Source organism: Heterodontus francisci, chromosome 1, assembly GCF_036365525.1.
Source record: "Heterodontus francisci isolate sHetFra1 chromosome 1, sHetFra1.hap1, whole genome shotgun sequence".
NCBI lineage: Eukaryota > Metazoa > Chordata > Chondrichthyes > Heterodontiformes > Heterodontidae > Heterodontus > Heterodontus francisci.
In genome coordinates, this window is record NC_090371.1 from 210,961,128 (window position 1) to 211,022,075 (window position 60,948).

The 60,948-nt window shown below is 30.7% G+C and overlaps 2 protein-coding genes across 2 annotated transcripts; both read right to left on the bottom strand.

Annotated features, from left to right (window-relative positions):
• Positions 1–32,222: 32,222 nt before the first annotated feature.
• LOC137371079 (mucin-22-like) lies at positions 32,223–52,464 on the bottom strand. Its single transcript, XM_068033031.1, has 18 exons — positions 52,429–52,464; positions 51,044–51,184; positions 50,174–50,464; positions 49,117–49,265; positions 48,554–48,665; positions 47,654–47,944; positions 45,811–46,145; positions 45,555–45,726; positions 45,316–45,456; positions 44,448–44,618; positions 43,429–43,899; positions 41,889–42,163; positions 40,213–40,452; positions 38,521–38,662; positions 37,494–37,942; positions 35,886–36,087; positions 34,771–35,128; positions 32,223–32,539 (listed from the first exon to the last, which is right to left on the bottom strand). The coding sequence occupies exons 1-18, from the start codon at positions 52,462–52,464 to the stop codon at positions 32,223–32,225; spliced, it is 4,293 nt and encodes a 1,430-aa protein (XP_067889132.1).
• Positions 52,465–55,488: 3,024 nt separating this feature from the next.
• Positions 55,489–59,433, bottom strand: LOC137371133 (FMRFamide-related peptides type HF-4-like). Its single transcript, XM_068033169.1, has 4 exons — positions 59,428–59,433; positions 59,157–59,357; positions 56,138–56,330; positions 55,489–56,030 (listed from the first exon to the last, which is right to left on the bottom strand). Exons 1-4 carry the CDS (start codon positions 59,431–59,433, stop codon positions 55,489–55,491), a joined length of 942 nt encoding a protein of 313 aa, XP_067889270.1.
• Positions 59,434–60,948: the final 1,515 nt, after the last annotated feature.

The following is a 60,948-nucleotide window of genomic DNA, read 5'->3' on the forward strand; positions in this document are numbered from 1 at the left end:
AGATTCAAACATTAACTGATTAAATTATTCACATCCAAACTTTAACTGATTAAATTATTCACATCCAAACTTTAACTGATGAACAGATTCAGATTCAAACATTAACTGATTAAATTATTCACATCCAAACTTTAACTTTTGAACAGATTCAGATCCAAACTTTAACTGATGAACAGATTCAGATCCAAACTTTAACTGATGAACAGATTCAAATCCAAACATTAACTGATTAAATTATTCACATACAAACTTAAACTGATGAACAGATTCAGATCCAAACATTAACAGATTAAAATATCCACATCCAAACTTTAACTGATGAACAGATTCAAATCCAAACATGAACTGATTAAATTATTCACATACAAACGTTAACTGATGAACAGATTCAGATCCAAACATTAACAGATTAAAATATCCACATCCAAACTTTAACTGATGAACAGATTCAGATCCCAACTTTAACTGATGATTAGATTCAGATCCAAACATTAACTAATTAATATATTCACATCCAAACTTTAACTGATTAACAGATTAAGATCCAAACATTAACTGATTAAATTATTCACATACAAACTTAAACTGATGATTAGATTCAGATCCAAACATTAACTGATTAAAATATTCACATCCAAACTTTAACTGATGAACAGATTCAGATTCAAACATTAACTGATTAAATTATTCACATCCAAACTTTAACTGATGAACAGATTCAGATGCAAACATTAACTGATTAAATTATTCACATCGAAACTTTAACTGATGAACAGATTCAGATTTAAACATTAACTGATTAAATTATTCACATCCAAACTTTAACTGATGAACAGATTCAGATTCAAACATTAACTGATTAAATTATTCACATCCAAACTTTAACTTTTGAACAGATTCAGATTCAAACATTAACTGATTAAATTATTCACATCCAAACATCAACTGATGAGCAGTTGCAGATCCGAATTTTAACTGATGAACAGATTCAGATCCAAACATTAACTGATTAAATTATTCACATCCAAACTTTAACTGATGAACAGATTCAGATTCAAACATTAACTGATTAAATTATTCACATCCAAACTTTAACTTTTGAACAGATTCAGATTCAAACATTAACTGATTAAATTATTCACATCCAAACATCAACTGATGAGCAGTTGCAGATCCGAATTTTAACTGATGAACAGATTCAGATCCAAACATTAACTGATTAAATTATTCACATCCAAACTTTAACTGATTAAATTATTCACATCCAAACATCAACTGATGAGCAGTTGCAGATCCGAATTTTAACTGATGAACAGATTCAGATCCAAACATTAACTGATTAAATTATTCACATCCAAACTTTAACTGATTAAATTATTCACATCCAAACTTTAACTGATGAACAGATTCAGATTCAAACATTAACTGATTAAATTATTCACATCCAAACATCAACTGATGAACAGATGCAGATCCGAATTTTAACTGATGAACAGATTCAGATTCAATCATAAACTGATTAAAATATTCACATCCAAACTTTAAATGGTGAACAGATTCTGATCCAAACATTAACAGATTAAAATATCCACATCCAAACTTTAATTGATGAACAGATTCGCATCCAAACATTAACTGATTAACAGATTCAGATCCAAACAATAACTGATTGAAATATTCACATCCAAACTTTAACTGATGAACAGATTCAGAGCCAAAAATTAACTGATTAAATTATTCACATAAAAACTTTAACGGATGATCAGATTGAGATCCAAACATTCACTGATTAAATTATTCACATCCAAACTTTATTTGATGAATAGTTTCAGATCCAAATATTAACTGATTGAAATATTCACATCCAAACTTTAACTGATGAACAGATTCTGATCCAAACATTAACAGATTAAAATATCCACATCCAAACTTTAACTGATGAACAGATTCAGATCCAAACTTTAACTGATGAACAGATTCAGATCCAAACATTAACTGATTGAAATATTCACATCCAAACTTTAACTGATGAACAGATTCTGATCCAAACATTAACAGATTAAAATATCCACATCCAAACTTTAACTGATGAACAGATTCAGATCCAAACTTTAACTGATGAACAGATTCAGATCCAAACATTAACTGATTAAATTATTCACATCCAAACTTTAACTGATGAGCAGATTCAGATCCAAACGTTAACTGATCAACAGATTCAGATCCAAACATTAAATGATTAAATTATTCACCTCCAAACTTTAACTGATGACCAGATTCAGATCCAAACATTAACTGATTAAAATATTCACATCCAAACTTTAACTGATGAACAGATTCGCATTCAAACATTAACTGATTAACATATTCACCTCCAAACTTTAACTGATGACCAGATTCAGATCCAAACATTAAATGATTGAAATATTCACATCCAAACTTTAACTGATGATCAGATTCTGATCCAAAGATTAACTGATTGAAATATTCACCTCCAAATTTTAACTGATGATCAGATTCTGATCCAAACATTAACTGATTAAATTATTCACATAAAAACTTTAACTGATGATCAGATTCAGATCCAAACATTAACTGATTAAATTATTCACATAAAAACTTTAAATGATGATCAGATTCAGATCCAAACATTAACTGATTAAATTATTCACATAAAAACTTTAAATGATGATTAGATTCAGATCCAAACATTAACTGATTGAAATATTCACATCCAAACTTTAACTGATGAACAGATTCAGATCCAAACATTAACAGATTAAAATATCCACATCCAAACTTAAATTGATGATCAGATTCAGATCCAAACATTAACTGATTAAAATATTCACATCCAAACTTTAACTGATGAACAGATTCAGATCCAAACTTTAACTGATTAACAGATTCAGATCCAAACATTAACTGATTAAAATATTCACATCCAAACTTTAACTGATGAACAGATTCAGATCCAAACTTTAACTGATGATTAGATTCAGATTCAAACATTAACTGATTAAAATATTCACATCCAAACTTTAACTGATGAACAGATTCAGATCCAAACTTTAACTGATGAACAGATTCAGATCCAAACTTTAACTGATGAACAGATTCAAATCCAAACATTAACTGATTAAATTATTCACATACAAACTTTAACTGATGAACAGATTCAGATCCAAACATTAACAGATTAAAATATCCACATCCAAACTTTAACTGATGAACAGATTCAAATCCAAACATGAACTGATTAAATTATTCACATACAAACGTTAACTGATGAACAGATTCAGATCCAAACATTAACAGATTAAAATATCCACATCCAAACTTTAACTGATGAACAGATTCAGATCCCAACTTTAACTGATGATTAGATTCAGATCCAAACATTAACTGATTAATATATTCACATCCAAACTTTAACTGATTAACAGATTAAGATCCAAACATTAACTGATTAAATTATTCACATACAAACTTAAACTGATGATTAGATTCAGATCCAAACATTAACTGATTAAAATATTCACATCCAAACTTTAACTGATGAACAGATTCAGATTCAAACATTAACTGATTAAATTATTCACATCCAAACTTTAACTGATGAACAGATTCAGATTCAAACATTAACTGATTAAATTATTCACATCCAAACTTCAACTTTTGAACAGATTCAGATTCAAACATTAACTGATTAAATTATTCACATCCAAACATCAACTGATGAGCAGTTGCAGATCCGAATTTTAACTGATGAACAGATTCAGATCCAAATATTAACTGATTAAATTATTCACATCCAAACTTTAACTGATTAAATTATTCACATCCAAACTTTAACTGATGAACAGATTCAGATTCAAACATTAACTGATTAAATTATTCACATCGAAACTTTAACTGATGAACAGATTCAGATTTAAACATTAACTGATTAAATTATTCACATCCAAACTTTAACTGATGAACAGATTCAGATTCAAACATTAACTGATTAAATTATTCACATCCAAACTTTAACTTTTGAACAGATTCAGATTCAAACATTAACTGATTAAATTATTCACATCCAAACATCAACTGATGAGCAGTTGCAGATCCGAATTTTAACTGATGAACAGATTCAGATCCAAACATTAACTGATTAAATTATTCACATCCAAACTTTAACTGATTAAATTATTCACATCCAAACTTTAACTGATGAACAGATTCAGATTCAAACATTAACTGATTAAATTATTCACATCCAAACTTTAACTTTTGAACAGATTCAGATTCAAACATTAACTGATTAAATTATTCACATCCAAACATCAACTGATGAGCAGTTGCAGATCCGAATTTTAACTGATGAACAGATTCAGATCCAAACATTAACTGATTAAATTATTCACATCCAAACTTTAACTGATTAAATTATTCACATCCAAACATCAACTGATGAGCAGTTGCAGATCCGAATTTTAACTGATGAACAGATTCAGATCCAAACATTAACTGATTAAATTATTCACATCCAAACTTTAACTGATTAAATTATTCACATCCAAACTTTAACTGATGAACAGATTCAGATTCAAACATTAACTGATTAAATTATTCACATCCAAACATCAACTGATGAACAGATGCAGATCCGAATTTTAACTGATGAACAGATTCAGATTCAATCATAAACTGATTAAAATATTCACATCCAAACTTTAAATGGTGAACAGATTCTGATCCAAACATTAACAGATTAAAATATCCACATCCAAACTTTAATTGATGAACAGATTCGCATCCAAACATTAACTGATTAACAGATTCAGATCCAAACAATAACTGATTGAAATATTCACATCCAAACTTTAACTGATGATCAGATTGAGATCCAAACATTAACTGATTACATTATTCACATAAATACTTTAACTGATGATCAGATTGAGATCCAAACATTCACTGATTAAATTATTCACATCCAAACTTTATTTGATGAATAGTTTCAGATCCAAATATTAACTGATTGAAATATTCACATCCAAACTTTAACTGATGAACAGATTCTGATCCAAACATTAACAGATTAAAATATCCACATCCAAACTTTAACTGATGAACAGATTCAGATCCAAACTTTAACTGATGAACAGATTCAGATCCAAACATTAACTGATCAACAGATTCAGATCCAAACATTAAATGATTAAATTATTCACATTCAAACTTTAACTGATGAACAGATTCAGATCCAAAAACAACTGATGAACAGATTCAGATGCAAACATTAAATGATTAAATTATTCACATCCAAACTTTAACTGATGAACAGATTAAGATTCAAATATTAACTGATTAAATTATTCACATCCAAACTTTAACTGATGAACAGATTAAGATTCAAATATTAACTGATTAAATTATTCACATCCAAACTTTAACTGATGAACAGATTCAGATTCAAACATTAACTGTTTAAATTATTCACATCCAAACTTTAACTGAACAGATTCAGATTCAAACATTAACTGATTGAAATATTCACATCAAAACTTAAATTGATGAACAGATTCAGATCCAAACATTAACTGATTAAATTATTCACATCCAAACTTTAACTGAACAGATTCAGATTCAAACATTAACTGATTGAGATATTCACATCAAAACTTAAATTGATGAACAGATTCAGATCCACACTTTAACTGATGAACAGATTCAGATCCAAACTTTAACTGATGAACAGATTCAGATCCAAACATTAAATGATTAAATTATTCACATTCAAACTTTAACTGATGAACAGATTCAGATCCAAAAACAACTGATGAACAGATTCAGATGCAAACATTAAATGATTAAATTATTCACATCCAAACTTTAACTGATGAACAGATTAAGATTCAAATATTAACTGATTAAATTATTCACATCCAAACTTTAACTGATGAACAGATTAAGATTCAAATATTAACTGATTAAATTATTCACATCCAAACTTTAACTGATGAACAGATTCAGATTCAAACATTAACTGATTAAATTATTCACATCCAAACTTTAACTGAACAGATTCAGATTCAAACATTAACTGATTAAATTATTCACATCCAAACTTTAACTGATAAACAGATTCAGATTCAAACATTAACTGATTAAATTATTCACATCCAAACTTTAACTGAACAGATTCAGATTCAAACATTAACTGATTAAATTATTCACATCCAAACTTTAACTGATAAACAGATTCAGATTCAAACATTAACTGATTAAATTATTCACATCCAAACTTTAACTGATAAACAGATTCAGATTCAAACATTAACTGATTAAATTATTCACATCCAAACTTTAACTGATGAACAGATTAAGATTCAAATATTAACTGATTAAATTATTCACATCCAAACTTTAACTGATGAACAGATTCAGATTCAAACATTAACTGATTAAATTATTCACATCTAAACTTTAACTGAACAGATTCAGATTCAAACATTAACTGATTCAATTATTCACATCCAAACTTTAACTGATGAACTGATTCAGATCCAAACTTTAACTGATTAACAGATTCAGATCCAAATCTTAACTGATTAAAATATTCACATCCAAACTTTAACTGATTAACAGATTCAGATCCAAATCTTAACTGATTAAAATATTCACATCCAAACTTTAACTGATGAAGAGTTTCAGATCCAAACATTAACTGATTAACAGATTCAGCTCCAAACATTAACTGATTAACATATACACCTCCAAAGTTTAACTGATGTCCAGATTCAGATCCAAACATTAACTGATTAAAATATTCACATCCAAACTTTAACTGATGAACAGATTCGCATCCAAACATTAACTGATTAACATATTCACCTCCAAACTTTAACTGATGACCAGATTCAGATCCAAACATTAACTGATTGAAATATTCACATCCAAACTTTAACTGATGATCAGATTCTGATCCAAACATTAACTGATTGAAATATTCACCTCCAAACTTTAACTGATGATCAGATTCTGATCCAAACATTAACTGATTAAATTATTCACATAAAAACTTTAACTGATGATCAGATTCAGATCCAAACATTAACTGATTAAATTATTCACATAAAAACTTCAAATGATGATCAGATTCAGATCCAAACATTAACTGATTAAATTATTCACATAAATACTTTAACTGATGATCAGATTGAGATCCAAACATTCACTGATTAAATTATTCACATCCAAACTTTATTTGATGATTAGTTTCAGATCCAAATATTAACTGATTGAAATATTCACATCCAAACTTTAACTGATGAACAGATTCTGATCGAAAGATTAACAGATTAAAATATCCACATCCAAACTTTAACTGATGAACAGATTCAGATCCAAACTTTAACTGATGAACAGATTCAGATCCAAACATTAACTGATTAAATTATTCACATCCAAACTTTAACTGATGAACAGATTCAGATCCAAACTTTAACTGATGAACAGATTCAGATCCAAACTTTAACTGATGAACAGATTCAGATCCAAACATTAAATGATTAAATTATTCACATTCAAACTTTAACTGATGAACAGATTCAGATCCAAAAGCAACTGATGAACAGATTCAGATGCAAACATTAAATGATTAAATTATTCACATCCAATCTTTAACTGATGAACAGATTAAGATTCAAATATTAACTGATTAAATTATTCACATCCAAACTTTAACTGATGAACAGATTAAAATTCAAATATTAACTGATTAAATTATACACATCCAAACTTTAACTGATGAACAGATTCAGATTCAAACATTAACTGATTAAATTATTCACATCCAAACTTTAACTGAACAGATTCAGATTCAAACATTAACTGATTAAATTATTCACATCCAAACTTTAACTGATAAACAGATTCAGATTCAAACATTAACTGATTAAATTATTCACATACAAACTTTAACTGATAAACAGATTCAGATTCAAACATTAACTGATTAAATTATTCACATCCAAACTTTAACTCATGATCCAGTTCAGATTCAAACATTAACTGATTAAATTATTAACATCCAAACTTTAACTGATGAACAGATTCAGATTCAAACAGTAACTGATTAAATTATTCACATCCAAACTTTAACTCATGAACCAGTTCAGATTCAAACATTAACTGATTAAATTATTCACATCCAAACTTTAACTGATGAACTGATTCAGATCCAAACTTTAACTGATTAACAGATTCAGATCCAAATCTTAACTGATTAAAATATTCACATCCAAACTTTAACTGATTAACAGATTCAGATCCAAATCTTAACTGATTAAAATATTCACATCCAAACTTTAACTGATGAAGAGTTTCAGATCCAAACATTAACTGATTAACAGATTCAGCTCCAAACATTAACTGATTAACATATTCACCTCCAAACTTTAACTGATGTCCAGATTCAGATCCAAACATTAACTGATTAAAATATTCACATCCAAACTTTAACTGATGAACAGATTCGCATCCAAACATTAACTGATTAACATATTCACCTCCAAACATTAACTGATGACCAGATTCAGATCCAAACATTAACTGATTGAAATATTCACATCCAAACTTTAACTGATGATCAGATTCTGATCCAAACATTAACTGATTAAATTATTCACATAAAAACTTTAACTGATGATCAGATTCAGATCCAAACATTAACTGATTAAATTATTCACATAAAAACTTTAAATGATGATCAGATTCAGATCCAAACATTAACTGATTAAATTATTCACATAAAAACTTTAAATGATGATTAGATTCAGATCCAAACATTAACTGATTGAAATATTCACATCCAAACTTTAACTGATGATCAGATTCTGATCCAAACATTAACTGATTAAATTATTCACATAAAAACTTTAACTGATGATCAGATTCACATCCAAACATTAACTGATTAAATTATTCACATAAAAACTTTAAATGATGATCAGATTCAGATCCAAACATTAACTGATTAAATTATTCACATAAAAACTTTAAATGATGATTAGATTCAGATCCAAACATTAACTGATTGAAATATTCACATCCAAACTTTAACTGATGAACAGATTCAGATCCAAACATTAACAGATTATAATATCCACATCCAAACTTTAATTGATGATCAGATACAGATCCAAACATTAACTGATTAAAATATTCACATCCAAACTTTAACTGATGAACAGATTCAGATCCAAACTTTAACTGATTAACAGATTCAGATCCAAACATTAACTGATTAAAATATTCACATCCAAACTTTAACTGATGAACAGATTCAGATCCAAACTTTAACTGATGAACAGATTCAGATCCAAACATTAACTGATTAAATTATTCACATACAAACTTTAACTGATGATTAGATTCAGATTCAAACATTAACTGATTAAAATATTCACATCCAAACTTTAACTGATGAACAGATTCAGATCCAAACTTTAACTGATTGAAATATTCACATCCAAACATTAACTGATGAACAGATTCAGATCCAAACATTAACAGATTAAAATATTCACATCCAAACTTTAACTGATGATTAGATTCAGATTCAAACATTAACTGATTAAAATATTCACATCCAAACTTTAACTGATGAACAGATTCAGATCCAAACTTTAACTGATTGAAATATTCACATCCAAACATTAACTGATGAACAGATTCAGATCCAAACATTAACAGATTAAAATATTCACATCCAAACTTTAACTGATGAACAGATTCAGATCCAAACATTAACTGATTAAATTATTCACATCCAAACTTTAACTGATGAACAGATTCAGATCCAAAAGCAACGGATGAACAGATTCAGATGCAAACATTAACTGATTAAATTATTCACATCCAAACTTTAACTGATGAACAGATTCAGCTCCAAACGTTAACTGATCAACAGATTCAGATCCAAACATTAAATGATTAAATTATTCACATTCAAACTTTAACTGATGAACAGATTCAGATGCAAACATTAAATGATTAAATTATTCACATTCAAACTTTAACTGATGAACAGATTCAGATCCAAACATTAACTGATTAAATTATTCACATCCAAACTTTAACTGATGAACAGATTCAGATCCAAAAGCAACGGATGAACAGATTCAGATGCAAACATTAACTGATTAAATTATTCACATCCAAACTTTAACTGATGAACAGATTCAGATCCAAAAGCAACGGATGAACAGATTCAGATGCAAACATTAACTGATTAAATTATTCACATCCAAACTTTAACTGATGAACAGATTCAGATCCAAACATTAAATGATTAAATTATTCACATTCAAACTTTAACTGATGAACAGATTCAGATCCAAACATTAACTGATTAAATTATTCACATCCAAACTTTAACTGATGAACAGATTCAGATCCAAAAGCAACGGATGAACAGATTCAGATGCAAACATTAACTGATTAAATTATTCACATCCAAACTTTAACTGATGAACAGATTAAGATTCAAATATTAACTGATTAAATTATTCACCTCCAAACTTTTACTGATGAACAGATTCAGATCCAAAAATCACTGATGATCAGATTCAGATTCAAACATTAACTGATTAAATTATTCACATCCAAACTTTAACTGAACAGATTCAGATTCAAACATTAACTGATTAAATTATTCACATCCAAACTTTAACTGATAAACAGATTCAGATTCAAACAATAACTGATTAAATTATTCACATCCAAACTTTAACTGATGAACAGATTCAGATTCAAACATTAACTGCTTAAATTATTCACATCCAAACTTTTACTGATGAACAGATTCAAATCCAAACATTAACTGATTAAATTATTCACATCCAAACTTTAACTGATGAACAGATTCAGATCCAAACATTAACAGATTATAATATCCACATCCAAACTTTAATTGATGATCAGATTCAGATCCAAACATTAACTGATTAAAATATTCACATCCAAACTTTAACTGATGAACAGATTCAGATCCAAACTTTAACTGATGAACAGATTCAGTTCCAAACTTTAACTGATTGAAATATTCACATCCAAACATTAACTGATGAACAGATTCAGATCCAAACATTAACAGATTGAAATATTCACATCCAAACTTTAACTGATGAACAGATTCAGATCCAAACTTTAATTGATGAACAGATTCAGATCCAAACATTAACTGATTAAATTATTCACATCCAAACTTTAACTGATGAACAGATTCAGATCCAAAAGCAACTGATGAACAGATTCAGATGCAAACATTAACTGATTAAATTATTCACATCCAAACTTTAACTGATGAACAGATTAAGATTCAAATATTAACTGATTAAATTATTCACCTCCAAACTTTTACTGATGAACAGATTCAGATCCAAAAATCAACTGATGATCAGATTCAGATTCAAACATTAACTGATTAAATTATTCACATCCAAACTTTAACTGAACAGATTCAGATTCAAACATTAACTGATTAAATTATTCACATCCAAACTTTAACTGATAAACAGATTCAGATTCAAACAATAACTGATTAAATTATTCACATCCAAACTTTAACTGATGAACAGATTCAGATTCAAACATTAACTGATTAAATTATTCACATCCAAACTTTAACTGATGAACAGTTTCAAATCCAAACATTAACTGATTAAATTATTCACATCCAAACTTTAACTGATGAACAGATTCAGATCCAAACATTAACAGATTATAATATCCACATCCAAACTTTAATTGATGATCAGATTCAGATCCAAACATTAACTGATTAAAATATTCATATCCAAACTTTAACTGATGAACAGATTCAGATCCAAACTTTAACTGATGAACAGATTCAGTTCCAAACTTTAACTGATTGAAATATACACATCCAAACATTAACTGATGAACAGATTCAGATCCAAACATTAACAGATTGAAATATTCACATCCAAACTTTAACTGATGAACAGATTCAGATCCAAACTTTAACTGATGAACAGATTCAGATCCAAACATTAACTGATTAAATTATTCACATCCAAACTTTAACTGATGAACAGATTCAGATCCAAAAGCAACTGATGAACAGATTCAGATGCAAACATTAACTGATTAAATTATTCACATCCAAACTTTAACTGATGAACAGATTAAGATTCAAATATTAACTGATTAAATTATTCACCTCCAAACTTTTACTGATGAACAGATTCAGATCCAAAAATCAACTGATGATCAGATTCAGATTCAAACATTAACTGATTAAATTATTCACATCCAAACTTTAACTGAACAGATTCAGATTCAAACATTAACTGATTAAATTATTCACATCCAAACTTTAACTGATAAACAGATTCAGATTCAAACAATAACTGATTAAATTATTCACATCCAAACTTTAACTGATGAACAGATTCAGATTCAAACATTAACTGATTAAATTATTCACATCCAAACTTTAACTGATGAACAGTTTCAAATCCAAACATTAACTGATTAAATTATTCACATACAAACTTTAACTGATGAACAGATTCAGATCGAAACATTAACAGATTAAAATATCCACATCCAAACTTAAACTGATGAACAGATTCAAATCCAAACATGAACTGATTAAATTATTCACATACAAACTTTAACTGATGAACAGATTCAGATCCAAACATTAACAGATTAAAATATCCACATACAAACTTTAACTGATGAACAGATTCACATCCAAACTTTAACTGATTAACAGATTCAGATCCAAACATTAACAGATTAAAATATTCACATCCAAACTTTAACTGATGATTAGATTCAGATCCAAACATTAACTGATTAAAATATTCACATCCAAACTTTAACTGATTAACAGATTCAGATGCAAACATTAACTGATTAAATTATTCACATCCAAACTTTAATTGATGAACAGATTCAGATTCAAACATTAACTGATTAAATTATTCACATCCAAACTTTAACTGATGAACAGATTCAGATTCAAACATTAACTGATTAAATTATTCACATCCAAACTTTAACTGATGAACTTATTCAGATTCAAACATTAACTGATTAAATTATTCACATCCAAACCTCAACTGATGAACAGATGCAGATCCGAATTTTAACTGATGAACAGATTCTGATCCAAACATTAACAGATTAAAATATCCACATCCAAACTTTAATTGATGATTAGATTCAGATCCAAACATTAATTGATTAAAATATTCACATCCAAACTTTAACTGATGAACAGATTCAGATCCAAACATTAACTGATTAAAATATTCACATCCAAACTTTAACTGATGATTAGATTCTGATCCAAACATTAACTGATTAAAATATTCACATCCAAACTTTAACTGATGAACAGATTCAGATCCAAACATTAACTGATTAACAGATTCAGATCCAAACATTAAATGATTAAATTATTCACATTCAAACTTTAACTGATGAACAGATTCGCATCCAAACATTAACTGATTAACAGATTCAGATACAAACAATAACTGATTGAAATATTCAGATCCAAACATTAACTGATGAACAGATTCAGATCCAAACATTAACTGATTAAAATATTCACATCCAAACTTTAACTGATGAACAGATTCGCATCCAAACATTAACTGATTAACAGATTCAGATCCAAACAATAACTGATTGAAATATTCACATCCAAACATTAACTGATGATCAGATTCAGATCCAAAAAATAACTGATTAAATTATTCACAAAAAAACTTTAACTGATGATCAGATTCAGATCCAAACATTAACTGATTAAATTATTCACATAAATACTTTAACTGATGATCAGATTCAGATCCAAACATTCACTGATTAAATTATTCACATCCAAACTTTATTTGATGATTAGTTTCAGATCCAAACATTAACTGATTGAAATATTCACATCCAAACTTTAACTGATGAACAGATTCTGATCCAAACATTAACTGATTAAATTATTCACATCCAAACTTTAACTGATGAACAGATTCAGATCCAAACTTTAAGTGGTGATCAGATTCAGATCCAAACATTAGCAGATGAAAATATCCACATCCAAACTTTAATTGATGATTAGATTCAGATCCAAACATTAACTGACTAAAATATTCACATCCAAACTTTAACTGATGAACAGATTCAGATCCAAACATTAACTGATTAAATTATTCACATACAAACTTTAACTGATGAACAGATTCAGATCCAAACTTTAACTGTAGATCAGATTCAGATCCAAACATTAGCAGATGAAAATATCCACTCCAAACTTTGACTGATGATCAGATTCAGATCCAAACATTAACTGATTAATATATTCACCTCCAAACTTTTACTGATGAACAGATTCAGATCCAAAAATCAACTGATGAACAGATTCAGATCCAAACATTAACTGAGTGAAATATTCACATCCAAACTTTAACTGATGAACAGATTCAGATCCAAACATTAACTGGTGATCAGATTCAGATCCAAACATTAGCAGATGAAAATATCCACATCCAAACTTTAATTGATGATTCGATTCAGATCCAAACATTAACTGACTAAAATATTCACATCCAAACTTTAACTGATGAACAGATTCAGATCCAAACATTAAGTGATTAAATTATTCACATCCAAACTTTAACTGATGAACAGATTCAGATCCAAACATTCACTGATTAAATTATTCACATCCAAACTTTATTTGATGATTAGTTTCAGATCCAAACATTAACTGAGTGAAATATTCACATCCAAACTTTAACTGATGAACAGATTCTGATCCAAACATTAACAGATTAAAATATCCACATCCAAACTTTAACTGATGAACAGATTCAGATCCAAACATTAACTGATTAAATTATTCACACCCAAACGTTAACTGATGAACTGATTAAGATTCAAATATTAACTGATTAAATTATTCACATCCAAACTTTAACTGATGAACTGATTAAGATTCAAATATTAACTGAGTAAATTATTCACATCCAAACTTTAACTGAACAGATTCAGATTCAAACATTAACTGATTAAATTATTCACACCCAAACTTTAACTGATGAACTGATTAAGATTCAAATATTAACTGATTAAATTATTCACATCCAAACTTTAACTGATGAACTGATTAAGATTCAAATATTAACTGAGTAAATTATTCACATCCAAACTTTAACTGAACAGATTCAGATTCAAACATTAACTGATTAAATTATTCACATCCAAACTTTAACTGATGAACTGATTAAGATTCAAATATTAACTGATTAAATTATTCACATCCATACTTTAACTGATGAACTGATTAAGATTCAAATATTAACTGAGTAAATTATTCACATCCAAACTTTAACTGAACAGATTCAGATTCAAACATTAACTGATTAAATTATTCACATACAAACTTTCACTGATGAACAGATTCGGTTCCAAACATTAACTGATTAAAATATTCTCATCCAAACTTTAACTGATCAACAGATTCAGATCCAAACATTAACTGATTAAATTATTCACATACAAACTTTAACTGATGAACAGATTCAGATCCAAACATTAACTGATTAAATTATTCACATCCAAACTTTAACTGATGAACTGATTAAGATTCAAATATTAACTGATTAAATTATTCACATCCAAACTTTAACTGAACAGATTCAGATTCAAACATTAACTGATTAAATTATTCACATCCAAACTTTAGCGGATGAACTGATTAAGATTCAAATATTAACTGATTAAATTATTCACATCCAAACTTTAACTGAACAGATTCAGATCCAAACATTAACTGATTAAATTATTCACATCCAAACTTTAACTGATGAACTGATTAAGATTCAAATATTAACTGAGTAAATTATTCACATCCAAACTTTAACTGAACAGATTCAGATTCAAACATTAACTGATTAAATTATTCACATCCAAACTTTAACTGATGAACTGATTAAGATTCAAATATTAACTGATTAAATTATTCACATCCATACTTTAACTGATGAACAGATTCAGATTCAAACATTAACTGATTAAATTATTCACATCCAAACTTTAGCTGAACAGATTCATATTCAAACATTAACTGATTAAATTATTCACATCCAAACATCAACTGATGAACAGATTCAGATTCAAACATTAACTGATTAAATTATTCACATCCAAACATTAACTGATTGAAATATTCACATCCAAATTTTAACTAATGAACAGATTCAGATCCAAACATTAAGTGATTAACATATTCAGATCCAAACTTCAACTAATGAACAGATTCAGCTCCAAACGTTAACTGATCAACAGATTCAGATCCAAACATTAACTGATTAAATTATTCACATACAAATTTTAACTGATGAACAGATTCGGATCCAAACATTAACTGATTGAAATATTAACATCCAAACTTTAACTGATGAACAGATTCAGATCCAAACAATAACTGATTAAAATATCCACATCCAAACTTTAATTGATGATTAGATTCAGATCCAAACATTAACTGATTGAAATATTCACATCCAAACTTTAACTGATGAACAGATTCAGATCCAAACATTAACTGATTGAAATATTCACATCCAAACATTAACTAGTGAACAGATTCAGATCCAAACTTTAACAGATGAACCGATTCAGATCCAAACTTTAACTGATGAACCGATTCAGAGCCAAACTTTAACTGATGAACAGATTCAGCTCCAAACGTTAACTGATTTAATTATTCACATACAAACTTTAACTGATGTGCAAATTCAGATCCAAACATTAACTGATTAAAATATTCACATCCAAACTTTAACTGATAATCAGATTCAGATCCAAACATTAACTGTTTGAAATATTCACATCCAAAGTTTAACTGATGAACAGATTCAGATCCAAACATTAACTGATTAAATTATTCACATACAAACTTTGATGATTAGATTCAGATCCAAGCATTAACTGATTAAAATATTCACATACAAACTTTAACTGATGAACAGATTCGGTTCCAAACATTAACTGATTGAAATATTAACATCCAAACTTTAACTGATGATCAGTTTCAGATCTAAACATTAACAGATTAAAATATTCACATCCAAACTTTAACTGATGAACAGATTCAGATCCAAAAATCAACTGATGAACAGATTCAGATCCAAACATTAACTGATTAAATTATTCACATCCAAACTTTAACTGATGAACTGATTAAGATTCAAATATTAACTGATTAAATTATTCACATCCAAACTTTAACTGATGAACTGATTAAGATTCAAATATTAACTGATTAAATTATTCACATCCAAACTTTAACTGAACAGATTCAGATTCAAACATTAACTGATTAAATTATTCACATCCAAACTTTAACTGATGAACTGATTAAGATTCAAATATTAACTGATTAAATTATTCACATCCAAACTTTAACTGAACAGATTCAGATCCAAACATTAACTGATTGAAATATTCACATCCAAACTTTAACTGATGAACAGATTCAGATCCAAACTTTAACAGATGAACCGATTCAGATCCAAACTTTAACTGATGAACCGATTCAGAGCCAAACTTTAACTGATGAACAGATTCAGCTCCAAACGTTAACTGATTAAATTATTCACATACAAACTTTAACTGATGTGCAAATTCAGATCCAAACATTAACTGATTAAAATATTCACATCCAAACTTTAACTGATAATCTGAATCAGATCCAAATCTTAACTGATGATCAGATTCAGATCCAAAAATTAACTGATGAACAGATTCATATCCAAACATTAACTGATTAACAGATTCAGATCCAAACATTAACTGTTTGAAATATTCACATCCAAAGTTTAACTGATGAACAGATTCAGATCCAAAAATTAGCTGATGAACAGATTCAGAGCCAAACATTAACTGATTGAAATATTCACATACAAACATTAACTGATGAACAGATTCAGATCCAAACATTAACTGATTAAATTATTCACATACAAACTTTAACTGATGATTAGATTCAGATCCAAACATTAACTGATTAAAATATTCTCATCCAAACTTTAACTGATCAACAGATTCAGATCCAAACATTAACTGATTAAATTATTCACATACAAACTTTAACTGATGATTAGATTCAGATCCAAACATTAACTGATTAAAATATTCTCATCCAAACTTTAACTGATCAACAGATTCAGATCCAAACATTAACTGATTAAATTATTCACATACAAACTTTCACTGATGAACAGATTCGGTTCCAAACATTAACTGATTAAAATATTCTCATCCAAACTTTAACTGATCAACAGATTCAGATCCAAACATTAACTGATTAAATTATTCACATACAAACTTTAACTGATGAACAGATTCAGATCCAAACATTAACTGATTAAATTATTCACATCCAAACTTTAACTGATGAACTGATTAAGATTCAAATATTAACTGATTAAATTATTCACATCCAAACTTTAACTGAACAGATTCAGATTCAAACATTAACTGATTAAATTATTCACATCCAAACTTTAGCGGATGAACTGATTAAGATTCAAATATTAACTGATTAAATTATTCACATCCAAACTTTAACTGAACAGATTCAGATCCAAACATTAACTGATTGAAATATTCACATCCAAATTTTAACTAATGAACCGATTCAGATCCAAACTTTAACTGATGAACAGATTCAGATCCAAACGTTAACTGAAGAACAGATTCAGATCCACACTTTAACTGATCAACAGATTGAGACCAAACATTAACTGATTAAATTATTCACATACAAATTTTAACTGATGAACAGATTCGGATCCAAACATTAACTGATTGAAATATTCACATCCAAACTTTAACTGATGAACAGATTCAGATCCAAAAATTAACTGATGAACAGATTCACATCCAAACAATAACTGATTAAAATATCCACATCCAAACTTTAATTGATGATTAGATTCAGATCCAAACATTAACTGATTGAAATGTTCACATCCAAACTTTAACTGATGAACAGATTCAGATCCAAACATTAACTAGTGATCAGATTCAGATCCAAACTTTAACAGATGAACCGATTCAGATCCAAACTTTAACTGATGAACCGATTCAGAGCCAAACTTTAACTGATGAACAGATTCAGCTCCAAACGTTAACTGATTAAATTATTCACATACAAACTTTAACTGATGTACAAATTCAGATCCAAACATTAACTGATTAAATTATTCACATACAAACTTTAACTGATGATCAGATTCAGATCCAAAAATTAACTGATGAACAGATTCAGAGCCAAACATTAACTGATTGAAATATTCAGATCCAAACTTTAACACATTAACAGATTCAGATCCAAACATTAACTGTTTGAAATATTCACATCCAAAGTTTAACTGATGAACAGATTCAGATCCAAAAATTAGCTGATGAACAGATTCAGAGCCAAACATTAACTGATTGAAATATTCACATACAAACTTTAACTGATGAACAGATTCAGATCCAAATATTAATTGATTGAAATATTAACATCCAAACTTTAACTGATGATCAGTTTCAGATCTAAACATTAACTGATTAAAATATTCACATCCAAACTTTAACTGATGAACAGATTCAGATCCAAACATTAAGTGATTAACATATTCAGATCCAAACTTTAACTGATTAAATTATTCACATACAAACTTTAACTGATGAACAGATTCGGATCCAAACATTAACTGATTAGCATATTCACATACAAACTTTAACTGATGAACAGATTCGGATCCAAACATTAACTGATTAGCATATTCACATACAAACTTTAACTGATGAACAGATTCGGATCCAAACATTGACTGATTAGCATATTCACATACAAACTTTAACTGATGAACAGATTCGGATCCAAACATTAACTGATTAGCATATTCACATACAAACTTTAACTGATGAACAGATTCGGATCCAAACATTAACTGATTAGCATATTCACATCCAAACATTAACTGATGATCAGATTCAGATCCAAAAATTAACTGATTAAATTATTCACATCCAAACTTTAACTGATGATCAGATTCAGATCCAAACATTAACTGATTAAATTATTCACATCCAAACTTTAACTGATGAACAGATTCAGATCCAAACATTAACTGATTAACAGATTCAGATCCAAACATTAACTGTTTGAAATATTCACATCCAAACTTTAACTGATGAACAGATTCGGATCCAAACATTAACTGATTAGCATATTCACATACAAACTTTAACTGATGAACAGATTCGGATCCAAACATTAACTGATTAGCATATTCACATCCAAACATTAACTGATGATCAGATTCAGATCCAAAAATTAACTGATTAAATTATTCACATCCAAACTTTAACTGATGAACAGATTCACATCCAAACAATAACTGATTAAAATATCCACATCCAAACTTTAATTGATGATTAAATTCAGATCCAAACATTAACTGATTGAAATATTCACATCCAAACTTTAACTGATGAACAGATTCAGATCCAAACCTTAACTGATTGAAATATTCACATCCAAACATTAACTAGTGAACAGATTCAGATCCAAACTTTAACAGATGAACTGATTCAGATCCAAACTTTAACTGATGAACCGATTCAGAGCCAAACTTTAACTGATGAACAGATTCAGCTCCAAACGTTAACTGATTAAATTATTCACATACAAACTTTAACTGATAATCTGAATCAGATCCAAATCTTCACTGATGATCAGAATCAGATCCAAAAATTAACTGATGAACAGATTCAGATCCAAACATTAACTGTTTGAAATATTCACATCCAAAGTTTAACTGATGAACAGATTCAGATCCAAAAATTAACTGTTTGAAATATTCACATCCAAAGTTCAAGTGATGAACAGATTCAGATCCAAACATTAACTGATTGAAATATTCACATCCAAAGTTCAAGTGATGAACAGATTCAGATCCAAACATTAACTGATTAACAGATTCAGATCCAAACATTAACTGTTTGAAATATTCACATCCAAAGTTTAACTGATGAACAGATTCAGATCCAAACATTAACTGATTAAATTATTCACATACAAACTTTAACTGATGATTAGATTCAGATCCAAATATTAACTGATTAAAATATTCTCATCCAAACTTTAACTGATGAACAGATTCAGATCCAAACATTAAGTGATTAACATATTCAGATCCAAACTTTAACTGATCAACAGATTCAGATCCAAACATTAACTGATTAAATTATTCACATACAAACTTTAACTGATGATTAGATTCAGATCCAAATATTAACTGATTAAAATATTCTCATCCAAACATTAAGTGATTAACATATTCAGATCCAAACTTTAACTGATCAACAGATTCAGATCCAAACATTAACTGATTAAATTATTCACATACAAACTTTAACTGATGAACAGATTCGGATCCAAACATTAACTGATTGAAATATTAACATCCAAACTTTAACTGATGATCAGTTTCAGATCTAAACATTAACTGATTAAAATATTCACATCCAAACTTTAACTGATGAACAGATTCGGATCCAAACATTAACTGATTAGCATATTCACATCCAAACTTTAACTGATGAACAGATTCAGATCCAAACTTTTACTGATTAACTGATTAACAGATTCAGATCCGAACATTAACTGATTAAATTATTGACATACAAACTTTAACTGATGATTCGATTCAGCTCCAAAAATTAACTGATTAAAATATTCACATCCAAACTTAAAATGATGAACAGATTCAGATCCAAACATTCACTGATTAAATTATTCACATCCAAACTTTATTTGATGATTAGTTTCAGATCCAAACATTAACTGAGTGAAATATTCACATCCAAACTTTAACTGATGAACAGATTCTGATCCAAACATTAACAGATTAAAATATCCACATCCAAACTTTAACTGATGAACAGATTCAGATCCAAACATTAACTGATTAAATTATTCACACCCAAACGTTAACTGATGAACTGATTAAGATTCAAATATTAACTGATTAAATTATTCACATCCAAACTTTAACTGATGAACTGATTAAGATTCAAATATTAACTGAGTAAATTATTCACATCCAAACTTTAACTGAACAGATTCAGATTCAAACATTAACTGATTAAATTATTCACACCCAAACTTTAACTGATGAACTGATTAAGATTCAAATATTAACTGATTAAATTATTCACATCCAAACTTTAACTGATGAACTGATTAAGATTCAAATATTAACTGAGTAAATTATTCACATCCAAACTTTAACTGAACAGATTCAGATTCAAACATTAACTGATTAAATTATTCACATCCAAACTTTAACTGATGAACTGATTAAGATTCAAATATTAACTGATTAAATTATTCACATCCATACTTTAACTGATGAACAGATTCAGATTCAAACATTAACTGATTAAATTATTCACATCCAAACTTTAGCTGAACAGATTCATATTCAAACATTAACTGATTAAATTATTCACATCCAAACATCAACTGATGAACAGATTCAGATTCAAACATTAACTGATTAAATTATTCACATCCAAACATTAACTGATTGAAATATTCACATCCAAATTTTAACTAATGAACAGATTCAGATCCAAACATTAAGTGATTAACATATTCAGATCCAAACTTCAACTAATGAACAGATTCAGCTCCAAACGTTAACTGATCAACAGATTCAGATCCAAACATTAACTGATTAAATTATTCACATACAAATTTTAACTGATGAACAGATTCGGATCCAAACATTAACTGATTGAAATATTAACATCCAAACTTTAACTGATGAACAGATTCAGATCCAAACAATAACTGATTAAAATATCCACATCCAAACTTTAATTGATGATTAGATTCAGATCCAAACATTAACTGATTGAAATATTCACATCCAAACTTTAACTGATGAACAGATTCAGATCCAAACATTAACTGATTGAAATATTCACATCCAAACATTAACTAGTGAACAGATTCAGATCCAAACTTTAACAGATGAACCGATTCAGATCCAAACTTTAACTGATGAACCGATTCAGAGCCAAACTTTAACTGATGAACAGATTCAGCTCCAAACGTTAACTGATTTAATTATTCACATACAAACTTTAACTGATGTGCAAATTCAGATCCAAACATTAACTGATTAAAATATTCACATCCAAACTTTAACTGATAATCAGATTCAGATCCAAACATTAACTGTTTGAAATATTCACATCCAAAGTTTAACTGATGAACAGATTCAGATCCAAACATTAACTGATTAAATTATTCACATACAAACTTTGATGATTAGATTCAGATCCAAGCATTAACTGATTAAAATATTCACATACAAACTTTAACTGATGAACAGATTCGGTTCCAAACATTAACTGATTGAAATATTAACATCCAAACTTTAACTGATGATCAGTTTCAGATCTAAACATTAACAGATTAAAATATTCACATCCAAACTTTAACTGATGAACAGATTCAGATCCAAAAATCAACTGATGAACAGATTCAGATCCAAACATTAACTGATTAAATTATTCACATCCAAACTTTAACTGATGAACTGATTAAGATTCAAATATTAACTGATTAAATTATTCACATCCAAACTTTAACTGATGAACTGATTAAGATTCAAATATTAACTGATTAAATTATTCACATCCAAACTTTAACTGAACAGATTCAGATTCAAACATTAACTGATTAAATTATTCACATCCAAACTTTAACTGATGAACTGATTAAGATTCAAATATTAACTGATTAAATTATTCACATCCAAACTTTAACTGAACAGATTCAGATCCAAACATTAACTGATTGAAATATTCACATCCAAACTTTAACTGATGAACAGATTCAGTTCCAAACTTTAACAGATGAACCGATTCAGATCCAAACTTTAACTGATGAACCGATTCAGAGCCAAACTTTAACTGATGAACAGATTCAGCTCCAAACGTTAACTGATTAAATTATTCACATACAAACTTTAACTGATGTGCAAATTCAGATCCAAACATTAACTGATTAAAATATTCACATCCAAACTTTAACTGATAATCTGAATCAGATCCAAATCTTAACTGATGATCAGATTCAGATCCAAAAATTAACTGATGAACAGATTCATATCCAAACATTAACTGATTAACAGATTCAGATCCAAACATTAACTGTTTGAAATATTCACATCCAAAGTTTAACTGATGAACAGATTCAGATCCAAAAATTAGCTGATGAACAGATTCAGAGCCAAACATTAACTGATTGAAATATTCACATACAAACATTAACTGATGAACAGATTCAGATCCAAACATTAACTGATTAAATTATTCACATACAAACTTTAACTGATGATTAGATTCAGATCCAAACATTAACTGATTAAAATATTCTCATCCAAACTTTAACTGATCAACAGATTCAGATCCAAACATTAACTGATTAAATTATTCACATACAAACTTTAACTGATGATTAGATTCAGATCCAAACATTAACTGATTAAAATATTCTCATCCAAACTTTAACTGATCAACAGATTCAGATCCAAACATTAACTGATTAAATTATTCACATACAAACTTTCACTGATGAACAGATTCGGTTCCAAACATTAACTGATTAAAATATTCTCATCCAAACTTTAACTGATCAACAGATTCAGATCCAAACATTAACTGATTAAATTATTCACATACAAACTTTAACTGATGAACAGATTCAGATCCAAACATTAACTGATTAAATTATTCACATCCAAACTTTAACTGATGAACTGATTAAGATTCAAATATTAACTGATTAAATTATTCACATCCAAACTTTAACTGAACAGATTCAGATTCAAACATTAACTGATTAAATTATTCACATCCAAACTTTAGCGGATGAACTGATTAAGATTCAAATATTAACTGATTAAATTATTCACATCCAAACTTTAACTGAACAGATTCAGATCCAAACATTAACTGATTGAAATATTCACATCCAAATTTTAACTAATGAACCGATTCAGATCCAAACTTTAACTGATGAACAGATTCAGATCCAAACGTTAACTGAAGAACAGATTCAGATCCACACTTTAACTGATCAACAGATTGAGACCAAACATTAACTGATTAAATTATTCACATACAAATTTTAACTGATGAACAGATTCGGATCCAAACATTAACTGATTGAAATATTCACATCCAAACTTTAACTGATGAACAGATTCAGATCCAAAAATTAACTGATGAACAGATTCACATCCAAACAATAACTGATTAAAATATCCACATCCAAACTTTAATTGATGATTAGATTCAGATCCAAACATTAACTGATTGAAATGTTCACATCCAAACTTTAACTGATGAACAGATTCAGATCCAAACATTAACTAGTGATCAGATTCAGATCCAAACTTTAACAGATGAACCGATTCAGATCCAAACTTTAACTGATGAACCGATTCAGAGCCAAACTTTAACTGATGAACAGATTCAGCTCCAAACGTTAACTGATTAAATTATTCACATACAAACTTTAACTGATGTACAAATTCAGATCCAAACATTAACTGATTAAATTATTCACATACAAACTTTAACTGATGATCAGATTCAGATCCAAAAATTAACTGATGAACAGATTCAGAGCCAAACATTAACTGATTGAAATATTCAGATCCAAACTTTAACACATTAACAGATTCAGATCCAAACATTAACTGTTTGAAATATTCACATCCAAAGTTTAACTGATGAACAGATTCAGATCCAAAAATTAGCTGATGAACAGATTCAGAGCCAAACATTAACTGATTGAAATATTCACATACAAACTTTAACTGATGAACAGATTCAGATCCAAATATTAATTGATTGAAATATTAACATCCAAACTTTAACTGATGATCAGTTTCAGATCTAAACATTAACTGATTAAAATATTCACATCCAAACTTTAACTGATGAACAGATTCAGATCCAAACATTAAGTGATTAACATATTCAGATCCAAACTTTAACTGATTAAATTATTCACATACAAACTTTAACTGATGAACAGATTCGGATCCAAACATTAACTGATTAGCATATTCACATACAAACTTTAACTGATGAACAGATTCGGATCCAAACATTAACTGATTAGCATATTCACATACAAACTTTAACTGATGAACAGATTCGGATCCAAACATTGACTGATTAGCATATTCACATACAAACTTTAACTGATGAACAGATTCGGATCCAAACATTAACTGATTAGCATATTCACATACAAACTTTAACTGATGAACAGATTCGGATCCAAACATTAACTGATTAGCATATTCACATCCAAACATTAACTGATGATCAGATTCAGATCCAAAAATTAACTGATTAAATTATTCACATCCAAACTTTAACTGATGATCAGATTCAGATCCAAACATTAACTGATTAAATTATTCACATCCAAACTTTAACTGATGAACAGATTCAGATCCAAACATTAACTGATTAACAGATTCAGATCCAAACATTAACTGTTTGAAATATTCACATCCAAACTTTAACTGATGAACAGATTCGGATCCAAACATTAACTGATTAGCATATTCACATACAAACTTTAACTGATGAACAGATTCGGATCCAAACATTAACTGATTAGCATATTCACATCCAAACATTAACTGATGATCAGATTCAGATCCAAAAATTAACTGATTAAATTATTCACATCCAAACTTTAACTGATGAACAGATTCACATCCAAACAATAACTGATTAAAATATCCACATCCAAACTTTAATTGATGATTAAATTCAGATCCAAACATTAACTGATTGAAATATTCACATCCAAACTTTAACTGATGAACAGATTCAGATCCAAACCTTAACTGATTGAAATATTCACATCCAAACATTAACTAGTGAACAGATTCAGATCCAAACTTTAACAGATGAACTGATTCAGATCCAAACTTTAACTGATGAACCGATTCAGAGCCAAACTTTAACTGATGAACAGATTCAGCTCCAAACGTTAACTGATTAAATTATTCACATACAAACTTTAACTGATAATCTGAATCAGATCCAAATCTTCACTGATGATCAGAATCAGATCCAAAAATTAACTGATGAACAGATTCAGATCCAAACATTAACTGTTTGAAATATTCACATCCAAAGTTTAACTGATGAACAGATTCAGATCCAAAAATTAACTGTTTGAAATATTCACATCCAAAGTTCAAGTGATGAACAGATTCAGATCCAAACATTAACTGATTGAAATATTCACATCCAAAGTTCAAGTGATGAACAGATTCAGATCCAAACATTAACTGATTAACAGATTCAGATCCAAACATTAACTGTTTGAAATATTCACATCCAAAGTTTAACTGATGAACAGATTCAGATCCAAACATTAACTGATTAAATTATTCACATACAAACTTTAACTGATGATTAGATTCAGATCCAAATATTAACTGATTAAAATATTCTCATCCAAACTTTAACTGATGAACAGATTCAGATCCAAACATTAAGTGATTAACATATTCAGATCCAAACTTTAACTGATCAACAGATTCAGATCCAAACATTAACTGATTAAATTATTCACATACAAACTTTAACTGATGATTAGATTCAGATCCAAATATTAACTGATTAAAATATTCTCATCCAAACATTAAGTGATTAACATATTCAGATCCAAACTTTAACTGATCAACAGATTCAGATCCAAACATTAACTGATTAAATTATTCACATACAAACTTTAACTGATGAACAGATTCGGATCCAAACATTAACTGATTGAAATATTAACATCCAAACTTTAACTGATGATCAGTTTCAGATCTAAACATTAACTGATTAAAATATTCACATCCAAACTTTAACTGATGAACAGATTCGGATCCAAATATTAACTGATTAGCATATTCACATCCAAACTTTAACTGATGAACAGATTCAGATCCAAACTTTTACTGATTAACTGATTAACAGATTCAGATCCGAACATTAACTGATTAAATTATTGACATACAAACTTTAACTGATGATTCGATTCAGATCCAAAAATTAACTGATTAAAATATTCACATCCAAACTTAAAATGATGAACAGATTCAGATCCAAACTTTAACTGATTAAAATATCCACATCCAATCTTTAACTGATGATCAGATTCAGATCCAAACATTAACAGATTAAAATATCCACATCCAATCTTTAACTGATGATCAGATTCAGATCTAAACTTTAACTGATTGAAATATTAACATCCAAACTTTAATTGATGAATTGATTCCGATCCAAACATTAACAGATTAAAATATCCACATCCAAACTTCAACTGATGATCAGATTCAGATCCAAACATTAACAGATTAAAATATCCACATCCAATCTTTAACTGATGATCAGATTCAGATCCAAACATTAACAGATCAACAGATTCAGATCCAAACTTTAACTGATGAACAGATTCAGCTCCAAACGTTAACTGATTAAATTATTCACATACAAACTTTAACTGATGTGCAAATTCAGATCCAAACATTAACTGATTAAAATATTCACATCCAAACTTTAACTGATAATCTGAATCAGATCCAAATCTTAACTGATGATCAGATTCAGATCCAAAAATTAACTGATTAACAGATTCAGATCCAAACATTAACTGTTTGAAATATTCACATCCAAAGTTTAACTGATGAACAGATTCAGATCCAAACTTTAACACATTAACAGATTCAGATCCAAACATTAACTGATTAAATTATTCACATACAAACTTTAACTGATGATTAGATTCAGATCCAAACATTAACTGATTAAAATATTCTCATCCAAACTTTAACTGATCAACAGATTCAGATCCAAACATTAACTGATTAAATTATTCACATACAAACTTTAACTGATGAACAGATTCGGATCCAAACATTAACTGATTGAAATATTAACATCCAAACTTTAACTGATGATCAGTTTCAGATCTAAACATTAACTGATTAAAATATTCACATCCAAACTTTAACTGATGAACTGATTAAGATTCAAATATTAACTGATTAAATTATGCACATCCAAACTTTAACTGAACAGATTCAGATTCAAACATTAACTGATTAAATTATTCACATCCAAACTTTAACTGATGAACTGATTAAGATTCAAATATTAACTGATTAAATTATTCACATCCAAACTTTAACTGAACAGATTCAGATTCAAACATTAACTGATTAAATTATTCACATCCAAACTTTAACTGATGAACTCATTAAGATTCAAATATTAACTGATTAAATTATTCACATCCAAACTTTAACTAAACAGATTCAAATCCAAACATTAACTGATTGAAATATTCACATCCAAATTTTAACTAATGAACAGATTCAGATCCAAACATTAAGTGATTAACATATTCAGATCCAAACTTCAACTAATGAACAGATTCAGCTCCAAACGTTAACTGATCAACAGATTCAGATCCAAACATTAACTGATTAAATTATTCACATACAAACTTTAACTGATGAACAGATTCAGATCCAAACATTAACTGATTGAAATATTCGCATCCAAACTTTAACTGATGAACAGATTCAGACCCAAACATTAACAGATTAAAATATCCACATCCAAACTTTAATTCATGATAAGATTCAGATCCAAACATTAACTGATTGAAATATTCGCATCCAAACTTTAACTGATGATAAGATTCAGATCCAAACATTAACTGATTAAAATATTCACATCCAAACTTTAACTGATGAATTGATTCAGATCCAAACATTAACTGATTAAAATATTAACATCCAAACTTTAACTGATGAACAGATTCAGATCCAAACAATAACTGATTAAAATATCCACATCCAAACTTTAATTGATGAACAGATTCAGATCCAAAAATTAACTGATGAACAGATTCACATCCAAACAATAACTGATTAAAATATCCACATCCAAACTTTAATTGATGATCAGATTCAGATCCAAACATTAACTAGTGATCAGATTCAGATCCAAACTTTAACAGATGAACCGATTCAGATCCAAACTTTAACTGATGAACCGATTCAGAGCCAAACTTTAACTGATGAACAGATTCAGCTCCAAACGTTAACTGATTAAATTATTCACATACAAACTTTAACTGATAATCTGAATCAGATCCAAATCTTAACTGATGATCAGATTCAGATCCAAACTTTAACTGATGATCAGATTCAGATCCAAAGTTTAACTGATGATCAGATTTAGATCCAAAGTTTAACTGATGATCAAATTCAGATCCAAAGTTTAACTGATGATCAGATTCAGATCCAAAGTTTAACTGATGATCAGATTCAGATCCAAATTTCAAATGATGATCAGACTCAGATCCAAAGTTTAACTGATTAATAGATTCACGTCCAAACTTTAACTGATCAAAAGATTCATATCCAATATTAACTGATTAACATATTCAAATCCAAACTTTAACTGGGGGTCAGGTTCAAATCCAAACTTTATCTCAGGATTAGATTCTGATCCAAAAATTAGCTGATGAGCAGATTCACATCCAAACTTAAATTCCGGATCAGATTCAGATCCAAAATTTAACTGATGATCAGATTCAGATCCAAACTTTAACTCAGGATCACATTCAGATCCAAATTTCGACTGATGAATAGATTCAGATCCAAATTTTAACTGATGATCAGATTCTTTTCCAAACTTAAACTCAGGATCACATTCAGATCCAGATTTTAACTGATGAACAGATTCAGATCCAAACATTAATTGATCACCATATTCACATTTAAACTTTAACTGATGATCAGATTCAGATCCAAAAATTAACTGATGATCAGATTTAGATCCAAACTTTAACTGAGGATTAGATTCAGATCCAGATATTAACTCAGTGACAGATTCAGATCGAAACTTTATCTCAGGATTAGATTCTGATCCAAAAATTAACTGATGAGCAGATTCACATCCAAACTTAAACTGATGATCAGATTCAGATCCAAGTTTTAACTGAGGGTCAGATTCAGATCCAAATTTTAACTGATGAGCAGATTCAGATCCAAACATAAACTCATGATCAGAATCAGATCCAAATTTTAATTCAGGATCAGATTCAGATCCAAAGTTTAACTGATGATCAGATTTAGATCCAAAGTTTAACTGATGATCAGATTCAGATCCAAATTTCAACTGATGATCAGTTTCACATCCAAACTTTAACTGATCAAAAGATTCATATCCAATATTAAATGATTAACATATTCAAATCCAAACTTTAACTGGGGGTCAGGTTCAAATCCAAACTTTATCTCAGGTTTAGATTCTGATCCAAAAATTAGCTGATGAGCAGATTCACATCCAAACTTAAATTCCGGATCAGATTCAGATCCATATTTTAACCGATGATCAGATTCAGATCCAAATTTTAACTTATGATCAGATTCAGATCCAAACTTTAACTGATGATCAGATTCAGATCCAAATTTCAACTGATGATCAAATTCAGATCCAAACTTTAACTGATCATCAGATTCTGATCCAAATTTTAACTGATGAATAGATTAAGATTCAAACATTAACTGATTGACATATTCACATCCAAACTTTAGCTGATGAACAGATTCAGATCCAAGTTTTGACTGATGATCAGATTCAGATCCAAATTTTAACTCAGGATCAGATTCAGATCCAAACTTTAACCGATGAACTGACTCAGATCCAAACTTTATCTGATGATCAGATTCAGTTCCAAACTTTTACTCAGACTCAGATTCAGATCCCAATTTTAACTCAGGATCAGATTCAGATCCAAACTTTAACTGATCATCAGATTCAGATCCAACTTTTAACTCAGGATCAGATTCAGATCCAAATTTTAACTGAGGATCACATTCAGATCCAAACTTTAACGAATGAACCGATTAGATCAAACTTTTACTGAGGATCAGATTCAGATCCAAACTTTAACTGATCATCAGATTCAGATCCAACTTTTAACTCAGGATCAGATTCAGATCCAAATTTTAACTGATGATCAGATTCAGATCCAAATTTATCTCAGGAGTAGATTTAGTTCCAAATTTTAACTGATGATCAGATTCTTTTCCAAACTTAAACTCAGGATCACATTCAGATGCAGATTTTAACTGATGAACAGATTCAGATCCAAACATTAATTGATCACCATATTCACATTTAAACTTTAACTGATGATCAGATTCAGATCCAAAAATTAACTGATGATCAGATTTAGATCCAAACTTTAACTGAGGATTAGATTCAGATCCAGATATTAACTCAGTGACAGATTCAGATCGAAAATTTATCTCAGGATTAGATTCTGATCCAAAAATTAACTGATGAGCAGATTCACATCCAAACTTAAACTGATGATCAGATTCAGATCCAAATTTTAATTCAGGATCAGATTCAGATCCAAAAATTAACTGATGATCAGATTTAGATCCAAAGTTTAACTGATGATCAGATTCAGATCCAAATTTCAACTGATGATCAGATTCAGATCCAAAGTTTAACTGATTAAGATATTCACATCCAAACTTTAACTGATCAAAAGATTCATATCCAATATTAACTGATTAACATATTTAAATCCAAACATTAACTGGGGGTCAGGTTCAAATCCAAACTTTATCTCAGGATTAGATTCTGATCCATATTTTAACTGATGATCAGATTCACATCCAAATTTTAACTGATGATCCGATTCAGATCCAAACTTTAACTGATGAACAGATTCAGATCCAAAATTTAACTGATGATCAGATTCAGATCCAAACTTTAACTCAGGATCACATTCAGATCCAAATTTTAACTGATGATCAAATTCAAATCCAAACTTTAGCTGATCATCAGATTCAGATCCAAATTTCAACTGATGAATAGATTCAGATCCAAACTTTAACTGATGAACAGATTAAGATCCAAATTTATCTCAGGAATAGATTCAGATCCAAAATTTAACTGATGATCAGATGCAGATCCAAATTTTATCTCATCATCAGATTCACATCCAAACTTTAACTCAGAATCACATTCAGATCCAAATTTTAACTGACAATCAGATTCAGATCCAAACTTTAACTGATGCACAGATTCAGATCCAAATTTTAACTGATGATCAGATTCAGATCCAAACTTTTACTGAGGCTCAGATTCAGTTCCAAATTTTAACTGATGATCAGATTCACATCCACATTTTAACTGATGAACAGATTCAGATCCAAATTTATCTCAGGAGTAAATTCTGAGCCAAAAGTCGAATGATGAGCAGATTCACATCCAAACTTAAATTCCGGATCAGATTCAGATCCAAATTTTAACCGATCATCAGTTTCAGGTCCAAACTTTTACTGAGGATCAGATTCAGATCCAAACTTTAACTCAGGATCAGATTCAGATCCAAACTTTAACTGATGATCAGATTCAGATCCAAACTTTGACTGAGGATCAGATTCAGATCCGAATTTTAACTGATGTGCAGATTCAGATCCAAGTTTTAACTCAGGATCAGATTCAGATCCAAACTTAAACTGATGAACAGATTCAGTTCCAAATTTTAACCGATCATCAGATTCAGATCCAAATTTTAACTCAGGATCAGATTCAGATCCAAACTTTAACTGATCATCAGATTCAGATCCAAACTTTAACTGATGAACAGATTCAGATCCAAGTTTTGACTGATCAACAGATTCAGATCCAAATTTTAACTGATGAACAGATTCAGATCCAAACTTAAACTGATGATCAGATTCAGATCCAAACTTTAACCGATGAACTGACTCAGATCCAAACTTTAACTGATGATCAGATTCAGATCCAAACTTTTACTGATGATCAGATTCAGATCCAAATTTTAACTCAGGGACAGATTCAGATCCAAATTTTAACTGATGAGCAGATTCAGATCCAAACTTAAACTCATGATCAGATTCAGATCCAAATTTTAACTCAGGATCAGATTCACATCCTAATTTATCTCAGGAGTAGATTCAGATCCAAATCTTAACTGATGATCAGATTCTTTTCCAAACTTAAACTCAGGATCACATTCATTTCCAAACTTTAACGAATGAACCGATTAGATCAAACTTTAACTGATGATCAGATTCAGATCCAAAAATTAACTGATGATCAGATTTAGATCCAAACTTTAACTGAGGATTAGATTCAGATCCAAAAATTAACTGATGAGCAGATTCACATCCAAACTTAAACTGATGATCAGATTTAGATCCAAAGTTAAACTGATGATCAGATTCAGATCCAAATTTCAACTGATGATCAGATTCCAATCCAAATTTTAACTCAGGATCAGATTCAGATCCAAAAATTAACCGATGATCAGATTTAGATCCAATGTTTAACAGATGAACAGATTCAGATCCAAATATTAAAGGATGATCAAATTTAGATCCAAAGTTTAACTGATGATCAGATTCAGATCCAATCTTTAACTGATGATCAGATTCAAATCCAAAGTTTAACTGATTAATATATTCACATCCAAACTTTAACTGATCAAAAGATTCATATCCAAAGTTTAACTGATTAACATATTCAAATCAAACTTTAACTGGGGGTCAGGTTCAAATCCAAACTTTATCTCAGGATTAGATTCTGATCCAAAAATTAGCTGATGAACAGATTCACATCCAAACTTAAATTCCGGATCAGATTCAGATCCATATTTTAACCGATGATCAGATTCAGATCCAAATTTTAACTGATGATCAGATTCAGATCCAAACTTTAACTGATGAATAGATTCAGATCCAAAATTTAACTGATGATCAGATTCAGATCCAAACTTTAACTGATGATCAGATGCAGATCCAAATTTTATCTCTTCATCAGATTCACATCCAAACTTTAACTCAGAATCACATTCAGATCCAAATTTTAACTGATGATCAGATTCAGATCCAAACTTTTACTGAGGCTCAGATTCAGTTTCAAATTTTAACTGATGCTCAGATTCAGATCCAAATTGTAACTCAGGATCAGATTCAGATCCAAATTTTAACTGATGAACAGATTCAGATCCAAATTTATCTCAGGAGTAGATTCTGATCCAAAAATCAACTGATGAGCAGATTCGCATCCAAACTTAAATTCCGGATCAGATTCAGATCCAAATTTTAACCGATCATCAGTTTCAGATCCAAACTTTTACTGAGGATCAGATTCAAATCCAAACTTTAACTGATGATCAAATTCAGATCCAAATTTATCTCAGGATCTGATTCAGATCCGAATTTTAACTGATGTGCAGATTCAGATCCAAGTTTTAACTCAGAATCAGATTCAGAACCAAGCTTTAGCTGATGAACAGATTCAGATGCAAACATAAACTGATGATCAGATTCAGATCCAAACTTTAACTGATGATCAGATTCAGTTCCAAATTTTAACCGATCATCAGATTCAGATCCAAATTTTAACTCAGGATCAGATTCAGATCCAAATTTTAACTCAGGATCAGATTCAGATCCAAACTTTAACTGATGAACAGATTCAGTTCCAAATTTTAACCGATTATCAGATTCAGATCCAAATTTTAACTCAGGATCAGATTCAGATCCAAATTTTAACTCAGGATCAGATTCAGATCCAAACTTTAACTGATCATCAGATTCAGATCCAAACTTTAACTGATGAACAGATTCAGATCCAAACTTAAACTGATGATCAGATTCAGATCCAAATTTTAACTGATGATCATATTCAGATCCAAACGTTAACCGATGAACTGACTCAGATCCAAACTTTAACTGATGATCATATTCAGATCCAAACTTTAACCGATGAACTGACTCTGATCCAAACTTTAACTGATGATCAGATTCAGATCCAAACTTTTTACTGATGATCAGATTCAGATCCAAATTTTAACTCAGGGACAGATTCAGATCCAAATTTTAACTGATGAGCAGATTCAGATCCAAACTTTAACTGAGTATTAGATTCAGATCAAAAAATTAACTGATGAGCAGATTCAAATCCAAACTTTAACCAATGAACAGATTCAGATCCAAGTTTTAACTGATGAACAGATTCAGATCCAAACTTTTACTGAGGCTCAAATTCAGTTCCAAATTTTAACTGATGATCAGATTCAGATCCAAATTGGAACTCAGGATCAGATTCAGATCCAAATTTTGACTGATCAACAGATTCAGATCCAAACTTTAACTGATGAACAGATTCAGATCCAAACTTAAACTGATGATCAGATTCAGATCCAAATTTTAACTGATGATCAGATTCAGATCCAAACTTTAACCGATGAACTGACTCAGATCCAAACTTTAACTGATGATCAGATTCAGATCAAACTTTTACTGATGATCAGATTCAGATCCAAATTTTAACTCAGGGACAGATTCAGATCCAAATTTTAACTGATGAGCAGATTCAGATCCAAACTTAAACTCATGATCAGATTCAGATCCAAATTTTAACTCAGGATCAGATTCAGATCCAAATTTATTTCAGGAGTAGATTCAGATCAAATCTTAACTGATGATCAGATTCTTTTCCAAACTTAAACTCAGGATCACATTCATTTCCAAACTTTAACGAATGAACCGATTAGATCAAGCTATAACTGATGATCAGATTCAGATCCAAAAATTAACTGATGATCAGATTTAGATCCAAACTTTAACTGAGGATTAGATTCAGAATTAAAAATTAACTGATGAGCAGATTCACATCCAAACTTAAACTGATAATCAGATTCAGATCCAAATTTTAATTCACGATCAGATTCAGATCCAAAAATTAACTGATGAACAGATTTAGATCCAAACTTTAACTGAGGATTAGATTCAGATCCAAAAATTAACTGATGAGCAGATTCACATCCAAACTTAAACTGATGATCAGATTTAGATCCAAAGTTTAACTGATGATCAGATTCAGAATCAAATTTTTATTCAGGATCATATTCAGATCCAAAAATTAACCGATGATCAAATTTAGATCCAAAGTTTAACAGATGAACAGATTTAGATCCAAACATTATCTGATGATCAGATTTAGATCCAAAGTTTAACTGATGATCAAATTCAGATCCAAATTTCAACTGATGATCAGATTTAGATTCAAATTTTAACTCAGGATCAGATTCAGATCCAAAAATTAACCGATGATCAGATTTAGATCCAAAGTTTAACAGATGAACAGATTCAGATCCAAACATTATCTGATGATCAGATTTAGATCCAAAGTTTAACTGATGATCAGATTCAGATCCAAATTTCAACTGATGATCAGATTCCAATCCAAATTTTAACTCAGGATCAGATTCAGATCCAAAAAATAACCGATGATTAGATTTAGATCCAAAGTTTAACAGATGAACAGATTCAGATCCAAAAATTAACGGATGATCAAATTTAGATCCAAAGTTTAACTGATGATCAGATTCAGATCCAATCTTTAACTGATGATCAGATTCAAATCCAAAGTTTAACTGATTAATATATTCACATCCAAACTTTAACTGATCAAAAGATTCATATCCAAAGTTTAACTGATTAACATATTCAAATCCAAACTTTAACTGGGGGTCAGGTTCAAATCCAAACTTTATCTCAGGATTAGATTCTGATCCAAAAATTAGCTGATGAGCAGATTCACATCCAAACTTAAATTCCGGATCAGATTCAGATCCATATTTTAACCGATGATCAGATTCAGATCCAAATTTTAACTGATGATCAGATTTAGATCCAAATTTTAACTCAGGGACAGATTCAGATCCAAATTTTAACTGATGAGCAGATTCGGATCCAAACTTTAACTGAGTATTAGATTCAGATCCAAAAATTAACTGATGAGCAGATTCAAATCCAAACTTTAACCAATGAACAGATTCAGATCCAAGTTTTAACTGATGAACAGATTCAGATCCAAACATTTACTGAGGCTCAGATTCAGTTCCAAATTTTAACTGATCATCAGATTCAGATCCAAATTGTAACTCAGGATCAGATTCAGATCCAAATTTTAACTGATGAACAGATTCACATCCAAACTTAAATTCCAGATCAGATTCAGATCCAAATTTTAACCGATCGTCAGTTTCAGATCCAAACTTTTACTGAGGATCAGATTCAGATCCAAACTTTAACTCAGGATCAGATTCAGATCCTAACTTTAACTGATGATCAAATTCAGATCCAAATTTATCTCAGGATCTGATTCAGATCCAAACTTTAACGGATGATCAGATTCAGATCCAAACTTTTACTGAGGATCAGATTCAGATCCGAATTTTAACTGATGTGCAGATTCAGATCCAAGTTTTAACTCAGAATCAGATTCAGATCCAAACTTTAACTGATGAACAGATTCAGATGCAAACATAAACTGATGATTAGATTCAGATCCAAACTTTAACTGATGATCAGATTCAGTTCCAAATTTTAACCTATCATCAGATTCAGATCCAAATTTTAACTCAGGATCAGATTCAGATCCAAACTTAAACTGATGAACAGATTCAGTTCCAAACTTTAACTGATGAACAGATTCAGTTCCAAATTTTAACCGATCATCAGATTTAGATCCAAATTTTAACTCAGGATCAGATTCAGATCCAAACTTAAACTGATGAACAGATTCAGTTCCAAACTTTAACTGATGAACAGATTCAGTTCCAAATTTTAACCGATCATCAGATTCAGATCCAAATTTTAACTCAGGATCAGATTCAGATCCAAATTTTAACTCAGGATCAGATTCAGATCCAAACTTTAACTGATGAACAGATTCAGATCCAAGTTTTGACTGATCAACAGATTCAGATCCAAACTTTAACTGATGAACAGATTCAGATCCAAACTTAAACTGATGATCAGATTCAGATCCAAATTTTAACTGATGATCAGATTCAGATCCAACCTTTAACCGATGAACTGACTCAGATCCAAACTTTAACTGATGAACAGATTCAGATCCAAGTTTTGACTGATCAACAGATTCAGATCCAAACTTTAACTGATGAACAGATTCAGATCCAAACTTAAACTGATGATCAGATTCAGATCCAAATTTTAACTGATGATCAGATTCAGATCCAACCTTTAACCGATGAACTGACTCAGATCCAAACTTTAACTGATGATCAGATTCAGATCCAAATTTTAACTCAGGGACAGATTCAGATCCAAATTTTAACTCAGGATCAGATTCAGATCCAAATTTATTTCAGGAGTAGATTCAGATCAAATCTTAACTGATGATCAGATTCTTTTCCAAACTTAAACTCAGGATCACATTTATTTCCAAACTTTAACGAATGAACCGATTAGATCAAACTATAACTGATGATCAGATTTAGATCCAAACTTTAACTGAGGATTAGATTCAGATCCAAAAATTAACTGATGAGCAGATTCACATCCAAACTTAAACTGATGATCAGATTTAGATCCAAAGTTTAACTGATGATCAGATTCAGAATCAAATTTTTATTCAGGATCATATTCCAATCCAAAAATTAACCGATGATCAAATTTAGATCCAAAGTTTAACAGATGAACAGATTTAGATCCAAACATTATCTGATGATCAGATTTAGATCCAAAGTTTAACTGATGATCAGATTCAGATCCAAATTTCAACTGATGATCAGAGTTAGATTTAAATTTTAACTCAGGATCAGATTCAGATCCAAAAATTAACCGATGATCAGATTTAGATCCAAAGTTTAACAGATGAACAGATTCAGATCCAAACATTATCTAATGATCAGATTTAGATCCAAAGTTTAACTGATGATCAGATTCAGATCCAAATTTCAACTGATGATCAGATTCCAATCCAAATTTTAACTCAGGATCAGATTCAGATCCAAAAATTAACCGATGATCAGATTTAGATCCAAAGTTTAACAGATGATCAGATTCAGATCCAATCTTTAACTGATGATCAGATTCAAATCCAAAGTTTAACTGATTAATATATTCACATCCAAACTTTAACTGATCAAAAGATTCATATCCAAAGTTTAACTGATTAACATATTCAAATCCAAACTTTAACTGGGGGTCAGGTTCAAATCCAAACTTTATCTCAGGATTAGATTCTGATCCAAAAATTAGCTGATGAGCAGATTCACATCCAAACTTAAATTCCGGATCAGATTCAGATCCAAACTTTAACTGATGAACAGATTCATATCCAAAATTTAACTGATGATCAGATTCAGATCCAAACCTTAACTCAGGATCACATTCAGATCCAAATTTTAACTGATGATCAAATTCAGATCCAAACTTTAACTGATCATCAGATTCAGATCCAAACTTTAACTGATGAACAGATTCAGATCCAAACTTTAACTGATGATCAGATTCAGATCCAAACATTAACTGATGAACAGATTCAGATCCAAACTTTTACTGATGATCAGATTCAGATCCAAATTTTAACTCAGGATCAGATTCAGATCCAAACTTTTACTGATCATCAGATTCAGATCCAAACTTTAACTGATGATCAGATTCAGATCCAAATTTTAACTCAGGGACAGATTCAGATCCAAATTTTAACTGATGAGCAGATTCAGATCCAAACTTAAACTCATGATCAGATTCAGATCCAAATTTTAACTCAGGATCAGATTCAGATCCAAATTTATTTCAGGAGTAGATTCAGATCAAATCTTAACTGATGATCAGATTCTTTTCCAAACTTAAACTCAGGATCACATTCATTTCCAAACTTTAACGAATGAACCGATTAGATCAAACTATAACTGATGATCAGATTCAGATCCAAAAATTAACTGATGATCAGATTTAGATCCAAACTTTAACTGAGGATTAGATTCAGATTCAAAAATTAACTGATGATCAGATTTAGATCCAAACTTTAACTGAGGATTAGATTCAGATCCAAAAATTAACTGATGAGCAGATTCACATCCAAACTGAAACTGATGATCAGATTCAGATCCAAATTTTAATTCACGATCAGATTCAGATCCAAAAATTAACTGATGAACAGATTTAGATCCAAACTTTAACTGAGGATTAGATTCAGATCCAAAAATTAACTGATGAGCAGATTCACATCCAAACTTAAACTGATGATCAGATTTAGATCCAAAGTTTAACTGATGATCAGATTCAGAATCAAATTTTTATTCAGGATCATATTCAGATCCAAAAATTAACCGATGATCAAATTTAGATCCAAAGTTTAACAGATGAACAGATTTAGATCCAAACATTATCTGATGATCAGATTTAGATCCAAAGTTTAACTGATGATCAGATTCAGATCCAAATTTCAACTGATGATCAGATTTAGATTTAAATTTTAACTCAGGATCAGATTCAGATCCAAAAATTAACCGATGATCAGATTTAGATCCAAAGTTTAACAGATGAGCAGATTCAGATCCAAACATTATCTAATGATCAGATTTAGATCCAAAGTTTAACTGATGATCAGATTCAGATCCAAATTTCAACTGATGATCAGATTCCAATCCAAATTTTAACTCAGGATCAGATTCAGATCCAAAAATTAACCGATGATCAGATTTAGATCCAAAGTTTAACAGATGATCAGATTCAGATCCAATCTTTAACTGATGATCAGATTCAAATCCAAAGTTTAACTGATTAATATATTCACATCCAAACTTTAACTGATCAAAAGATTCATATCCAAAGTTTAACTGATTAACATATTCAAATCCAAACTTTAACTGGGGGTCAGGTTCAAATCCAAACTTTATCTCAGGATTAGATTCTGATCCAAAAATTAGCTGATGAGCAGATTCACATCCAAACTTAAATTCCGGATCAGATTCAGATCCAAACTTTAACTGATGAACAGATTCATATCCAAAATTTAACTGATGATCAGATTCAGATCCAAACTTTAACTCAGGATCACATTCAGATCCAAATTTTAACTGATGATCAAATTCAGATCCAAACTTTAACTGATCATCAAATTCAGATCCAAACTTTAACTGATGAACAGATTCAGATCCAAACTTTAACTGATGATCAGATTCAGATCCAAACTTTTACTGATCATCAGATTCAGATCCAAACTTTAACTGATGAACAGATTCAGATCCAAACTTTTACTGATGATCAGATTCAGATCCAAATTTTAACTCAGGGACAGATTCAGATCCAAATTTTAACTGATGAGCTGATTCAGATCCAAACTTAAACTCATGATCAGATTCAGATCCAAATTTTAACTCAGGATCAGATTCAGATCCAAATTTATTTCAGGAGTAGATTCAGATCAAATCTTAACTGATGATCAGATTCTTTTCCAAACTTAAACTCAGGATCACATTCATTTCCAAACTTTAACGAATGAACCTATTAGATCAAACTATAACTGATGAGCAGATTCAGATCCAAAAATTAACTGATGATCAGATTTAGATCCAAACTTTAACTGAGGATTAGATTCAGATTCAAAAATTAACTGATGATCAGATTTAGATGCAAACTTTAACTGAGGATTAGATTCAGATCCAAAAATTAACTGATGAGCAGATTCACATCCAAACTGAAACTGATGATCAGATTCAGATCCAAATTTTAATTCACGATCAGATTCAGATCCAAAAATTAACTGATGATCAGATTTAGATCCAAACTTTAACTGAGGATTAGATTCAGATCCAAAAATTAACTGATGAGCAGATTCACATCCAAACTTAAACTGATGATCAGATTTAGATCCAAAGTTTAACTGATGATCAGATTCAGAATCAAATTTTTATTCAGGATCATATTCAGATCCAAAAGTTAACCGATGATCAGATTTAGATCCAAAGTTTAACAGATGAACAGATTCAGATCCAAACATTATCTGATGATCAGATTTAGATCCAAAGTTTAACTGATGATCAGATTCAGATCCAAATTTCAACTGATGATCAGATTCCAATCCAAATTTTAACTCAGGATCAGATTCAGATCCAAAAATTAACCGATGATCAGATTTAGATCCAAAGTTTAACAGATGAACAGATTCAGATCCAAACATTATCTGATGATCAGATTTAGATCCAAAGTTTAACTGATGATCAGATTCAGATCCAAATTTCAACTGATGATCAGATTCCAATCCAAATTTTAACTGATGATCAGATTCAGATCCAAAAATTAACCGATGATCAGATTTAGATCCAAAGTTTAACAGATGAACAGATTCAGATCCAAAAATTAACGGATGATCAAATTTAGATCCAAAGTTTAACTGATGATCAGATTCAGATCCAAAAATTAACCGATGATCAGATTTAGATCCAAAGTTTAACAGATGAACAGATTCAGATCCAAAAATTAACCGATGATCAAATTTAGATCCAAAGTTTAACTGATGATCAGATTCAAATCCAAAGTTTAACTGATTAATATATTCACGTCCAAACTTTAACTGATCAAAAGATTCATATCCAAAGTTTAACTGATTAACATATTCAAATCCAAACTTTAACTGGGGGTCAGGTTCAAATCCAAACTTTATCTCAGGATTAGATTCTGATCCAAAAATTAGCTGATGAGCAGATTCACATCCAAACTTAAATTCCGGATCAGATTCAGATCCATATTTTAACCGATGATCAGATTCAGATCCAAATTTTAACTGATGATCAGATTCAGATCCAAACTTTAACTGATGAACAGATTCAGATCCAAAATTTAACTGATGATCAGATTCAGATCCAAACTTTAACTCAGGATCACATTCAGATCCAAATTTTAACTGATGATCAAATTCAGATCCAAAATTTAACTGATGATCAGATTCAGATCCAAATTTTAACTGAGGCTCAGATTCAGTTCCAAATTTTAACTGATGATCAGATTCAGATCCAAATTTTATCTCATCATCAGATTCACATCCAAACTTTAACTCAGAATCACATTCAGATCCAAATTTTAACTGACGATCAGATTCAGATCCAAACTTTAACTGATGCACAGATTCAGATCCAAATTTTAACTGACGCTCAGATTCAGTTCCAAATTTTAACTGATGATCAGATTCAGATCCAAATTGTAACTCAGGATCAGATTCAGATCCAAATTTTAACTGATGAACAGATTCAGATCCAAATTTATCTCAGGAGTAGATTCTGATCCAAAAATCAACTGATGAGCAGATTCACATCTCAAGTTAAATTCCGGATCAGATTCAGATCCAAAGTTTAACTGATTAACATATTCCATTCCAAACTTTAACTGGGGGTCAGTTTCAAATCCAAACTTTATCTCAGGATTAGATTCTGATCCAAAAATTAGCTGATGAGCAGATTCACATCCAAACTTAAATTCCGGATCAGATTCACATCCATATTTTAACTGATGATCAGATTCAGATCCAAACTTTAACTGATGAACAGATTCAGATCCAAAATTTAACTGATGATCAGATTCAGATCCAAACTTTAACTCAGGATCACATTCAGATCCAAATTTTAACTGTTGATCAAATTCAGATCCAAACTTTAACTGATCATCAGATTCAGATCCAAATTTCAACTGATGAATAGATTCAGATCCAAAATTTAACTGATGATCAGATGCAGATCCAAATTTTATCTCATCAGCAGATTCACATCCAAACTTTAACTGATGAACAGATTCAGATCCAAATTTATCTCAGGAGTAGATTCTGATCCAAAAATCAACTGATGAGCAGATTCACATCCAAACTTAAATTCCGGATCAGATTCAGATCCAAACTTTTACTGAGGATCAGATTCAGATCCAAACTTTAACTGATGATCAGATTCAGATCCAAACTTTAACTCAGGATCAGATTCAGATCCAAACTTTAACTGATGAACAGATTCAGTTCCAAATTTTAACCGATCAGCAGATTCAGATCCAAATTTTAACTCAGGATCAGATTCAGATCCAAATTTTAACTCAGATCAGATTCAGATCCAAACTTTAACTGATCATCAGATTCAGATCCAAACTTTAACTGATGAACAGATTCAGATCCAAACTTAAACTGATGATCAGATTCAGATCCAAATTTTAACTGATGATCATATTCAGATCCAAACTTTAACCGATGAACTGACTCAGATCCAAACTTTAACTGATGAACAGATTCACATCCAAACTTAAATTCCGGATCAGATTCAGATCCAAATTTTAACCGATCGTCAGTTTCAGATCCAAACTTTAACTCAGGATCAGATTCAGATCCAAACTTTAACTGATGATCAAATTCAGATCCAAATTTATCTCAGGATCTGATTCAGATCCAAACTTTAACTGATGATCAGATTCAGATCCAAAATTTTACTGAGGAACAGATTCAGATCCAAATTTTAACTGATGTGCAGATTCAGATCCAAGTTTTAACTCAGAATCAGATTCAGATCCAAACTTTAACTGATGAACAGATTCAGGTGCAAAAATAAACTGATGACTAGATTCAGATCCAAACTTTAACTGATGATCAGATTCAGTTCCAAATTTTAACCTATCATCAGATTCAGATCCAAATTTTAACTCAGGATCAGATTCAGATCCAAACTTAAACTGATGAACAGATTCAGTTCCAAACTTTAACTGATGAACAGATTCAGTTCCAAATTTTAACCGATCATCAGATTCAGAACCAAATTTTAACTCAGGATCAGATTCAGATCCAGATTTTAACTCAGGATCAGATTCAGATCCAAACTTTAACTGGTCATCAGATTCAGATCCAAACTTTAACTGATGAACAGATTCAGATCCAAGTTTTGACAGATCAACAGATTCAGATCCAAACTTTAACTGATGAAAAGATTCAGATCCAAACTTAAACTGATGATCAGATTCAGATCCAAATTTTAACTGATGATCAGATTCAGATCCAAACTTTAACCGATGAACTGACTCAGATCCAAACTTTAACTGATGATCAGATTCAGATCCAAACTTTTACTGATGATCAGATTCAGATCCAAATTTTAACTGATGAGCAGATTCAGATCCAAACTTTAACTGAGTATTAGATTCAGATCCAAAAATTAACTGATGAGCAGATTCAAATCCAAACTTTAACCAATGAACAGATTCAGATCCAAGTTTTAACTGATGAACAGATTCAGATCCAAACTTTAAATGATGCTCAGATTCAGATCCAAATTTTAATTGATGATCAGATTCAGATCCAAACTTTTACTGAGGCTCAGATTCAGTTCCAAATTTTAACTGATGATCAGATTCAGATCCAAATTGTAACTCAGGATCAGATTCAGATCCAAATTTTAACTGATGAACAGATTCACATCCAAACTTAAATTCCGGATCAGATTCAGATCCAAATTTTAACCGATCGTCAGTTTCAGATCCAAACTTTTACTGAGGATCAGATTCAGATCCAAACTTTAACTCAGGATCAGATTCAGATCCAAACTTTAACTGATGAACAGATTCCGTTCCATATTTTAACCGATCATCAGATTCAGATCCAAATTTTAACTCAGGATCAGATTCAGATCCAAATTTTAACTCAGGATCAGATTCAGATCCAAACTTTAACTGATCATCAGATTCAGATCCAAACTTTAACTGATGAACAGATTCAGATCCAAACTTAAACTGATGATCAGATTCAGATCCAAATTTTAACTGATGATCATATTCAGATCCAAACTTTAACCGATGAACTGACTCAGATCCAAACTTTAACTGATGATCATATTCAGATCCAAACTTTAAACGATGAACTGACTCTGATCCAAATTTAACTGATGATCAGATTCAGATCCAAACTTTTTACTGATGATCAGATTCAGATCCAAATTTTAACTCCGGGACAGATTCAGATCCAAATTTTAACTGATGAGCAGATTCAGATCCAAACTTTAACTGAGTATTAGATTCAGATCCAAAAATTAACTGATGAGCAGATTCAAATCCAAACTTTAAGCAATGAACAGATTCAGATCCAAGTTTTAACTGATGAACAGATTCAGATCCAAACTTTAAATGATGCTCAGATTCAGATCCAAATTTTAACTGATGATCAGATTCAGATCCAAACTTTTACTGAGGCACAGATTCAGTTCCAAATTTTAACTGATGATCAGATTCAGATCCAAATTGGAACTCAGGATCAGATTCAGATCCAAATTTTAACTGATGAACAGATTCACATCCAAACTTAAATTCCGGATCAGATTCAGATCCAAATTTTAACCGATCATCAGTTTCAGATCCAAACTTTTACTGAGGATCAGATTCAGATCCAAACTTTAACTCAGAATCAGATTCAGATCCAAACTTTAACTGATGATCAAATTCAGATCCAAATTTATCTCAGGATCTGATTCAGATCCAAACTTTAACTGATGATCAGATTCAGATCCAAACTTTTACTGAGGATCAGATTCAGATCCAAATTTTAACTGATGTGCAGATTCAGATCCAAGTTTTAACTCAGAATCAGATTCAGATCCAAACTTTAACTGATGAACAGATTCAGATGCAAACATAAACTGATGATTAGATTCAGATCCAAACTTTAACTGATGATCAGATTCAGATCCAAATTTTAACTGATGATCAGATTCAGATCCAAACTTTAACCGATGAACTGACTCAGATCCAAACTTTAACTGAGTATTAGATTCAGATCCAAAAATTAACTGATGAGCAGATTCAAATCCAAACTTTAACCAATGAACAGATTCAGATCCACGTTTTAACTGATGAACAGATTCAGATCAAAACTTTAAATGATGCTCAGATTCAGATCCAAATTGTAACTCAGGATCAGATTCAGATCCAAATTTTAACTGATGATCAGATTCAGATCCAAAAATTTACTGAGGCTCAGATTCAGTTCCAAATTTTAACTGATGATCAGATTCAGATCCAAATTGTAACTCAGGATCAGATTCAGATCCAAATTTTAACTGATGAACAGATTCACATCCAAACTTAAATTCCGGATCAGATTCAGATCCAAATTTTAACCGATCGTCAGTTTCAGATCCAAACTTTTACTGAGGATCAGATTCAGATCCAAACTTTAACTCAGGATCAGATTCAGATCCAAACTTTAACTGATGAACAGATTCAGTTCCATATTTTAACCGATCATCAGATTCAGATCCAAATTTTAACTCAGGATCAGATTCAGATCCAAATTTTAACTCAGGATCAGATTCAGATCCAAACTTTAACTGATCATCAGATTCAGATCCAAACTTTAACTGATGAACAGATTCAGATCCAAACTTAAACTGATGATCAGATTCAGATCCAAATTTTAACTGATGATCATATTCAGATCCAAACTTTAACCGATGAACTGACTCAGATCCAAACTTTAACTGATGATCATATTCAGATCCAAACTTTAACCGATGAACTGACTCTGATCCAAACTTTAACTGATGATCAGATTCAGATCCAAACTTTTTACTGATGATCAGATTCAGATCCAAATTTTAACTCCGTGACAGATTCAGATCCAAATTTTAACTGATGAGCAGATTCAGATCCAAACTTTAACTGAGTATTAGATTCAGATCCAAAAATTAACTGATGAGCAGATTCAAATCCAAACTTTAACCAATGAACAGATTCAGATCCAAGTTTTAACTGATGAACAGATTCAGATCCAAACTTTAAATGATGCTCAGATTCAGATCCAAATTTTAACTGATGATCAGATTCAGATCCAAACTTTTACTGAGGCTCAGATTCAGTTCCAAATTTTAACTGATGATCAGATTCAGATCCAAATTGGAACTCAGGATCAGATTCAGATCCAAATTTTAACTGATGAACAGATTCACATCCAAACTTAAATTCCGGATCAGATTCAGATCCAAATTTTAACCGATCGTCAGTTTCAGATCCAAACTTTTACTGAGGATCAGATTCAGATCCAAACTTTAACTCAGGATCAGATTCAGATCCAAACTTTAACTGATGAACAGATTCAGTTCCATATTTTAACCGATCATCAGATTCAGATCCAAATTTTAACTCAGGATCAGATTCAGATCCAAATTTTAACTCAGGATCAGATTCAGATCCAAACTTTAACTGATCATCAGATTCAGATCCAAACTTTAACTGATGAACAGATTCAGATCCAAACTTAAACTGATGATCAGATTCAGATCCAAATTTTAACTGATGATCATATTCAGATCCAAACTTTAACCGATGAACTGACTCAGATCCAAACTTTAACTGATGATCATATTCAGATCCAAACTTTAAACGATGAACTGACTCTGATCCAAATTTAACTGATGATCAGATTCAGATCCAAACTTTTTACTGATGATCAGATTCAGATCCAAATTTTAACTCCGGGACAGATTCAGATCCAAATTTTAACTGATGAGCAGATTCAGATCCAAACTTTAACTGAGTATTAGATTCAGATCCAAAAATTAACTGATGAGCAGATTCAAATCCAAACTTTAAGCAATGAACAGATTCAGATCCAAGTTTTAACTGATGAACAGATTCAGATCCAAACTTTAAATGATGCTCAGATTCAGATCCAAATTTTAACTGATGATCAGATTCAGATCCAAACTTTTACTGAGGCACAGATTCAGTTCCAAATTTTAACTGATGATCAGATTCAGATCCAAATTGGAACTCAGGATCAGATTCAGATCCAAATTTTAACTGATGAATAGATTCACATCCAAACTTAAATTCCGGATCAGATTCAGATCCAAATTTTAACCGATCATCAGTTTCAGATCCAAACTTTTACTGAGGATCAGATTCAGATCCAAACTTTAACTCAGAATCAGATTCAGATCCAAACTTTAACTGATGATCAAATTCAGATCCAAATTTATCTCAGGATCTGATTCAGATCCAAACTTTAACTGATGATCAGATTCAGATCCAAACTTTTACTGAGGATCAGATTCAGATCCAAATTTTAACTGATGTGCAGATTCAGATCCAAGTTTTAACTCAGAATCAGATTCAGATCCAAACTTTAACTGATGAACAGATTCAGATGCAAACATAAACTGATGATTAGATTCAGATCCAAACTTTAACTGATGATCAGATTCAGATCCAAATTTTAACTGATGATCAGATTCAGATCCAAACTTTAACCGATGAACTGACTCAGATCCAAACTTTAACTGAGTATTAGATTCAGATCCAAAAATTAACTGATGAGCAGATTCAAATCCAAACTTTAACCAATGAACAGATTCAGATCCACGTTTTAACTGATGAACAGATTCAGATCAAAACTTTAAATGATGCTCAGATTCAGATCCAAATTGTAACTCAGGATCAGATTCAGATCCAAATTTTAACTGATGATCAGATTCAGATCCAAAAATTTACTGAGGCTCAGATTCAGTTCCAAATTTTAACTGATGATCAGATTCAGATCCAAATTGTAACTCAGGATCAGATTCAGATCCAAATTTTAACTGATGAACAGATTCACATCCAAACTTAAATTCCGGATCAGATTCAGATCCAAATTTTAACCGATCGTCAGTTTCAGATCCAAACTTTTACTGAGGATCAGATTCAGATCCAAACTTTAACTCAGGATCAGATTCAGATCCAAACTTTAACTGATGAACAGATTCAGTTCCATATTTTAACCGATCATCAGATTCAGATCCAAATTTTAACTCAGGATCAGATTCAGATCCAAATTTTAACTCAGGATCAGATTCAGATCCAAACTTTAACTGATCATCAGATTCAGATCCAAACTTTAACTGATGAACAGATTCAGATCCAAGTTTTGACTGATCAACAGATTCAGATCCAAACTTTAACTGATGAACAGATTCAGATCCAAACTTAAACTGATGATCAGATTCAGATCCAAACATTGACTGAGGCAAAGATTCAGTTCCAAATTTTAACTGATGATCAGATTCAGATCCAAATTGTAACTCAGGATCAGATTCAGACCCAAATTTTAACTGATGATCAGATTCAGATCAAAACTTAAACTCATGATCAGATTCAGATCCAAATTTTAACTCAGGATCAGATTCAGATCCAAATTTATCTCAGGAGTAGATTCAGATCCAAATTTCAACTGATGATCAGATTTAGATTCAAATTTTAACTCAGGATCAGATTCAGATCCAAAAAATAACCGATGATCAGATTTAGATCCAAAGATTAACAGATGAACAGATTCAGATCCAAACATTATCTGATGATCAGATTTAGATCCAAAGTTTAACTGATGATCAGATTCAGATCCAAATTTCAACTGATGATCAGATTCCAATCCAAATTTTAACTCAGGATCAGATTCAGATCCAAAAATTAAATGATGATCAGATTTAGATCCAAAGTTTAACAGATGAACAGATTCAGATCCAAAAATTAACGGATGATCAAATTTAGATCCAAAGTTTAACTGATGATCAGATTCAGATCCAAAAATTAACTGATGATCAGATTCAGATCCAAACTTTAACTCAGGATCACATTCAGATCCAAATTTTAACTGATGATCAAATTCAGATCCAAACTTTAACTGATCATCAGATTCAGATCCAAATTTCAACTGATGAATAGATTCAGATCCAAAATTTAACTGATGATCAGATGCAGATCCAAATTTTATCTCATCACCAGATTCACATCCAAACTTTAACTGATGAACAGATTCAGATCCAAATTTATCTCAGGAGTAGATTCAGATCCAAATTTTAACTGATGATCAGATTCAGATCCAAACTTTAACTGATGCACAGATTCAGATCCAAATTTTAACTGATGATCAGATTCAGATCCAAACTTTTACTGAGGCTCAGATTCAGTTCCAAATTTTAACTGATGATCAGATTCAGATCCAAATTGTAACTCAGGATCAGATTCAGATCCAAATTTTAACTGATGAACAGATTCAGATCCAAATTTATCTCAGGAGTAGATTCTGATCCAAAAATCAACTGATGAGCAGATTCACATCCAAACTTAAATTCCGGATCAGATTCAGATCCAAAGTTTAACTGATTAACATATTCAAATCCAAACTTTAACTGGGGGTCAGGTTCAAATCCAAACTTTATCTCAGGATTAGATTCTGATCCAAAAATTAGCTGATGAGCAGATTCAAATCCAAACTTTAACTGGGGGTCAGGTTCAAATCCAAACTTTATCTCAGGATTAGATTCTGATCCAAAAATTAGCTGATGAGCAGATTCACATCCAAACTTAAATTCCAGATCAGATTCAGATCCATATTTTAACTGATGATCAGATTCAGATCCAAACTTTAACTGATGATCAGATTCAGATCCAAACTTTAACTCAGGATCACATTCAGATCCAAATTTTAACTGATGATCAAATTCAGATCCAAACTTTAACTGATCATCAGATTCAGATCCAAATTTCAACTGATGAATAGATTCAGATCCAAAATTTAACTGATGATCAGATGCAGATCCAAATTTTATCTCATCATCAGATTCACATCCAAACTTTAACTGATGAACAGATTCAGATCCAAATTTATCTCAAGAGTAGATTCTGATCCAAAAATCAACTGATGAGCAGATTCACATCCAAACTTAAATTCCAGATCAGATTCAGATCCAAATTTTAACCGATCATCAGTTTCAGATCCAAACTTTTACTGAGGATCAGATTCAGATCCAAACTTTAACTCAGGATCAGATTCAGATCCAAACTTTAACTGATGATCAGATTCAGATGCAAACATAACCTGATGATCAGATTCAGATCCAAACTTTAACTGATGATCAAATTCAGATCCAAATTTATCTCAGGATCTGATTCAGATCCAAACTTTTACTGAGGAACAGATTCAGATCCGAATTTTAACTGATGTGCAGATTCAGATCCAAGCTTTCACTCAGAATCAGATTCAGATCCAAACTTTAACTGATGATCAGATTCAGTTCCAAATTTTAACCGATCATCAGATTCAGATCCAAATTTTAACTCAGGATCAGATTCAGATCCAAAAATTAACGGATGATCAGATTTAGATCCAAACTTTAACTGAGGATTAGATTCAGATCCAAAAATTAACTGATGAGCAGATTCACATCCAAACTTAAACTGATGATCAGATTTAGATCCAAAGTTTAACTGATGATCAGATTCAGAATCAAATTTTTATTCAGGATCAGATTCAGATCCAAAAATTAACCGATGATCAGATTTAGATCCAAACTTTAACTGATGATCAGATTCCAATCCAAATATCAACTCAGGATCAGATTCAGATCCAAAAATTAACTGATGATCAGATTCACATCCAAACTGTAACTGATAGTCAGATTCAGATCCAATCTTTAACTCAGGATCACATTCAGATCCAAATTTTAACTGATGATCAAATTCAGATCCAAACTTTAACTGATCATCAGATTCAGAACCAAATTTCAACTGATGAATAGATTCAGATTGAAACATTAACTGATTGACATATTCACATCCAAACTTTAGCTGATGAACAGTTTCAGATCCAAACATAAACTGATCAACATATTCACATCCAAACATTAACCGATGAACAGATTCAGATCCAAGTTTTAACTGATGAAAAGATTCAGATCCAAACTTTAACTGATGCACAGATTCAGATCCAAATTTTAACTGATGATCAGATTCAGATCCAAACTTTTACTGAGGCTCAGATTCAGTTCCAAATTTTAACTGATGATCAGATTCAGATCCAAATTGTAACTCAGGATCAGATTCAGATCCAAATTTTAACTGATGAACAGATTCAGATCCAAATTTATCTCAGGAGCAGATTCTGATCCAAAAATCAACTGATGAGCAGATTCACATCCAAACTTAAATTCCGGATCAGATTCAGATCCAAATTTTAACCGATCATCAGTTTCAGATCCAAACTTTTACTGAGGATCAGATTCAGATCCAAACTTTAACTCAGGATCAGATTCAGATCCAAACTTTAACTGATGATCAAATTCAGATCCAAATTTATCTCAGGATCTGATTCAGATCCAAACTTTAACTGATGATAAGATTCAGATCCAAACATTTACTGAGGATCAGATTCAGATCCAAACTTTAACTGATGATAAGATTCAGATCCAAACGTTTACTGAGGATCAGATTCAGATCCGAATTTTAACTGATGTGCAGATTCAGATCCAAGTTTAAACTCAGAATCAGATTCAGATCCAAACTTTAACTGATGAACAGATTCAGATGCAAACATAAACTGATGATCAGATTCAGATCCAAAATTAAACTGATGAACAGATTCAGTTCCAAATTTTAACCGATCATCATATTCAGATCCAAATTTTAACTCAGGATCAGATTCAGATCCAAATTTTAACTCAGGATCAGATTCAGATCCAAACTTTAACTGATGAACAGATTCAGTTCCAAATTTTAACAGATCATTAGATTCAGATCCAAATTTTAACTGATGATCAGATTCAGATCCAAATTTTAACTCAGGATCAGATTCAGATCCAAACTTTAACTGATCATCAGATTCAGATCCAAACTTTAACTGATGATCAGATTCAGATCCAAATTTATCTCAGGAGTAGATTTAGATCCAAATTTTAACTGATGATCAGATTCTTTCCCAAACTTAAACTCAGGATCACATTCAGAACCAGATTTTAACTGATGAACAGATTCAGATCCAAATTTTAACTGATCACCATATTCACATTTAAACTTTAACTGATGATCAGATTCAGATCCAAAAATTAACTGATGATCAGATTTAGATCCAAACTTTAACTGAGGATTAGATTCAGATCCAGATATTAACTCAGTGACAGATTCAGATCGAAACTTTATCTCAGGATTAGATTCTGATCCAAAAATTAACTCAGGGTCAGATTCAGATCCAAATTTTAACTGAACAGCAGATTCAGATCTAAATTTTAACTCAGGATCAGATTCAGATCCAAATTTATCTCAGGAGTAGATTCAGATCCAAATCTTAACTGATGATCAGATTCTTTTCCAAACGTAAACTCAGGATCACATTCATTTCCAAACTTTAAAGAATGAACCGATTAGATCAAACTTCAACTGATGATCAGATTCAGATCCATACTTTTACTGAGGATCAGATTCAATCCGAATTTTAACTGATGTGCAGATTCAGATCCAAGTTTTAACTCAGAATCAGATTCAGATCCAAACTGTAACTGATGAACAGATTCAGATGCAAACATAAACTGATGATCAGATTCAGATCCAAATTTTAACTCAGGATCAGATTCAGATCCAAACTTTAACTGATGATCAGATTCAGATCCAAATTTATCTCAGGAGTAGATTTAGATCCAAATTTTAACTGATGATCAGATTCTTTCCCAAACTTAAACTCAGGATCACATTCAGAACCAGATTTTAACTGATGAACAGGTTCAGATCCAAACATTAATCGATCACCATATTCACATTTAAACTTTAACTGATGATCAGATTCAGATCCAAAAATTAACTGATGATCAGATTTCGATCCAAACTTTAACTGAGGATTAGATTCAGATCCAGATATTAACTCAGTGACAGATTCAGATCGAAACTTTATCTCAGGATTAGATTCTGATCCAAAAATTAACTGATGAGCAGATTCACATCCAAACTTAAACTGATGATCAGATTCAGATCCAAATTTTAACTCAGGATCAGATTTAGATCCAAAAATTAACGGATGATCAAATTTAGATCCAAAGTTAAACTGATGATCAGATTCAGATCCAAATTTCAACTGATGATCAGATTCAGATCCAAAGTTTAACTGATCAAAAGATTCATATCCAATATTAACTGATTAACATATTCAAATCCAAACTTTAACTGGGGGTCAGGTTCAAATCCAAACTTTATCTCAGGATTAGATTCTGATCCAAAAATTAGCTGATGAGCAGATTCACATTCAAACTTAAATTCCGGATCAGATTCAGATCCATATTTTAACCGATGATCAGATTCAGTTCCAAATTTTAACTGATGATCAGATTCAGATCCAAACTTTAACTGATGAACAGATTTAGATCCAAAATTTAACTGATGATCAGATTCAGATCCAAAATTTAACTCAGGATCACATTCAGATCCAAATTTTAACTGATGATCAGATTCAGATCCAAATTGTAACTCAGGATCAGATTCAGATCCAAATTTTAACTGATGAACAGATTCAGATCCAAATTTATCTCAGGAGTAGATTCTGATCCAAAAATCAACTGATGAGCAGATTCACATCCAAACTTAAATTCCGGATCAGATTCAGATCCAAAGTTTCACTGATTAAGATATTCAAATCCAAACTTTAACTGGGGGTCAGGTTCAAATCCAAACTTTATCTCAGGATTAGATTCTGATCCAAAAATTAGCTGATGAGCAGATTCACATCCAAACTTAAATTCCGGATCAGATTCAGATCCACTTTTTAACTGATGATCAGATTCAGATCCAAACTTTAACTGATGATCAGATTCAGATCCAAACTTTAACTCAGGATCACATTCAGATCCAAATTTTAACTGATGATCAAATTCAGATCCAAACTTTAACTGATCATCAGATTCAGATCCAAATTTCAACTGATGAATAGATTCAGATCCAAAATTTAACTGATGATCAGATGCAGATCCAAATTTTATCTCATCATCAGATTCACATCCAAACTTTAACTGATGAACAGATTCAGATCCAAATTTATCTCAGGAGTAGATTCTGATCCAAAAATCAACTGATGAGCAGATTCACATCCAAACTTAAATTCCGGATCAGATTCAGATCCAAATTTTAACCGATCATCAGTTTCAGATCCAAACTTTTACTGAGGATCAGATTCAGATCCAAACTTTAACTCAGGATCAGATTCAGATCCAAACTTTAACTGATGATCAGATTCAGATCCAAACTTTTACTGAGGATCAGATTCAGATCCGAATTTTAACTGATGTGCAGATTCAGATCCAAGTTTTAACTCAGAATCAGATTCAGATCCAAACTTTAACTGATGAACAGATTCAAATGCAAATATAACCTGATGATCAGATTCAGATCCAAACTTTAACTGATGATCAAATTCAGATCCAAATTTATCTCAGGATCTGATTCAGATCCAAACTTTAACTGATGATCAGATTCAGATCCAAACTTTTACTGAGGATCAGATTCAGATCCGAATTTTAACTGATGTGCAGATTCAGATCCAAGTTTTAACTCAGAATCAGATTCAGATCCGAATTTTAACTGATGTGCAGATTCAGATCCAAGTTTTAACTCAGGATCAGATTCAGATCCAAACTTTAACTGATGAACAGATTCAGTTCCAAATTTTAACCGATCATCAGATTCAGATCCAAACTTTAACTCAGGATCAGATTCAGATCCAAACTTTAACTGATGATCAGATTCAGATCCAAACTTTTACTGAGGATCAGATTCAGATCCGAATTTTAACTGATGTGCAGATTCAGATCCAAGTTTTAACTCAGAATCAGATTCAGATCTGAATTTTAACTGATGTGCAGATTCAGATCCAAGTTTTAACTCAGAATCAGATTCAGATCCAAACTTTAACTGATGATCAGATTCAGTTCCAAATTTTAACCGATCATCAGATTCAGATCCAAATTTTAACTCAGGATTAGATTCAGATCCAAAAATTAACGGATGATCAGATTTAGATCCAAACTTTAACTGAGGATTAGATTCAGATCCAAAAATTAACTGATGAGCAGATTCACATCCAAACTTAAACTGATGATCAGATTCAGAATCAAATTTTTATTCAGGATCAGATTCAGATCCAAAAATTAACCGATGATCAGATTTAGATCCAAAGTTTAACAGATGAACAGATTCAGATCCAAACATTATCTGCTGATCAGATTTAGATCCAAAGTTTAACTGATGATCAGATTCAGATCCAAATTTCAACTGATGATCAGATTTAGATTCAAATTTTAACTCAGGATCAGATTCAGATCCAAAAAATAACCGATGATCAGATTTAGATCCAAAGTTTAACAGATGAACAGATTCAGATCCAAACATTATCTGATGATCAGATTTAGATCCAAAGTTTAACTGATGATCAGATTCCAATCCAAATTTTAACTCAGGATCAGATTCAGATCCAAAAATTAACTGATGATCAGATTCAGATCCAAACTGTAACTGATAGTCAGATTCAGATCCAATGTTTAACTCAGGATCACATTCAGATCCAAAAATTAACTGATGAACAGATTTAGATCCAAACTTTAACTGAGGATTAGATTCAGATCCAAAAATTAACTGATGAGCAGATTCACATCCAAACTTAAACTGATGATCAGATTTAGATCCAAAGTTTAACTGATGATCAGATTCAGAATCAAATTTTTATTCAGGATCATATTCAGATCCAAAAATTAACCGATGATCAAATTTAGATCCAAAGTTTAACAGATGAACAGATTTAGATCCAAACATTATCTGATGATCAGATTTAGATCCAAAGTTTAACTGATGATCAGATTCAGATCCAAATTTCAACTGATGATCAGATTCAGATTCAAATTTTAACTCAGGATCAGATTCAGATCCAAAAATTAACCGATGATCAGATTTAGATCCAAAGTTTAACAGATGAACAGATTCAGATCCAAACATTATCTGATGATCAGATTTAGATCCAAAGTTTAACTGATGATCAGATTCAGATCCAAATTTCAACTGATGATCAGATTCCAATCCAAATTTTAACTCAGGATCAGATTCAGATCCAAACATTAACCGATGATCAGATTTAGATCCAAAGTTTAACAGATGAACAGATTCAGATCCAAAAATTAACGGATGATCAAATTTAGATCCAAAGTTTAACTAATGATCAGATTCAGATCCAATCTTTAACTGATCAAAAGATTCATATCCAAAGTTTAACTGATTAACATATTCAAATCCAAACTTTAACTGGGGGTCAGGTTCAAATCCAAACTTTATCTCAGGATTAGATTCTGATCCAAAAATTAGCTGATGAGCAGATTCACATCCAAACTTAAATTCCGGATCAGATTCAGATCCATATTTTAACCGATGATCAGATTCAGATCCAAATTTTAACTGATGATCAGATTCAGATCCAAACTTTAACTGATGAACAGATTCAGATCAAATCTTAACTGATGATCAGATTCTTTTCCAAACTTAAACTCAGGATCACATTCATTTCCAAACTTTAACGAATGAACCGATTAGATCAAACTATAACTGATGATCAGATTCAGATCCAAAAATTAACTGAGGATTAGATTTAGATCCAAACTTTAACTGAGGATTAGATTCAGATCCAAAAATTAACTGATGATCAGATTTAGATCCAAACTTTAACTGAGGATTACATTCAGATCCAAAAATTAACTGATGAGCAGATTCACATCCAAACTTAAACTGATGATCAGATGCAGATCCAAATGTTATCTCATCATCACATTCACATCCAAACTTTAACTGATGAACAGATTCAGATCCAAATTTATCTCAGGAGTAGATTCTGATCCAAAAATCAACTGATGAGCAGATTCACATCCAAACTTAAATTCCGGATCAGATTCAGATCCAAATTTTAACCGATCATCAGTTTCAGATCCAATCTTTTACTGAGGATCAGATTCAGATCCAAACTTTAACTCAGGAGCAGATTCAGATCCAAATTTTAACTGATGAGCAGATTCAGATCCAAACTTTAACTGAGTATTAGATTCAGATCCAAAAATTAACTGATGAGCAGATTCAAATCCAAACTTTAACCAATGAAAAGATTCAGATCCAAGTTTTAACTGATGAACAGATTCAGATCCAAACTTTAAATGATGCTCAGATTCAGATCCAAATTTTAACTGATGATCAGATTCAGATCCAAACATTTACTGAGGCTCAGATTCAGTTCCAAATTTTAACTGATGATCAGATTCAGATCCAAATTGTAACTCAGGATCAGATTCAGATCCAAATTTTAACTGATGAACAGATTCACATCCAAACTTAAATTCCGGATCAGATTCAGATCCAAATTTTAACCGATCGTCAGTTTCAGATCCAAACTTTTACTGAGGATCAGATTCAGATCCAAACTTTAACTCAGGATCAGATTCAGATCCAAAGTTTAACTGATGATCAAATTCAGATCCAAATTTATCTCAGGATCTGATTCAGATCCAAACTTTAACTGATGATCAGATTCAGATCCAAACTTTTACTGAGGATCAGATTCAGATCCGAATTTTAACTGATGTGCAGATTCAGATCCAAGTTTTAACTCAGAATCAGATTCAGATCCAAACTTTAACTGATGAACAGATTCAGATGCAAACATAAACTGATGATTAGATTCAGATCCAAACTTTAACTGATGATCAGATTCAGTTGCAAATTTTAACCTATCATCAGATTCAGATCCAAATTTTAACTCAGGATCAGATTCAGATCCAAACTTAAACTGATGAACAGATTCAGTTCCAAACTTTAACTGATGAACAGATTCAGTTCCAAATTTTAACCGATCATCAGATTCAGATCCAAATTTTAACTCAGGATCAGATTCAGATCCAAATTTTAACTGATGAACAGATTCAGATCCAAGTTTTGACTGATGAGCAGATTCAGATCAAAACTTAAACTCATGATCAGATTCAGATCCAAATTTTAACTCAGGATCAGATTCAGATCCAAATTTATCTCAGGA

Excerpts from the sequence above, each read along its gene's own strand:
- LOC137371079 (XM_068033031.1), bottom strand. The coding sequence starts at position 52,464 with ATGGATCTGAATCTGATCTGGAATTTAAGTTTGGAT. Across the intron at positions 45,727-45,810 it reads GAATCTGTTCATCAGTTAAA|GTTAAAATTTGGAACTGAAT; the intron begins GTTTGGAACTGA and ends ATCTGATGATAG. Across the intron at positions 40,453-41,888 it reads GAATCTTTTGATCAGTTAAA|GTTTGGATCTGAATCTGATC; the intron begins GTTTGGATGTGA and ends TCCTGAGTTAAG.
- LOC137371133 (XM_068033169.1), bottom strand. Across the intron at positions 56,331-59,156 it reads TAAAGTTTGGATTTGAATAT|TTAAAATTTGGATCTGAATG; the intron begins GTTAATCAGTTA and ends TCTGATCATCAG. Across the intron at positions 56,031-56,137 it reads TCCGGAATTTAAGTTTGAAT|TTAATATTGGATATGAATCT; the intron begins GTGAATCTGCTC and ends TATGTTAATCAG.